Source organism: Arachis hypogaea, chromosome 1 (genome assembly GCF_003086295.3).
Source record: "Arachis hypogaea cultivar Tifrunner chromosome 1, arahy.Tifrunner.gnm2.J5K5, whole genome shotgun sequence".
Taxonomy (NCBI): domain Eukaryota; kingdom Viridiplantae; phylum Streptophyta; class Magnoliopsida; order Fabales; family Fabaceae; genus Arachis; species Arachis hypogaea.
The window spans coordinates 95,680,970-95,733,985 of NC_092036.1; the positions used below are offsets into that span (position 1 = coordinate 95,680,970).

General features: G+C 31.8%; 5 protein-coding genes across 12 annotated transcripts; 3 read left to right on the forward strand and 2 right to left on the reverse strand.

Moving 5' to 3' along the window:
* The first annotated feature begins 732 nt into the window (after positions 1-732).
* Positions 733-5,882, forward strand: LOC112697712 (subtilisin-like protease SBT2.6). 6 transcript variants are annotated; one of them, XM_025751014.3, is made up of 12 exons: positions 733-1,076; positions 1,229-1,309; positions 1,441-1,649; positions 1,997-2,141; positions 2,245-2,639; positions 2,905-3,000; positions 3,086-3,158; positions 3,344-3,629; positions 4,083-4,408; positions 4,521-4,788; positions 4,868-5,149; positions 5,263-5,882. In XM_025751014.3, exons 3-12 carry the CDS (start codon positions 1,474-1,476, stop codon positions 5,667-5,669), a joined length of 2,454 nt encoding a protein of 817 aa, XP_025606799.1. In that variant the 5' UTR covers positions 733-1,076; positions 1,229-1,309; positions 1,441-1,473; the 3' UTR covers positions 5,670-5,882. The 6 variants fall into 6 exon arrangements, with proteins under 6 accessions (XP_025606799.1, XP_025606813.1, XP_072056033.1 ...); XM_025751028.3 differs by having other exon boundaries at positions 734-1,076; positions 1,403-1,649; XM_072199932.1 differs by having other exon boundaries at positions 736-1,076; positions 1,843-2,141.
* A 687-nt stretch (positions 5,883-6,569) lies between these two features.
* LOC112697728 (oxysterol-binding protein-related protein 4B) lies at positions 6,570-10,141 on the forward strand. 3 transcript variants are annotated; one of them, XM_025751047.3, is made up of 7 exons: positions 6,570-6,728; positions 7,625-7,783; positions 8,037-8,282; positions 8,673-8,769; positions 8,910-9,192; positions 9,268-9,370; positions 9,679-10,141. In XM_025751047.3, exons 1-7 carry the CDS (start codon positions 6,726-6,728, stop codon positions 9,931-9,933), a joined length of 1,146 nt encoding a protein of 381 aa, XP_025606832.1. In that variant the 5' UTR covers positions 6,570-6,725; the 3' UTR covers positions 9,934-10,141. The 3 variants fall into 3 exon arrangements, with proteins under 3 accessions (XP_025606832.1, XP_025606824.1, XP_072056049.1); XM_025751039.3 differs by having other exon boundaries at positions 6,585-6,728; positions 7,611-7,783; XM_072199948.1 differs by lacking the exon at positions 6,570-6,728 and adding an exon at positions 7,385-7,449 and having other exon boundaries at positions 7,611-7,783.
* Positions 10,142-10,304: 163 nt separating this feature from the next.
* Positions 10,305-11,359, reverse strand: LOC112697744 (uncharacterized). The gene has a single exon (XM_025751059.3). The coding sequence runs from the start codon at positions 11,230-11,232 to the stop codon at positions 10,528-10,530; it is 705 nt and encodes a 234-aa protein (XP_025606844.1). The 5' UTR covers positions 11,233-11,359; the 3' UTR covers positions 10,305-10,527.
* Positions 11,360-27,804: 16,445 nt separating this feature from the next.
* On the forward strand, positions 27,805-33,161 carry LOC112697753 (glycosyltransferase BC10). The gene is made up of 11 exons (XM_025751070.3): positions 27,805-28,215; positions 28,904-29,412; positions 30,265-30,363; positions 30,803-30,903; positions 30,999-31,070; positions 31,191-31,281; positions 31,756-31,836; positions 31,967-32,026; positions 32,109-32,231; positions 32,462-32,500; positions 32,587-33,161. Exons 2-11 carry the CDS (start codon positions 29,032-29,034, stop codon positions 32,713-32,715), a joined length of 1,176 nt encoding a protein of 391 aa, XP_025606855.1. The 5' UTR covers positions 27,805-28,215; positions 28,904-29,031; the 3' UTR covers positions 32,716-33,161.
* Positions 33,162-37,298: 4,137 nt separating this feature from the next.
* Positions 37,299-46,291, reverse strand: LOC112697762 (putative inactive cadmium/zinc-transporting ATPase HMA3). Its single transcript, XM_025751081.2, has 10 exons — positions 46,165-46,291; positions 45,638-45,858; positions 43,608-43,865; positions 42,308-42,405; positions 41,582-41,837; positions 41,328-41,465; positions 40,325-40,652; positions 39,754-39,956; positions 39,440-39,636; positions 37,299-39,243 (listed from the first exon to the last, which is right to left on the reverse strand). The coding sequence occupies exons 2-10, from the start codon at positions 45,831-45,833 to the stop codon at positions 37,759-37,761; spliced, it is 3,159 nt and encodes a 1,052-aa protein (XP_025606866.1). The 5' UTR covers positions 45,834-45,858; positions 46,165-46,291; the 3' UTR covers positions 37,299-37,758.
* Between the last annotated feature and the right edge of the window lie 6,725 nt (positions 46,292-53,016).

The following is a 53,016-nucleotide window of genomic DNA, read 5'->3' on the forward strand; positions in this document are numbered from 1 at the left end:
TTTATGTAAAATTAATAGTTAAAAATTAATAGCTAATAATTTAATTAAACTTATTAAACTATTTAATAATTTTTAAATATCAATTTCATATAAAAACAACAAGTATCCTAGTTTCACTTTTATTTATAGAAAGAATGATAAATAGATCCTGATTTTTTATTTCGAAAATACATAAATTCTCAATTAATTAAAATTATAAAAATATTTTTCATTTTCTAAAAAACGAGACATATAAATCCCTCCAAAAAACTTATTTATTCTTATATATTTTAGATGAAATAACTTAAATATCTCAAATTTTAAAAACTAAAAAATATTTTTATATTTTTAATTAATTTCACATATCTATTTACCTTTTTCTCTTATTTATATATGTTTCCAACTCAATTTTAACCTGACATTAATTAATTTTTTTTTTTTTTTTGGTTTCCCACGGTATCCCCCAACCCGGCAGGTCAAGGACTAATCCGTCGCGGTACTGAGCTCCATTTAAGGGTTTGCCGCTGGCCAATGGGTTGCTGCATGCACAAGGCGGGATTCGAACATTAATTAATTAATTAATAATAAAGGAATATTGATTTTCTCCGGCCCTATGATTTCGGACACGCGTTAACTCCACCAACCGGGGAAGAGGGGCATTAGCGTCTTTTCACCTCAACTGTCTCCGACAGCCTGCGCGCGAATGTCACCTTTCCATCGCCATATATTAATTCTCCGAGATGCAACGAAAACCACAGCCTCCCAATTTTGATTAATTTGAGTAAAAATAAAAGTAACAATGATTTCATTAATTAATAAAATCGCAAACAAAATGATATCCATAATCATGATAAATAATGAATAATTATTTAATTAATTAACTTTAATTTAATCTAATATTTCTCTGCATCAGCATCATGTTCGGGTCATTGTCTGCTCTATGATCTTGCTTTACTCACTCACTCACTCCCAAATTCATACTTTAATCAAACCCTAACTTAACACTCTCACTCTTCACTTTCACTCTCTGCCATTGTTTTCTTCTTCATGCTCATCTTTCACCGTTAGATCTCTCAAGATCAGTGTTTTATTGCAATGTGAGTGAGTCAACTCATTGCAATTAGCGTGTGTGTTAATCATCAAACTTTTTGGATTTCACTCTTTTTCTGCTTTTTTGGTACGATCTTATGCTTTGATTCTTTGCTTCGCCTTCTTCATTACTTAACTGTTTGGTTGTGTCTATTTTCAGCTTCACGTGCTCTGTTTTTTGTTCCTTTTTGTTTGGAGTAGATGTGAGCTGGAGCTTGTTACTCGGATCAGTGTCACATTGGTAAAGTTTGTTTCTTTAACTGATTTACTCAAATGGCGTGTTTCTATTTTCAGCTTCAGATATGGAACTAACCTTCTTTCTTTGTTTTTTCAGTCTAACTCAACTGTCTCATTATTTGGATTGTGAAACAGATCTCGTGGATGTGAAGTATCGGAGTTGGCACAATGAGGTTGTTGGAGTTTGGGTGTCTGGTTGCAGTTCTATGTGGTCTTCTTGTGTCTGTGAAAGCTGAGATTTACATCGTAACTGTTGAAGGTGAACCTGTTATTAGTTATGGAGGTGGAATTGATGGTTTTGAAGCTACTGCTGTTGAATCTGATGAGAAGATTGATACCAATAGGTAGGTACTTGCAATTACATTTTCCTATGAATTTTCCATTTTTTGTTTTTTCCAATGACATGTAAATATGTTTTGAGGAGGCTAATTAATATGATGAATTCTCCTTTGGTGAAATTAACCTTCCAAATCTAAATTATATGGAAAGTTTAGATAATTATTCTTTATATGTAACTCGTGAACAATTTATTTGCAGCTGATGCTCTCTCTTATCTTTAAGGAAAGTAATACAATAATCACCTTGCACTCTGTTATGAACCAAGATCAATTATGTTTTTAATGAATTTGTTTCCAACGCTATTTTCTCCTCTAGTATGTGATGAACCAACAATATTATAAACTTCTTCCAGTGAATTGGTTACTTCATATGCTCACCATCTTGAGAAAAAACATGATATGCTTCTGGGGATGCTGTTCGAACCTGGGACGTACAAGAAACTCTATAGTTATCGGCATCTGATAAATGGGTTTGCTGTTCATATTTCCCCAGAACAGGTGAAGTCTTGTCTTATCTTTTTACTAATGTAAGTCAAAAGTAAGATATTTTAAATTTGTTTCCTCACTCTAATTTCCTTGTGTTATCCCTGGATATTAGTAGGCAGAAACTCTAAGACATGCACCTGGAGTGAAATCTGTTGAGAGGGACTGGAAAGTGAAGAGACTCACAACACATACACCGCAGTTTCTTGGGCTTCCAACTGGAGTGTGGCCAACAGGAGGTGGCTTTGACCGGGCCGGAGAAGACATTGTGATTGGATTTGTGGATTCAGGGATCTATCCTCACCATCCAAGCTTTGCAACTCATAACACAGAACCATATGAGCCAGTTCCAAAGTACAGAGGAAAATGTGAAATTGATCCAGATACTAAAAAAAACTACTGTAACGGGAAGATTGTTGGAGCACAACATTTTGCTCAAGCTGCAATAGCTGCCGGGGCATTTAACCCTTCGATGGATCTTGCATCTCCTCTAGATGGAGATGGACATGGAAGGTTAGGCCCTGCTACCTTCTTTAAAATTACTAACTTGTTTCCTTGGAATCCCTCCGACCTTACCATGCCTACAAAATGCATTGAAAGAGAACATAATGTGTCATTTCCAGCTTATGAGCAAATCATGAAATCAACTTACTGTAGTCCTTCATGAAGTTGATGGTATTGTTGTATTAACATTCATGGAGTTGTGCTTAAAGCCATATATTCTTTGATAGCATTCTCTTAACAATTCCTGTGTTTTCCTTGCATCTTAATCTGGCAGTCATACAGCCTCTATAGCTGCTGGAAATAATGGAATTCCTGTGAGGATGCATGGCCACGAATTTGGTAGAGCAAGTGGAATGGCTCCTCGTGCCAGGTGAGGAATAATGCCCCTAACTGATTAAAAATCAGGAACTACACTCCTTCCTGTTTCACTAGAGACTTGGTGTATTTGTGTTCAGAATTGCTGTGTACAAGGCACTCTACAGATTATTTGGAGGATTTATTGCAGACGTAGTTGCTGCAATCGATCAGGTATATAAGTATTTTACTCCTCTAGTTAAGAAATCTGGATTATTTATTAAGAACTCTATCACATAAGCACTTTTAAAAGGCTGTAAATAAATATAAGATTAAAAGCTTTCATTATTGGATTATCTTGTACTTTTTGTGTTATTCTATCTCAGCCTTCCTAATTAAAAAGTTTGGAGAGTCAACAGGCTGTATACGATGGAGTGGATATACTCAGCCTTTCAGTTGGACCGAACAGTCCTCCAGCAGCCACCAAAACCACATTTTTGAACCCTTTTGATGCTACACTTCTTGGAGCTGTGAAAGCTGGTGTATTTGTTGCACAGGCTGCTGGAAATGGTGGTCCTTTTCCTAAAACAATGGTTTCATATAGCCCATGGATAGCCTCTGTAGCAGCTGCAATTGATGATCGTAGATACAAAAACCATTTGACCCTTGGAAATGGAAAAGTCTTAGCTGGAATTGGGTTATCACGTAAGTTCTCTATGCTTCTCTGCTTATCTGATCACATTAACCTGTATTGTTGTGTACCACCACAAGAATACAAAACCAAAAGAAATAGTATATACATTATCATTGTTAAGTAGATTTTACAGGCAAAGTTGTATCAAACTAGTTACCATAATATATATCTTCTGGAGATTTATGATCAATATATACATTTTTCACAATTTGCAAAATCATGCACAAAGTGCTATGAAATGTTAGCATGTAGGGATTTCCTGATTTAGCTATGAATTATATGTCGCTTGCAAAGTAAATTCTTTAGTTCCCCCTCAAGTGTTTAGGCCCCTTCAATATTATAGCTGCTAACACCCCAAAACATAATTACATGGCTGTGAACAGTTCTCTCGTTGGTAGTTAGTTTCCCTTATACTCTCACTAGTTAATCACTACTCAATCTGTCACCTGTATTGGCTTGTGCAGCTGCTACACATTTAAACGAATCGTACACATTGGTTGCTGCAAATGATGTGCTGCTAGATTCTTCAGTGATGAAGTTCAGCCCCACAGATTGCCAGAGACCAGAACTTCTAAACAAGAGACTGATAGAGGGCAAAATTCTTCTCTGTGGATACTCTTTCAACTTCATTTCTGGTTCAGCATCAATAAAGAAAGTCTCAGAAACAGCAAAGGCCCTTGGTGCAGTTGGATTTGTTCTTTGTGTTGAAAACGTTTCCCCAGAAACAAGATTTGACCCAGTTCCTGTTGGCCTTCCTGGGATTGTTATCGTAGATGTCAGAAACTCAAAGGTCCCCCTATATTTAGTTCTCCTTGTTCCACTTTTTAATCAGCAATTTTGGTTTTGTTTTGATCACCAAGTATACCTCATTGATAATGTGATTTGCTATTTGCAACTTTCAGGAACTTGTTGATTATTATAATATTTCTACACCAAGAGATTGGACCGGACGAGTTAAGAGTTTCACAGGGAAAGGTAAAATTGGAGATGGTTTGATGCCTATCCTCCATAAATCTGCACCACAGGTAGCTTTATTCTCAGCTCGAGGGCCGAATATAAAGGACTTCAGCTTCCAAGAGGCAGATCTCCTCAAACCAGATATATTAGCTCCCGGTTCATTGATTTGGGCTGCTTGGAGTCCAAATGGTACCGATGAGCCAAATTATGTTGGTAAGTATGGATGAAAATTAAGAGAAAAACTAAATTTAAATGATATTATTTCTTTAAGCACTTTTTGTGGTTTGAGCAGGTGAGGGATTTGCCATGATATCTGGAACTAGTATGTCTGCGCCGCATATAGCTGGCATTGCTGCTCTTATAAAGCAGAAGCATCCACATTGGAGCCCTGCTGCCATTAAATCAGCCTTGATGACGACAACATCGACATTAGATAGAGCAGGGAATCCTCTTCTAGCTCAACAAGCTTCTGAAACAGGAACTACAAAGCTTGTTAAAGCTACTCCGTTTGATTATGGAAGTGGACATGTTGATCCAAGAGCTGCATTGGACCCTGGGCTGATCTTTGATGCAGGTTTGATTTCTTCTTCTGTAAGTTAACTAATTTCTTTTGCTTTTAGAGCAAGGAGGAAAGCTAAAACAATGTTAAATGCTTCATCAATTTGGCTGTTCATATTCATTTTGCAGGATATGAGGATTATCTAGGCTTTTTGTGCACAACACCAGGCATTGATGTTCATGAGATAAGGAACTACACTCACACACCATGTAACAAAACAATGGGCAAACCATCAAACTTAAACACCCCATCAATAACAATTTCCCATCTTGTGAGAACTCAAACAGTCACTCGAACTGTCACGAATGTTGCCGAGGAAGAAACCTACATGATCACAGCCAGAATGGATCCGGCTGTTGCCATTGATGTCAACCCTCCTGCGATGACCGTCAGAGCAGGCGCATCACGCAAGTTCTCCGTGACGCTCACCGTTCGAAGAGTGACCGGAACCTATAGTTTCGGAGAGGTTCTAATGAAAGGTAGCAGAGGTCACAAAGTAAGGATCCCAGTTCTGGCAAATGGATACCCTCGATAGCTTGGTTCCATCATCAAGGAAAAGCAATGTTTGTAATATTCTTTATAACTTGTGGGGAATAAGGTGTGGTGCTATATTTATTCTTCTACATATAACATAATATCATGTAATATTTAATAGATGTAAAGGGTAAGAAGGGGTGAGGGGGTGGCTCCTAGTTTCTTCCACATATAAAGTTTTGCTTATATATCATTGTCTAGTGATTTGTTGCAATGCTTCTTGATGATTCCCCCATAGTTTCTTGCTTGCTGCAGAATAATAAAGTATCAAATGAGGTATAAATGGCTATTCCTAACATGAAAACCTCCTCCAAAGTTTATAGTGAGTTAAAGTGATGGTTGTTGAAATCCATGGCAACTAAGCCAAAAACAGCACTAGGAATTTGTAGTTCACATGTAATGTATAGAAGTCTGTAATACAATGATCTGTTATGAAGTGTTCACTGTTTTACTGAAGAATTGGAGGTTAACAAGCTAAAACTGCTTAAAAATCCACTATTTATTTTATGAGAATTGAAATTGTAATGTGAAAGCCATCCACGTGAAAAGATACTATTAAAAAGCAAATCACTTTTTCTATATAATCAAGACAAATCACCTTTTATACTATTAAAAATAGAATTTAATTTTAATGTACTATTCATATAAAAAAATTTTATATATACAATCAATTATGTATTTAAATAATTAATTTTTAAATTTTGTTACTTAAAAATTCGTTAAAATTCATGAATCGGACATAATTATTATGTAAGACTGTATTTAAATAATTAATTTTTAAATTTTGTTACTTAAAAATTCGTTAAAATTCATGAATCCGACATAATTATTATGTAAGACTGTTGATCGTATATTAAAATTAAATTCTTAAAAAAATTTTAAAAGTATGAATCCATGCTTAGGTAGGTAGCTATACACTTATACAGAGTATAAAATAGTGGAGCTTTGATCTCACACCTCAGTTTCTGTCTCAAAATAACAGAACAGAACAGAGCAGAACAGAACAAACCTGCTTCTTCTCCTTGTTCTCCTCCTTAGCTTCTCCAATAATTTTGAGATGGTATGTCCTCTTCCTTTCTCTCAGTTTCCATGTCTCTTAACTTATGCATACATGTGTGGGTAAGTATATGTTTTCACGTTTACGTATATCAGAATTAGTGGCGGTTTTCACTTTTCCGGCAGTCACCTAATCAACAAGGTTGTTTTCCTTTTGAAATTCGATTATTGCTAATGATGATGAGTTTTATAACTTTGTATTTCAATGTATGATTAATTAGTTAAAGAAAAAGCATAGAAAGCAACTTTTAGTTAGTCAACGTTAGTCAACTTTAGAGTTTAGAATTTATGATTTAGGGTATAGGATGAAGCGTTTATAATTTAGAATCTAGAATTTAAGAGAAAAAATGATTACTTAGTATTACTGTTAATTAAGTAAATATATAATGTAGTGCACGATGGACACGTGCAACTGCAAGCTTAGTTGTTTAATCTCCATTCTCCAATTAACCATTTTCACTTCATGTCTATTTTCAAAATGGTTGCGTAGCTTGTAAGCGAACCATCCTTATTACTGCACAAATCTTTATCTTATCACTATTCTCTTACTACTAATAATAATAATAACAATAATAATTATTTTTATTTGTTGTTAAATCATAAATGTTTATTTGAACATATTTTCTGCAGCATCTTTTTGTGTTTGTATATTTTCAGAATAATAAATAAGATACATAAACGTCTTGTTCAGAAAAAAAATTGTTCAAATAATATTGTCGAAGAATGTAAGTAATTCTATAAGGTCAAACTTTGATTTCATGGAATTTACTTTTGTTATCTAACATAATCTAAGTATAAATATGGTATAGCAAGTGTAACATCCCTGCAGTTTGTGAAACTGCAGAATCCATATTTGTTGAGAACTATGAATAGGTAATATTTGTAGTGGTGGGGATGCAGGTTGCAGAACAGAAGGACACAAAAGTTGTTCTGACTAAACCATTCTCATTAGGAAGTGGATCAGTTTCAGACCCAGCTTATGGAGCCCCTAGTCTCCTAAAACGTGTCTTAACCCTTTTTAAAAATGTGAGGCTAGGATCAGATCTCACAAAATTCCAGGCAAGTTCTCTCATGCATTTTTACTTTAACTAAAACAACTTAAAACAATGCATATTGTGTTTCTGTAATTGTTAACAACTAACACTGTCTCAAGATGATAGTATTTCTATCTAACTATCTTTGTCTTGCATCTTACAATTTGCACTGCTTGCCATGTTTCTTACTTTCTTTGGTGATTTTGGCAACTTACATTTGGCACTGTAAACAACACCTTAGTGTAATTGTGTCACATGTTGGCTTATGTATAATGCAGCTGCCACCTATGTTTAATATCCCAAAGTCTCAACTTCAGTGCTATGGTGAATCAGTGTATAGCACAGGTTTGGATATGCTGAGCAGATGCAACAGTGGGGAGAGTCCTCTGGAGAGGTTCACCTCTGTGGTGGCATGGAGCATATCCACCACACGCCCTTCTCCTTTTGGGATTGCACCCTATAATCCTATTCTTGGAGAGACTCACCATGTCTCAAAAGGAAATCTTCATGTCCTACTAGAGCAGGTACATTGCATTTATCTCTCCTCGAGTTTGGCGATATTGTTTTCACACTACTTTTCTGAGATTTAGATCGTATGACAGTGGAAACTCACATGTAATTGTTTTCATCTGAAGTTGACAGTTGAAAATCGTTAGATTGTAATTTAGTCAAGCATGTCAAATCATCTGACGATTCTCAACTATTAACTTTACATTAAGACAATTGCTTGTGTGAGTCTCTAGTCTCCACCTTGTATGACACTACACTCTATTAGGTCTAACAAATTAAGGAATGTTGTGTGTATTATTACTGAAAATCTTAGAGAACATCGATGTATAATCTGCTATGAGCTTATCTTTAATTAATGAGAAGTTTAGATATGGTAGGATTCTTACATTTCCATCTCTTTTAAGGTTTCACACAACCCTCCTGTATCAGCCCTCCATGCAACAGATGAGAAGGAAAACATTGAAATGATATGGTGCCAGCAACCCGTTCCAAGATTTCGTGGTAATCTTATTCCCTTTCAATTTTCTAGGAACATATCTAAAATCTGCACAAGCTCATTATCAGAAATATGTAGTGAGTAAAATTCATAATCTGAATGTAGCAGTTAATTAATCAGAAATGTTCTCAAACTAACTATGCAGGTACATCAGTTGAAGCTCAAGTTCTTGGTAAAAGGCAGCTGAAGCTCCTAAACCATGGTGAAACATATGAAATGAATTCTCCTAATCTTTTCATTAGAATTCTTCCGGTTCCTGGTGTTGATTGGGTCGGCAATGTTAACATAAAGTGCCTAGAGAATGGCCTAGTGGCTAAGTTATCTTACAGATCAAGTTTATTTGGTGGACATGGTAGATACATCAGAGGCCAAATCCTTGATTCTTCATCAACAAAAGTTTTGTATGAAGTTTATGGTCATTGGGATAGGTATATATTTTTTTCTTAGTGTCACAAACTTGGTTTGATTTTTCTGTATTTATGCTAAATTTCACTACTATGCAGTATTGTTCAAGTGAAGGATACTAATAATGGGAAGGAGAGAGAGATATATAATGCAAAAGAAGTCATTTCAGAGCTCCAAGCTCCTATTGTCAAAGATGCTAAGGTAATTAACTTCTATTCTAAAGATATATTATCATATTATTATTTTAATGATGAATGTACTCACAAGTCAGAAAATGATGTTTCTTTCTCTTTGAACATTTTCAAACTCACGTGCTGACATATCAAGACAATTAAAATGAAAATAGGCAACTTCTATTTTAAATATTCAGCATACATTTGAAGTTGGACTGGTAGCTGCATGTATAGGCTGTCACAGAAACACCAAACAACTCAGTGTTAGAGATTTAGGTGTACATATCATGGTGTCTTGAATGTGACATGAGATGTTGTGTTGTGTTGATCTATCAGAGTGTGTGGCCAACAGAATCAGGAGTTGTTTGGGGTGAATTGAGCCAAGCAATTCTAAACAAAGAGTGGGAGAAAGCAAGAGAAGCAAAACAAGCTGTGGAAGAAAGACAGAGGAACATGTCCAGAGAAAGAGAGACACAAGGATTGTACACTTGGACTCCTAAGAACTTTGTGGTGTCTTACAGTAAAGAAGCTGGCTGGGAATGTTCACCAATTCATAAATTGGTCCCTCCTGCTCCCATCATAGCACAATAATTATTCTCCTTCATTATATGTATTATCATATGATAGCTCAAAATTTGAAGATGTCTTTAGTTTTTGCTCAAACACCGAAAATGAATTATTAAAATATACAAATATGAAAGTGGGGCATCTTTGTTAATTAGCAGTATATGTTAGCTGCAAAATTACAAACTACAAATGGAATATAACTTTGATATTGTCAAATTTCATCAACAACTAACCGAGTTGTTTTGTTGCAAAATGGAACAATTCTGCCTGATATGTATATATTATGCATGTTTATCAAATAAAAAAATTGAATAATAATTTAAAACACCATAATTTCTCATTGAGTTCATCATGTTCGACAAGACATTATTGAACTCGTCAAGCAGCTAGCAGGATAAACAATAACAGCAGCAGCATCATACTACTCCTTCAATTCCATATTAATAGTAGTTTTGAAATGTTTTATTACATTCATAAATCAATACAGTTGTAAGACACTAAGACATTAACCAATATATTGGTAGCAAATACATTGATTTATGGATGTATTAAAAAATGTCAAAATGATTACAAGGAATATATAGAAAGAGTAAACAAGGAAATTTATAGTATTATATATCATGACATGTACTTTATGCACCTCTTCCTATCTGGTTGTCTTGATCCATTAATCTCTTGCAAAAACAAATCATTCTCTTGCAAGTCAGATTCACTTCTCCATGTAAAAGATGATATCAGAGAACCATTCTCCTGCAAATCCGATTCACTTCTCTTTGTAAATGATTTCTCCTTTATAGTGTCCAAGATAGGCTTCCATGGCTGCTGCATCACCCTATAAACACTCCCTTTTTCTTCACCCATCACCCCAACAACACTATTTGAAGGAGAAGAAGTAATAATAGGATTCCAAACCTGTGTTTGGCAAGACAAAAAACCTTCTTTCATGGACTTATTTTTATTAGTATTATTACTACTATAATCCAAACATGGCCTTGTTCTGGCAATTGCATTGAGCCTCTTAGCAAGTGAAGCCAAGTCAACAGGGGAAACATCAGCATGAAGAATTGAATATGGAAGCATGAAATAAATTTGACCAGGTTGAAGTTGTGCATCTTCCTTCAATGACATTGAAGATGAACAAGATGATAGAAGCTGAATTGCTGTGCAAACAAAGTACTGCTTTGTGCTGCTGCCTACACCAAAAATAACTTGTCCTGCTGAGATTGGTTCATCAAATTCTTCAACATGTCCATTCAGATGAACCACACGGATGCTCTTGAAATTTGAGGATGATCTTGCTCCACAAGAAAAACAAGCCCCCATTTTTTTCTTTCTTCTCTCTGATAACTGATATGATGAATTGATGATTCTTTAATTTCACAAAAAAGTTCTATTGAGTGTTGAGTTTTATAGTGATGCCTATTCGGCTTACATATGATAGAAAACTATGGAGGCCGTTGACTTTTTAGACTGAAAATATATACTTATCAACATGTTAGTGTATAAAAAATATTAACTATTAAATAAAATACGGTGAAAACTCACATCCAGTTAGTTAAGAATTGTTAGATTATAATTTAGTCAAATCTATCAAATTATCTAACGGTTCTTAACTATTAACTTCACATAAAAATAAATGTACGTGAGTCTCTACCATAAAATATATATTAGTATGTATATAATATTTTTGTAAATTTTGATGCATTCACGATCTATATCGTCGTGCAATCACAACCATTTTTTTAAATAATCATTCATGCGATCAATATAAAAGATAATTATTTTTGTTAACGTGGCGTTATATAATTAGATATACGTGTGACAGTTCATCAAAATTAAATTCAAATTTTATACTCAAGGTAAAATTCAGATGAATAATACTAAGTGTATAATAATAAAATTAGTTACTAATATAGAATATATCTTAAAATATAAAATATATATTAAAAATAAATTAAATGATATATATTTATATATAAATATATAATAACTAATATAATTGATTGATTTTAGTATGCATATCATTTTTGGATTTGAATTCTTGATATTATACACTTTTACCATTTAAATACTATTTAAAATTAAATATAAGGCTTATTTTTAGATATACAAACAGTAGGTTTAGTGTTATTAATTATTTGATATTTTGAATGGATAGATAAAGTGGATAAAATTTTCCTTTTTGGAAAATGAAATGGATGGCTTTTTCTTCTGACTTTGTCTGTATGTATATCTACCTCCATGCACCAATCAGTGACACGAAAGGCTACCTTTCTTTTTGTGCAACTTGCATATATCAACATGTGGTTTCATAATTAGGTTTTAGACTATGCTATTTGTACACTAAAAATAATTATTAAAATTAATTATTAAAATATAAAATATATATTAAAATATAAATATACATTACAAATAACTGATTTTGATATATAAATAATATTTTTGATAGGCTTTATATGATTATTATTATTATTATTGTGCATTATTTTATTAGTAGAATAAGAAAGCTTAGCTTGTTGCCAAAAGGGAAATGGAGAATAAGCAACGACATGATCTCTAGGTTACTTGTTTAATTTACTAGTGAAGTTGACATCTTATCTTGTTTCATTAATTAATTCTGTTTTATTATACATGTGATAATGCATGTCAAGTTTGAATAGTAGTGTTATTTTAATGATTATATATTCAAGTTTCAAAACAACATAGTACTTTTTTTTTCTTTTTTAAATTGGTGGTGTAAATCAATTCGTTCATAAACAAGATAGCGTTTAGCACTTGGTCCAAATACAATCAATTAACAGACATTAGTTTAAGTATTTATAATATCACACATTTAATGAGTTTAATATGTGTATATTATCGTTTTATATGGTTGTATAATTACATTCGTTTTTTATGATTATTTATGTAATTAATATAAAATATAATTATTTTTATTAATATAATATTATATAATTAAAAATATATATAATTATTTTACATTGATAACTTATTAAAATTAAATTCCACACTTAATATGCAAAAATAGTATAAAAAAGAAGAAGAAGAAGAAGAAAGCATAGGTAGTAGTTTGTATGGTTGCGGCATTGAAACCAATTATTAAACTTAGTTTGCATGCAATGATTTAAGTATCCTCCATCACTTGGCTTTTGACTTTTTGTTATTAAAAGGTGGAGAAGGGATAGAATCAGCTAAGGTTAATTATTAAACTTTTATCATTAAAAAGTCAGGTTTACTCGAAAACTTGACTGGTTAACCAGCTTATTAATAAACGAAACAATTAAATAAATAAGTATTAATAATTTTTCTTCATATACTTTTGACAAAAATTAATAAATAAATAGTAAATAATGAAAATTTTAATTTAAAAGTTTAGAATTTAATAGTAAATAATGAAAGTTTAGAATTTAGTATGGTGGCTTTTGAGATTAAAGAGCTTGCAAATTAAATGTAGCTCAATTTAACATGTATATTAATAATTTGACAAACTCGCAACTTTGTCGGTTTTGTGTTGCTTGCCCTTGGACTTGGTATCTAAATTTGACCAATATGGACATGCATTAATTAGAATCGTGATATATAGTGTGAAAATGAATACAATTATTGATTAAAGTATACAAAATGGACATTATGAGTGTGGCCGCCTAATTATTGTATTTTGTTTGTAAGTTTATGATTTGATATTTTGATTCAATCTAAGGACTTGTTTTTATTTTAGGGAAATGTACGTAAACAAATAAAAGGAGTGAAAGGTTTATGTGATTGTAACAATTGAAATCTTGTTATCTGTATGTCCATTTTTTATATTATGTAATCTGTGGGAGTTAGTTATGGTTTAGGGTTTATATGTAAATTATGGCAGCTAGCAACGGTTTAGTAAGGAGAAGTTTTGAACATAAATTATGGTAGGCCACCACGGTTTAGGAAGGTAGAAATAAACTCAAAAAAGCTATAGCCAGCCACGGTTTATGAAGAATTTTTTAAACTCATAAATCCTTGTAGGCAGCCACGGTTTATGTGGAGAAGAATTCTATAAATATATGAGCACGATTGAAACTTGTGAAGAGATCATTATCACACAATGGCAAGTGAGGAAGAGAGTTTTCTTGTGTTAGTGCATTGCTCTGGAAAAATTAAAAGAAGCAAAAAATATGATGTCAAGTTCACCGACAGAGAACCGTTGAGTGTATTCATCAGTTCATCAAACACTTTGTCCGATGTAAAGAACAGCATCTTGCAGAAGCTTGGGGTATTTGAGAGCAAGTGGGTGAAGAAGCTATTCTACAAGATTCCAATCGCAGTTGTGTCGACCGGTGTTAAGTATGATACGTTTGTGCTAGAGGCTGATGAAGATATTAGGGTTCTGTTTCATTGTGTTAGGAGTTTTCCGGAGGTCAGAATACACGAGCTGTATGCGAAGTTGGATGTTGGTGTCGATAGTTCTGGGATATCAGCTCCAGTTCATAGCTCGACTACCGCCGGCAGTGCGTCTAGTTTGATGCCTGCGGCCGGGCCATCTGTTCTGCAGGTTGCATCCCCTTCCTTTGCGGCTGATTTAGATCGAACGGAGGCAGTTGGTTCTGTACCGTTGGAGAATCTTGGGGTCTGGCAGCAGGCATTTGAGGCGGATACCGGTGGTGGCATAATTCATGAAGAACAAGGCTTCGGGGAACCTGATCGAGTAGAGAATGCAATGCAGGACGATGACTCTGACCAGGAGCCTGTAGATATCATTGGGGACAGTGATGATGACATAGGTCCCAATCCACATGCACATCATAGGCCTTTAAGTTCTGGCACACAGCAGTACCTTTCACACTTCTCTACTCTAAACTTGGAGGCTCTGGGTCAACAGGCGGACGGAGGTGCTACAATTGGGGATTCTTCTACAGAATTTTAGATTGGGTAATCGTTCCAAAATAAAGATGAAGCTGTTCTGAGTGTGAAGGACTATAGCATCCGTCGAGATTTTGAGTACCGAGTCTTGGAATCGGATCATCTGAAGTATCATGGAAAATGCAAGGAGTTTGACAAGGATTGTAGTTGGTTGATTCGGATATCACTTCGTGCAGGAAAGGGCACTTGGGAGGTTAGGAGGTACAACGGTCCGCACACTTGCTTGGCCACCTCCATTTTCAGTGATCACTGTCAGCTTGATTACCACGTTATCTGTGCGAAGATTTTTCTGTTGGTTAGGGCGGATGCTGCGGTAACGATAAAGGTCTTGCAACAAGCAACCGAAGCTGATTATGGGTCCAGGCCTAGTTACAGAAAGGTTTGGATGGCAAAATAAAAGGCAGTAGCACAAATATATGGAGATTGGGAAGAGTTTCAACAAGTTCGACGGCAGTTTCAGCCTCTCTTAATTTATCTTTGAGAAAACCATTTTCAGATTTAAGAATGGTGATTTGTTGTTCAAGATCTTGGTTATCAAGCAAGAAGCATCTAATTTTTTTAGAAAGGAAGTCTATCATAAGATGAAGATATTCAGTATCAGGGTTATGAAAGACTACCTGTTCAATGTGATCTGCCATGAGCATGTTTGGGACTTGGTTTCTGATTCTTCATCATCCTCTGAGTCATTTTCCAAGTCCTCCCAGGAAGCCATCCGTCCTTTCTTCTTTCCCTTCTTTGACTTTTTCTCCTTCTTTAACTTAGGGCAATCTGATTTGAAATGCCCAGTCTCCTTGCAATTGTAGCATGTCACCTTGCTGAAATCTTTCTTTTGTTTTCTTAAGCTGCTTCCCTTGCTTCTTTCTTTGAGCTTCACCATTTTCCTAAATTTTTTTGGTAAACAACACAAATTTATTTTCAGAGGAGTTATCACTAGATTCATCATCCAAAAGGTTAGAAACAGATGTAAGAGCTATTCCTTTTCTTTTTTAATCTTTTTCAAATAAGTGTTTTCAAAAGCAAGTAAATTTTCTCTCAAGTCATCATATGTCATAGAATCAAGACCACTACTCTCAGATATTATCAATGCTTTTGTTTCCCACTCTTTTGTAAGACATCTTGAAACTCTCCTCACAAGCACAGATTCAGGATACTTAATCCCCATAGCATCCAAGCCAACAATGATGGTGTTGAATCTTTCAAACATTTCATCTATTGATTCTCCTTCCTTCATTGTGAACATTTCATATTCTCTGTTCAGCATATCTATCCTTGTCTTCTTTACTATGGTGGTTCCTTCATGAGTGAGTTGAAGTTTGTCCCAGATTACCTTTGTCGTTGTGCATCGTGATACCTGTCGGTATTCCTCAAAGCTAATTGCACAGTTGAGCAAGTTGATAGTCTTGGCATTGAGCTCCACCTTCTTTCTGTCTTCTTTGGTCCAACTAGCTTCTGGTTTAAGAGAGATTACTCCTTCAGCACTTGTGACGGTTGGAAATTGAGGACCCTCCAGGATGATCTTCCATAGTCTGTAATCTACTGCTTGCATAAAAATCTTCATTCTCTCCTTCCAATAGGTGTAGTTCTTCCCATTGAAAAGAGGAGGTCTGTTGCTTGACTATCCTTCTGTCAGATTGTAGGACACCAGATTTGAGCCACTATTTTCTGCCATCTGGATCTTTTCTCTAAGCTGCAAAGCTTGATCTCTTTGAGACCAAGATCTGATACCAATTGATGGTTTATTAGTGGCTAAGAGAAGGGGGATTGAATCTTAGCCCATTTTTCACTTAATAACAGTTGTTGTCCTTTGAAAAACTTGAGGAGATATTTTTTGTTTTTGTCTCGTGCCTAGTCATGAGACTTTTTCTTTTTGTCTCGTAACCAGTCAAGAGATATTTTTCAATTTTTTCTCCTATGCAGCAGAAACAAAAATGGAGTAGAAGAGAGAGAAAATCACACCAAGATGTATTCTGGTTCAGCTGCTAAGTGCAATGCAGCCTACATCCAGTCTCCATCACAATAATGATGGAATTTCACTATAATCATGATTACATACACCAATTCTCCCTAGGAACTACCATTCCTATTCGGGACAAGTCCATAATCTAACCCCAATCCTGAACTTGACTTGGTCACCTACCAAGCTTTCAACTGCTAAGTGCTAACCCAACTTGCAAGAAAATTTCCACAGAATCATGAAACACAACACAGATGTACAAATAACCTCTAAGGACATCTATGGCTTATTCTTTTAATTTTGTATACTCTGTCTTTTTCTGCTATATGTCTTTTTCATATAAACCTCATTGTTTGCCTTTTTTCATGAGACTCAAGACAGACAAAACTAAACAGAAAAATTACAAAATAAAAACATTGAAGGAGAAGAACTTCTGTTAGCTTGGGTAGCTATAGGAACATTGTGCTTTTTTTCTTTTCCTTGCCTCAAACCCTGGCTGTTCTCCCTTATTTATAGAAGGGGAAGCCTCCAAGGTTGAAGCTCTTGAACCGAGCCAACTTCTTCTTCTTCATGCAAAACCGGTTCGGCCAGAGAGAGAGGAGAGGAAACCGAATGCTATAACCAACAAGCAATTACCTCTATGTCTTCCCTTTACACCAAGCTTTGTCAATCCGGGCCTTCCATCTTGACTTGCACTCCAAGAAGGATTCCTAGTCCTTGATGAGTTTTGATGATGACAGCTTCTTCTGCTCTAACTTCTGCCTCTTCCCCCACGTAGCTACAGTAGCTACCTCCTGTGGTGGTTGATTAAAAGCTGAGACAAGTCATCCCTCCAAAGATCTTCTTCCTCTGACCGAAGTGGATCTCCACCATTTTTGGTTATGGAGAGCTTGAGATTACTTCACCATATCTTACCTTTTGTGGTAAAGATCTTAGCCACTCCATACCTCTGATTTACTTTTTCTTGACGCCATCATCACCATGGCCTTGCTACTAGCTTCATATACCTTCTTCTGATAGCTTGTGGTGTCTTCCATTTTCTCTGTGAAGTGACCGAAGCTTGAAGAGAGAAGAGAGAAATTGAAATGCTTTTAGTGGAGCTAAGAAAGAGAATGAAAATGAATTAATTGTTTCAAAACCCATGCCTAGTAGCGTGTAATACACTTAAAGCAATCAAATCACTTTTTCACTTTCTCTTTCCTATTTCTAATGTTTGCATTAAGTGCATTTAATCAAAATTTGAAATCCATCAAAAGATGAATATGATATCCGTGGAAGCATGCATGATTTCCTCTTTCTTATTTTTCCAAATTGGACCAAGCTAGTGGATCTCTTCTTCAAAGTTGATTTGGGCTCATAATAATTAAATTTGACCCAACAAGTATAATAACAATTCAGCCACAGCATCTAACATTTTTGATAACCAAGGCTGATCTTCTTTAATATATTGGGTTTGCTATTTGGTCCAGCAGCAAACTCTGCATAACAAAATTATTAATTAGTAAATATAACATGAAGATTAAATTAATAATTTTGTAATTAATTGTATTAATAATGTTTGGTCATCACTAATTTAATTTGAAATTTTCCAAACTCATAAAAACTCCCTCTCCCTCAAACTCTCTCAACCACCAAGCTACAACAATTTTGGTTTGGCACAAATGATATCCGTGATGACTATCCACGGATTATGTATTTATAGTACTCTCAATGTAAACCGTAGTAGCTAAGAGAGGTTTATGTTCAGAGCTCTTTTTTCATAAACCGTGGTGACCAAACACGGTTTATGGCTAGCTGTATTCTTTCATAATCCGTGGCGAGCAGCCACGGTTTATGCTCAACCTTTTTCAACTAAAATCCGTTGAAGCCTTCCACGGTTTATGAAGAAATAAAAAATCGTGGCTAGCTCTCACGGTTTACATAGTAATCAAAACAAGACACTCACGTAAGGACTTCCCAAATGTTGTATACAGGTAAAGGTTTCTCTCATTTTATTTATTTAAGTACATTGCCCTTTATTTTATTTTATCATTGTACATGTGTTAAAAATAAATGGTATGCTCTTGGTCATTTCGTATTTAATTATTTACTATTTAGCATCAATAAGTTAAGTTCCAAAGTGATTTTTGAGTTGACATTATATATCAAAATAGATTTTAAAATTTTAATTATATTAATTATATTTTTAAAATTGTAAAAAGTATATTATATTAGTCTTTGATTTATTTTTTATTAATAATATATTAACATAATTTGATAATGTAGGTATATCAATTTATGATTTGATTACGTATAATAATATAATAATGGATCGATTAATGACATGTAATATGCTAACGTAGACAATTATATCACGTCACAATACTATTTTGGCCACATATCACCCGTCACAAATATTTTTCGTCCACGTGTCTTCGTCATTCTTAGAGATACACCAAATTAGACATTAAATTTGTATTAAGAAACTCATTTTAGTTCCTGAAATTAAATAGTTTATACTAAATTAATATCTTTACTGATTTTTTCTCATTTTTTTATAAATCTAAAATTTTTAAAATTCTTTTGCACTAATTTTAATTTTATTTTTCACATATTATTTAAATTCTGTTACCTAGATTTTTTTTATCAATAATAGACTTACCATTGTAATTATTTTTTAGTGAAAGTACATAATATATAACATGTAATAACTCAACAAATATTTTTTAAGGAGATTTTTCATTCTCTTTCCAATGAGAAGAACTTATTTTTCTCTCTCTTTTAATCTTTCTGATTCATCAAACCATCAACATCACAGTTTGAATAGCTTAAAACATGAGATTTTCTTCATGGTGTTTGAATGTTTGATAAATGCCTGAACTAAAATGTTTATTTCAATATTCTAGCACGTTGGCGCAAGATGATACACCTCCGAGACCCAAGTAGAGCCTGTAGCCTCTAATGGCAGAATCCCACAACTCTTCTTCATTTTCTAGGTTACTATACACCATCACACGGTTGAGAACATGCAGCTCAACAATGTAACGAAATCTCCGGAGGTGACAAATATGGTAAATCTCACATCATCCACAGTGATATCCCGATAAACCACATATAATACATTGTACTCCTCTACGCTCACTGCACCATAAAAAAATCATGTCTTAAGCTATTCAAACTGTGATGTTGATGGTTTGATGAACCAGAAGGGATTAAGAGAAGGAGAAAAATAAGTTCTTCTCATTATTGAAGAAAATGAAAAATTTTTTTAGAAAATATTTGTTGAGTTATTACATCTTATATACTATGTACTTTTTATGTACTCTCACTAAAAAGATAATTACAATGGTAGACCTATTATTGATAAAAAAATCTAAGTAACATCTCATGCCCTAAACTGTTCAAGCTGTGATGTTGATGGTTTGATGAACCAAAAAGGATTAAGAGAGGGAGAAAAATAAGTTTTTCTTATTGTTGAAGAGAATGAAAAATCCCATTTTAAAAATATTTGTTGAGTTATTATACTTTATATAGTATGTACTCTTTATGTACTCTCACTAAAAAATAATTACAATGGTAAGTCTATTATTGATAAAGAAATAATCTAGGTAACACCGTCCCGCAAGCTAGAATTGTGTAAATCTAATAATCTTAGCTTGGAAACATTAGCAAGAAAAGGACCCGGTAGCAGAGCTTTGATAAGAAAATCAGCAAGTTGATCCTTATAACGAACTGACATAAGATGAATGAGACCAGACAAATGCTTTTCACGAACAATGTGGTAGTCCACTTCAATGTGTTTAGTTCTTTCATGAAAGATGGGATTATTGGCAATGTGAATGACTGACTGGTTATCCTATAATAGAGTGATAGACTTTTGAAGCGGCAAGCCAATGAAATTCACTAAGAAAGATAACCAATTAGCTTCACAAATGGCAACAGCAAGAGAGTTATATTCAGCTTCTACAGAGGACTTGGCAACTGTGGTTTGCTTCTTACTCTTCCGGCTAATGAGAGAGTTCCCAAGCATGAAGCAATAACCGGAAACGGAGCGACGAGTATCAGCACAGGTAGCCCAGTCAGCATCAGCAAATCCAGTGAGATGCAGATTAGAAGTAGAGGAGAAGAAGAGACCAGTTGCAGGTCGGCCTTTTAAATATTGGAGTACGCGAAAAGCAGTCTGTAGGTGAGAAGTGGTTGCACAGTCCAAAAATTGGCTCAAATGTCCCACATCATAAGAGATATCGGGTCTAGTATTTGTGAGGTAAAGGAGTCGGCCGATGAGCTGTTTGTAAATAGTATTGTCTGTTAAAATGGTATCTGATTCCTTTGAGAGTTTCTAATTATAATCAAATGGGGTAGAGAGAGTCTTGCAATCTAGATAACCAAAATTCCTGAGAAGGTCTATGGTGTACTTCCGCTGATAAATGTGAATTCCAGAGTTAGAGCGTGTTACTTCCATTCCCAAGAAGTATTTGAGATCACCAAGATCCTTTATTTTGAATTTGTCATCTGAATTTTATTTGATGGAATTGATTTCACCAATGTCATTCCCAGTTAAAACCAAGTCATCAACATATACTAGAATGGCAGTGAAGCTTTCAGATTGTTTCTTGATGAAGAGTGAATGATCATAAAAAAACTGCTTATAACCAGCATCCATAAGAGTTTGAGTGAGCTTAATGTTCTATTGTCTGCTTGCTTAAGCCCATATAGAGACTTTTGCAATTTACAAACCAAACCTGGTTGTGACATAGTCAAACCAGGTAGTATCTTCATATAAACTTCCTTATCCAAATCTCCATGAAGGAAGGCAATGTTGACGTCCATCTGTTTCAAATGCCATTTCTTTGCCGCTGCTAATGCTAACATTACTTGTAGGGTAGTCATTTTGATAACTGCACTAAAAGTATCACCGTAATCTACTCCTTGTACTTGAGTGAATCTTTTTGCAACTAGCCTCGCTTTGTGCCTCTCTATGGTGCCATCAGGATTAAATTTTACCTGAAAAACCTATTTGCAACTAGCCTCGCTTTGTGTCTGGGTTAGGTACCAGATGTATCGGATTCTGACAAAATAATCGACGCGTGAGCTCACGGCCACTAGGATAGACATTCATCATATGCATATGTGTGCTTTGTTTGCTATGCATTAATTGGAAATGCCTATTTGATTATATTCTGCTAATTGTTGTAATTGTTACTTGAACTACTTTTTTCCTACCTGTGCTTGCCTTGTCTGTGCGATTTATCAGAGATGAAGGTATGGAAGAAAGGAGGAAAGACTTAGAGTTACGGTTAAGTTAAGTTATACTTAGATATCCTTAGAAGACCACCCTTTTACGGGTTCCGTTTAATACTTTTAAGCTTTATAATTTGAGTGCCATCATTCTAGGATTGCCTCTGGTATTCCCAGAACCTTATATATTATGTGTGTGACACCTTTACCATGCTGAGAACCTCCGATTCTCACCCCCCATATTGTGTTGTTATTTTTCAGATGCAGGTCGAGAGGCACCTCACTAGGTGTCTGGACTTTTGAAGCGGAGTGGTTTTTGGGTTTCTTTTGTAGTATAGTCAATGGATATATGTACTTAATTTTCTCCCCGCATATCTTGTTTATTTTGTTTCCTCTTAAATGTTAAGGAGAGCTAGGGTTTTATCTCTGTATTTTAGGCATTTTGGGACATGTATATATGTATGTATGTATGTATATAAATTTCTTCCGGCCAGCCTTAATTTCGCAGGTTGAGTTAGGAGCTTGTTATTTTATACCCTTGATCCTCTGCTTTTATCTCTTGTACCATATGTTAGTGAACTTTAGCTTTCTTCTCTTGCAAGTAATCTTTATTTTTGAGCGTTGCATTTTTAATTTTGCGATTTTGATTTATCTATTCTTCAAGACTCTTAGAATACTGCATTCTTTCAATTATTAAACGTATTATATTTTATTTTAGAGGTCGTAATACCACACCACCTCTATTTTACGGCTTAAACATAAAGCTCTGTGTGATAGGATGTTACATGACACATGTCATTAATAGTCTATTTTATCAAGTCATGTTAGTATATTGTTAATGAAAAATAAATAAAAAAAATTAACATACTATAGTTTTATCAATTTTAAAAATATAATTAACATAATTAAAATTTCAAAAACGATTTTGTTACGCAATGCCAATCTTAAAGACACTTGTTTAACTCTAGCATCAACTTTTACTTGTAGGGTTTTGTTTTTCTCGTGCAAAACTATATGCTATTAATTTACTTGCTATTTTTTAAAATAAAATAAAATAAAATAAAAATTTGATCCATATATTTTACTTACTTTAAACTCTTTTTAATCCCAACTGAGTTTAAGAAGTGAAAATTAAGATGTAATTATTTTTATATAAAATTAATGATAATAATTATTAAATAATTTAATAAATTTAATTAAATTATTATTTAATAATTTTAATTTACTAATTTTACATAAAAATATTTGCATGTGATTTATTTTTCGGCCTAAGATATTCGTGTCCAATTGTCCATTATATTTCTAATCATTATTGGTGTTGAGTGCTGAATGTGACCTATTTTAAAAGAGAATTTTTTTATTTATTTATGGAATAAATAGTTTCTCCATATCATTCATCTCATTTTAAGGACATGTATCAAGAAGTAAAATTTGTAGTGACCATTTAGATAAAAATATTTTTATACAAAAATAATAGTTAAAAATTATTAAATGATTTAATACATTTAATTAAGTTATTTAACACACGACATGTAAATATCTTAATTATAGTGTAATAACCAAATTTTATAACTTGTCTAAAGAATTTTTTTGGATGAACTTGTCTAAAGATTTTGAAAGTGAGTGATGTGGGTTTTGTTCAAGAAAGGGAGTGATGTTAATTGGGCTAAAAGGAAACATTTGGGCCTCATCATCGATTGTGCCAGGCAATAATTGTCAAATAGGACAGGCCCAATAGAACTCCCATTTTTTTATTGGCACACTATAAAATTTAGGTCTTGACAAAAACAAAGTTTGGAGTTTTGATCTGATATGAGACTCTCTTCCACTCCCTTTACACATAAACAAAGTGACAAAAACCTATTAACTAATAACAAACCTTTAAATAAAATTTCGATCTACCACAGATTAATTCTTAATCTGCCAAATTTGAAAATACCGTAAAAAACTACAAAAGAAAACAAACCGAATTGCCACTAAATTTAACCATAAACTTTAGTTCATATATTATTCAAACCCCCTCCCTCCCTTCCCAGTCTCTGGTTTTTATTTTGGTAACTTGAGCTGTATTTGTGGTCAAAGTTCAATTGTAATTAGGTTTAGGAGTCTTCATTGTGTAATAGATTAGTGTTTAATAATTATGCATATGTGAGGTACGTAGTAGTATAACAAAACTAATTGCATGTCTATAAATAGGTTATAAAATAAAACTTATCATGATATTTGATGAGGTCGTTTATATGAATCATTGAATCGGCTTCTTTCCATTTTTTATTTCTTTTTTTTTTTTAATTAGCACATGGCATTTGTGGGAGAATTACAGGTTGAAAAACCACCGAGTCTTCGAACCTTGGTGATGACGGCCATAACACGGAAGTAACTGCTACGTTTTAAAAAAATAATGGTGAAAAATCTAACATCATAATTAGTCGATTGATTTTTTAATTAAATTATTTGTATAAAATAAATTGTTTTTTTTAAATCAAATAGTACGTATTATCCATCTAAAAATAACTTCACGTGAAATCGACTTCAGATGAATTTAGAAATAATTTCGTGTGAAGTCGACTACAGATGAGTTTAAATAGAAATTCAGGTGCAGTTGACTTCACGTAAGATCTACTTATTATTTAATCAATTAAATCTCGTACTTTCTTAATTGATTACTTTATCTTACACACCTTGGTCGCTGCTCATTAAACGTTTAACAAAAATTACTAAACAGAATAAAAGTTTTCTGAGTGAAAGTTTCCAATCTAATCTTAGTGAAGTTATTAAATGAGGTAGAGATTAATAAGTGCCAGCGTCACGTCTAGTAGTCTACGGTTTGAATGTTTAATTAATTTAAGAATATCAACGACAATATAATAAAAATTAATCATCATAAGTAGTATATACTAAAATTATAAAATAGATATTTATATATAAATATAAAATAACTGATTTAATGACTGAATTTTCAGGCATTATGTGTTTAAAATAGGACTCGGTAAACTTTTTGCTTGAACTTCATGTATGGTGTCGTATAAACCTTTTTTTGACCAATGGAACACTAAAACGAAAATTTCAAACTTCAATTTGTTTAATTTAGGATAATTTCGAATTTATTAGTATCATTTATTTTTCAGTACAACTTAGAAAGCGTCCACATACACGGAACGGAAGATGGATTTCATGGGACAAGCAAAATTCGGACTTGCTATATTTGTTCCACGCGATTAATTAATGTTATTCAGTATAAGAGTCAAATTAATTAATTTAATTAATTAATGGCAAATTGTTAATTTAATTTAATCATTGGCTCCACGCTTGCACAACGCTCACTGGCCCGACGCACGACTCCTTCAATTCTATGAAGCTTTTTCTCTTAACTTTTTTTTTTTTCAGAATTTAATCCTGTAAAAATCAACATATATTTTGTTATTTGAATAATTAGTTTACCGTCTATCTAAATAAATATTAAAATTTAAATTATGTATTGTGTATGTAATAAATTTTTAGTCTAATAGGTAGAAAAGAAAGTAAAAATTTAAATATAATTAACCTTATATAAAATTAATAGTTAAAAATTATTAGATAATAATTTAATTAAATTATTTAATAATAAACAACTACTATTAATTTCACATAAAGAAAAGAATTCAATACTTAAATAAATAAAGCTATGTAATGTTATGTTTAGGTGCTAGTGAGTTTGATGAAAAATTTGATATACAATTTTCTCCCTTAAAAATATTTTTTAGCCCAAATACAATTTATATCTCTATTAAAGTTACAAGGTAAAAACTCAAGTTCAGTTAACTTCACGTAAAATTTATAGTTAAAAGTTGTCAAATAATTTAACAAATTTAATTAAATTATTATCTAACTACTATTAACTATCAATTTTACGTGAAGTTAATTACACCTAAATCTATATTTGTGATTGAACAAGTTAACCTCTATGTTAGTTATAGTTGGTTCCAATTTGTGAATGGTGAGGGTGGTTGATGATAGCAAAATGTTGTGGTAATGAGTAATGACAAGCGTAACAACGTAGCCATGGTTTTAGGTCCGAGGAGTGTGATTCATGGGGCAACACTCACACTGGGTAATTATCGACGACAACGACAGGGTGATAAACACAGGGCTTATAAAATATACTTTTTATTTTCTTAATATAAACTTTTTGTTCACCACATGGGAGGACATATTTTGATAATGTAATGTATAGCAACCAAACTTTTTTTTTTCCTCCGAGATCAATCATGATATACAATTAATAGTACACTTTTTTAATATTATTATTGAATTGAATTATTTTCAATTTTTTATGAAAAATATTTGTTTCAATTTGATGATAATTATATTTATTTGTTAATATGATAATACATAATCTAATCTTGCAGAAAAAGACATTAAACACAAATAAACTAAATTATTTGTTTTTTATTATTTAAAAAAAAGAAATGAATAAGAATGAAAAATAAAAATAAGGAAAAGTATTTGACAGGTCAAGACGTCAAGTCAAGTTGGGGCATTATTGGGTCGTCGTTCCCTACACACTAAAACCTAAATTGGACAGAAAGATAGAAAAAAAGAAACTACAAATATTAAATGTTAATTTTATTCATAAATAAATTTATTGCCGTAGTAATGAATTCTATGAATCGAAATAATAATTATTAATTTTTTGTGAATACAAACTAATTTGATTTATTGTAAAGTAAATTTATTAATATTCTAAATCTTATAGGTAAAAATAATTTGTTAAAAAAGCAAATTATTTATATTCACAATTTTGCTATAATATTTCTTTTCAATGTAGTAATTAATAAATGAATAAAAGTAAAAGGTAGCAAAATTTGTTCTCAAAAAAAAATTACGTATTCACATAGCCATTATATTTTAATTTGAACATTAAATTTGATATTATTGCAGCACTAAAATTCGTTTATTCTTAAGATTTGTTTGGTAAAATTTTTATTTTTTAAAACTTTTTTATATAAAAGTTAATTTTTTAAAAATTATAGCATTATATATGGAGTTATATTAAGTTTTTTAATTTTGATAAATACAAGTTATTTTTAAAAAATTTTACTTTTTATGTATTTTAAACAATATTTTTATTTTTTAAAAATCGTAAGCACATAGTCTTATTTTTAATATTGTGGTAATATATAATTATAAATTTTGAAGTGGAATTTCTGATCTTATTTTTTTTTTTAGTTTTTTTTGGGAGAGGGTTTTAAGATTTTACATGAGGATCATAATCCAAAATATTTCAACTTTGAATTTAGAATCTAATACATATTAAACAAATTCTTGAGGATATATCAAAATTAATCTTTAATGAAGTTCAGATTATACATTTTGATTTTTAATATTTTTTAAAATCCTAAAAACTATACTTATTGGATAGATTGAATTTTTATTATTTTCAATAAAATTTTTAATATTTATATAAAACAAATAAATTTTTAATATATTTTATTATAAAAATAATTAGATCTCCGATAAATATTTTTATAAGATAAATATCTCAATTATTTTTATAATAATAAAAGTTTGTTAAAAATATTTGATTTATTTTTTTAAAGATCAATTTAAATATTTATTCTAATTTTGTTTATTAAATCAGTTATGGTAGCTTAATTTTAAGTTAATGAAGAGTTTTATCTTCGATCGTTCACAAAAATCAATTAAATGTTGAAATAAAACAGTTTTGTTAAAAAATTGTGCATAAATTAATAAAAAAAAGAAATCACATTTAAATTTAACAATCCCATATATTTTATTGAAACTGAAATAATATAAATAATGGAAATAACGTATAAAATTGACCAATTGACCAATCAGAGTCAAGTTTGTATTATTTTATTTATTTATATGAATTTTATTCTGGTTGGCTCGGACCACTGCCCAAAAAAAAAAAAACGAGCCTTTCATCCTTCTTCGTCTTTGCGGAAAGCAAAAACACAGAGAGAGAGAAACAGAGAAAGAGAAATAGAAAGAGAAACCCAGGCAGAGAAACACAGAGATAGAGAGCGGGTGAAAAAAAGCATCGATTCTTCTCTTTTATTTTTTATAAATTGTTATTATTATTATTTCAATTTTTTTGAAATCCATCGGTAGTGGTTTCTACAGCGTTTTTTGCCCTAGATCTTTCTTCACCCGTTCCATTCCTCTCTGAGAAATCTTCCATTGAAAACCATAAGATTTACGTCAATCATTGATCTTCCTTCTTGCGCTTCAGCCAGGTACTACTTCCTCTCTCTTTCCCATTGCTCAAGAGACAGAGAGAGAAAGAGAGAGAAACTCTGATTTGATTTTTTTTTGGGGGTTGGGGAGGAAGGGATTGGAGTCTAAGGAAAGGAAAGAGAAGAGAAGAGAAAGGAACCGTTTTTCTTTATGTATTTAATTATGTTTTTCGTTTTTGTTGTTGTGGTGTGTATAAATTAGGTGAGATTGTTTAGTGTTTTGCAAGCTATTTCTTTTTCAATAGAGTATCTGCTTTTTGTACTTTCTCTGTTACCAAACAGGGGAGGGGCTTCCCATGTCTATTTGATGTTTGACCCGTGGTTGTTGTTACAATTTTTGAACTAAAGCTTCGATTTTTTATTTTCTTCTTTTTTCGGTGCCGGTCGTTGGTAGAAGACATATGTTTAAGGATGTTTTGTGTCCGTTAGGCTACTCTAAAGACTTTGTACCCTTTGGAACTTGCAAGTATTGCTAACATGAAGTTATATTTGGATTTGATCATTAAATATTTTATGCTTTTTCCCATGTTTCGTGCATGTGTTTTTTATGTCTGGTATATACCTCGTCATTCCAGAATGATACTACAGACGCCAGAGTGGTTATTAGTTTACTAGTTGTGGATGTTACTGTGAAATTGGATTTGATAGGTTTTGTTTGCTAATGCAATTGCTTAATTTGTTTTCTCAGAATTTTCTCTATCAATCTGCTTGAGGTCATTAAAGGGTGTATGTCGTGATTTCTGTGTGTTCAACTGATGGTAAATGCGGATCAAAAGGAGATTACGGGGGTTTGAAATCTGTGTCACATTGACTTAGATGAAGACATCAAAAGGTTGGCATATAAGCATGGGTGATATGCAAATAATGCCGGGGAGTCGCCACCGTCCTCCCATGAGGAAACCAATGTGGATTATTGTCCTGGTTTTATTTGTATGCGTCTTTCTAATGTGTGCTTATATCTACCCACCACATAGCAGTACAGCCTGTTTTTTCTCTTCTAGAGGGTGTAAGAGTATTTCTGCTTGGCTTCCGCCTGTTCCGGCTAGAGTATACACAGATGAGGAGATTGCATCACGTGCTGTGATTAGGGATATTTTGAGCTCACCGCCAATTGTTTCAAAAAACCCAAAACTTGCCTTCATGTTTTTGTCACCTGGTGACCTGCCATTTGAAAGATTGTGGGACAAGTTTTTCCAAGTAAGAATTTTTCACTTCTCTATGTTGGTCAGTTCAAGCTCTTTTCTTTCTCTTTCTAAGGCAATTAATGCATTGTCATCTTTGAAATATATGTGACACTTTGAATTGTAAAATCTATAATGTTAAAAAGATGGCCAGTTTAATAGTATAGTTTATAATTGCATTCCCCCTCTTAATAAAACAAAATCAGTAGGAGAATTGGCTTTTTGCAAGCTGAAATCTATCTTCATGTCTTGAATATTCTTGTATTTGAAATGCTAGTCGACAGTCATATTACTAAGAAACCTGAGTTGGAATGGTTAAGAGAATCTGTCTTTTGCTTCTCCTCCCCACAGGCACTGATAGCAGTGTCCTCCTTGTTTGTGGAAAATGATATGCAATATCTGTTTTCTATTATTATTTTTGGCATGGTTTAACTTAATTTGAGCAGTCCATGATTAAAATTTACTACTATATAACATTGCATTTGTAATTAATTGATAATGCGATAGATATGCCTATTTCTTCCAACATAATTCACATTCCTTTTTCCCTCGGTCAATGAAAGGTGTTGGAAACATCTCTGATGGATGACCTGCTTCAACATTGGGCGGCCTGCCTTGGGTGCTAAATCAAATTGCTTACTACTTCTAGCATTAACCCTTAGACTTTCTACGGCATAGTTACACCATCTGAGATATGAAATATGTTTTTGTTAATGAATTCTTGATAAGTGTTTTGAAATGAATGAAAAGCTGCAGTTTGTTCATGTATTTTATTGGTTGGTACTGTGTTAACTTTGCTTCTGAAATATGAACCCATCCATGTTTGAGTATGCATTTACCTGGAAGATGCTCTTCTCCTTTTTGTCAGGGTCATGAAGGGAAGTTCTCTGTCTATGTGCATGCATCCAAGACCAAACCAGTTCATGAGAGCCGTTATTTTGTTGATCGGGATATACGCAGTGACCAGGTGCATATTGTCTTGTATTCAGTTTGCTAATCATTTATGGTTGTACTCTTTTCTCTTGTATGTTCAGATTTACATTCACCAATGTATATAATGGTTTTAAATGCTTGTGTAGCCGACCCCACCTAGTGGGATGAGGCTTTGTTGTTGTTGTTTTAAATGCTTTTGTGTGTGTGTGTATTAAAGATTGATTGTCTGCTCAAGACTGTTGTAAGAATAGAGACCATTTTTTGGCATAGGACAGGAACCATTGTGATAGAAAAGGAATTGATCTAGTGAATTACATATATTTAAAAATCTTCTGCAACCATTGCTGAATTTATTTCCAAGTTAAAGTGTGTTGGCTCTAAATAGTGATTTAAGTTGTAACTATCCCATGTTTTCCTTTAATATGTGCTTTTCCAGTGCTTGGCTCTCCTAATAGGAATTCATCTTGTTTTAGGTGGTGTGGGGGAAAATTTCTATGGTTGATGCTGAGAGACGGCTATTGGCAAATGCCCTTCAAGACCCTGACAACATGCACTTTGTTTTACTTTCTGATAGGTAACGAGCTATTAGAATGCTTTTAGTTTTGTTTCAAGGTACTAACTGTTAAAATTGTTTTTCCAGTTTCTGATTTGTTTGTATTGGTTTTGCAGCTGTGTACCACTGTATAATTTTGACTATGTTTACAACTATCTGATGTATTCAAATATCAGCTTTGTTGACTGGTATGTCAAGAAGTATTAGATTAATCCCTTTTGGGTTTTCACCGAGTTGATAGCTCTTTCTCTGCATTCTACCATTACTTGATGTACTTTACTAATGTGAGTTTTTTTTTTTCTTATTAGCTTTAAGGATCCTGGCCCTCATGGCAATGGCAGGTATTCAGATCACATGTTACCCGAAGTCGAGGTGAAGGACTTCAGAAAGGGTGCACAGGTATAATCTTGCTAAGATCACGTTGGTGTTTAGATTTTAACATTTTGAACTGTGTGCTTATTGCAATAAAAGAATAAGAAATGCCAACAAAGTACATAGGCTACTACATTTTGCAGTAGTCCCTTCCACTGGATGCTAACTGGGTAAAACAGAAGCAACCATCGTTCTATTGTTTATTTATTTTTGCTACACTTGAAAATCTTTCATTCTTTTGTCATAAAAACACGTTGATGAATAAATCTTCACTAATACTAATTTATTTTTTTGATCTTGCGTGAAGCCCTTCACTTCTATTTATTTATTTATTTTGAATCCAAATCAAAATTGAATTGCAATTTGATATTGCTTGTGTTGTTTTGTACGTAATCTAATGCTTGGTGTCTCAAAAATGTTAGATATGTTATTATTATAGGTCATGAACATATGTCGCACATTTAGATGTGTCTTCACCTCATTGTTTAACTTCTTCTGCAGTGGTTTTCCATGAAGAGGCAGCATGCTATCATAGTTATGGCTGATAACCTGTATTACTCAAAGTTTCGGGATTACTGTCAGGTGAAGTTGTTTTTAACGTTTTTAGCATTTCAGTTTATGGTGATTGGATTATCTAAGTTTGTTATGATTCCGATGTTTGAAGTTTCCCTAGTATGACTGCCATACTAACATGTGAGTTTTAATATCACAGCCTGGTTTGGAGGGGAGGAATTGCATTGCAGACGAGCATTACTTGCCAACCTTCTTCCAGGTGAGAATTTCGATTGTAATGCAGTTCTTCTGTTATTAAACAGTCTTCCACCTTGGCTAATTGGTTTATGTCTGTCAATTAGATTGTTGATCCAGGGGGAATTGCAAACTGGTCAGTAACTCATGTTGACTGGTCTGAGAGAAAGTGGCATCCAAAGTCATATAGGGAGCACGATGTTACTTATGAGCTCTTGAGAAATATTACGGTATAGTCCCTACTGCGACTGTAACATGTACAAATCCCATTTTCATCTTTCTAGGAAGTAGATAGATCGGGGATAGAAGGCCTAGTTAACCGTAAACCTCACTTGTATTGACCAAAATAATTATTTAGCTAAAAGTGGGTTGTAACCAAGCAAGGCTGTCAACTAATCATTGCCTATTCAAATTGTTTTCAAGTTACATGGATATTGACAATAATTCTTGGTATTTGCAGTCGATTGATGTTAGTATCCACGTCACCAGTGATGAGAAGGTATGCTGATATTTCGTTGTGTTTTAGTGTTTTACTAAGATGCATCAACCAGCTTTGGATGCTTAGTATGTCTTGTCTTGGTGCAGAGAGAAGTGCAAAGTTGGCCTTGCTTATGGAATGGGGTTCAGAAACCATGCTACCTATTTGCTAGGAAATTCACTCCTGAAACGTTGGACAAGTTGTTGCATCTATTTTCCAATTATTCAACGCCTTGAGGCAGCTATATTTTGATCTATTCTTTGGTCGGAGAAGTCGTTGCTTTCGCTTTCGGCCCCCTTCTTGGTTTCTCATAGTCAGTCATATGGCATGAGAGTTGTAAATTACAGCATTGTTGAAGGCTTTGATCGCCCGTTAGCCACAGATATCGGTGTAACCATAGCGAAACTGGCATTGCAGTGTGGCCTAATGTGGAAAGGAGGCTAACTATTTAGTGTTACTTCCTTGGGAAGGGATGGATATGGATGTGGATGACACCACTTTTTTCTTTCTTTTTCATTTCTTTCCTTTCCTTTCCCTTCCATTTTGGGCTATCCAGATTTTCTAATTACATGAAAAATTTTGGGGGAATCGTATAAGCTCATCATGTCATTGTTGATCTTTGTAAAACTTGATAATTGTTTAGTTGGAAATATAACGATACACGTTGCTGTCCGTTCTGAAATTCGGTGTTCAATTCTTAATGCATTACTTTGATGCAATGTTGTTGGCCCCTTGTCATTGCTTTTAGCCTTTAGGTCATTGTTTTGGTTCCTTGTCATTGTTAATTTATTTATAGGTTATGAATTTCAAATTTACCACTTGGGATGTGTAAATGTTAATTATCAGCTAACTCAAAAGAAAGTGAAGTCTTATTTATCTATTTTTGACAAAAAGAAGTAATAACTTAATCTCATTCCATTTTTCTCTTTTAATACTGTAGTTACTTGTGCTTTTTAACCACAGGAGTAAGGGAAATAAATATGAATATGTTTATCATATTCATACTCCTATGGTTAAGAAGAATAAATGACTACAGTATAAAAAGAGAAAAGTGAAATTCTATTATATCTGGCACTGCTTGAAAAATGTACAAAAAATATATACGAGAATGGTTCGTACTGTGTTTTCATATTTTCCAATAGATAAGTGGCGTGTCAGGTATCAATCATATGAATGATAATCACAAATTTTGCTACTCCAGCCTGAAATTAAAAGAGCAAAGTGCTTGGGAAAAGAAGGAATTCTTGGTCAGTAATTAGTTGCGAGAAAAGAATACACCAGTCCCAAAACCAAACCTCCAATTCTTAGATCAAACTTTCATAAATTAAATAACATGCATAAATAAGCCACTGAATGTGTGCAAATTAAACGTCCCATGATTCATGATGAATAATGTTATGCACTCTGAGAGTCTTATATGAGAGGAAAAGGAGCGAACATGAGCCAAGGAGACACCGGCAACTTTTAACCGAAGATGCCGGCAAGTCATCCTTGGCTCAAGTACACTCTCTCTATCCCTTCATGCAAGGCAATTGCGCCCTTTGAGTTTAATTTCAACAATCATATATATCTCATGCATTTCGCATCTGCTCTCATATGTATAAATAAGTAGGAGATTGCATGGACTAAGATCATCACCATTTTAGCGTATTTATAGGCGGATGAGAAGATCAATGAAAAGAATATAACTATATGATATAGTTGATAATGACAATTCCCTAAAGAATTCTTACAAAACCATACATTATCACATGCTTCTGCTTCTTATCCAAAACCATGTTTTGGAATCAAATTTCCGGTTTTGGTTACGTGTGATAGTTGACTTAAATACTTAATAGTACTGTTTCTGTTCTTGTGGAATTTATGTATATTGCTGGTTCTTAAAGTTAAGAATGAGATTTAAATTCAAAATCTTTAAATAAGAATGAAAAAATTATGGCATTTGAATTATAAATAGTTGCTATTCAATCGACATTTTGATTTCTCATCTAATGTATAAGATATGATTCTGCATGCAATCGAATATTTTCACCCGATAATTAAAAATTTACATAGAAAAAGTTAAAAGGGGATGTGTGGAAAGACGACACGTATGTATGTGGGGTCGCAAATATGATGAGTTGGCAACTTAGCATGGTCGCAAGGTCAAAGCTCAAAATCACATATTGTCAACGGTGGGAATCTTTATATGCTTCCACACTACACGCTGGCCTTGGATTTCATACCGAAATTAACCTTTCTTCAATGAATGCATAGGAATCAACTTTGATTTGGCCAAGTTTAGCTAGCTCTATTTATTATTATAACAGATGGTATAACAATAAATATATAATTGATATAAAAAAATAAATTATTCTAAAATTATAGTCTTACTAATATGCATTCTGAAAATATTAATTAAAAATATTATGAAAAACTACTTGATAAATATTTTATAATTTTAATATATATTAAATAGTTTAATTTTTTATACTCATAATGTGTACAATATTTTACATCTTTGTCTAATTATATAATCACATTTTTTATAAATAATTATTTACATAATTAATATAAAAAATAATTATTTTTATTAATCGACATGCATGTATAAAAATATTTTGCATGTATAAAAATCAAATTTATATATTAAATACATTAAACAATTTAAAAAAAATCATAGTCTTAAATTTAACTAAATCCTAAAATATAATATAAGTAATTGTTATGGTTGTGGGAATAGAATAATTAGGGATGGAAGCAAAAGGATTATTGATGGCTGCCCCATGTTTTTGATATGGCATTATCAACGAGAATCTAATATTGACAATAATTTAGGGTTCCACATGTATAATCCACAAACATTGTTATATTATGAGCATATAAATCATAACCTAATTTCTTCTCTATACATAAATGCTTCCTAGAATCGCTAAGGAGTCAATGGTCTAAATGTACAATATGTATAATAAACTAAATTTTTAGTCTATGAACAAAATAAACATCACCCATATTATACAGAATAATCATCCAAATACCGAGAATAATAAACATTTTATGTCATAAAACTACTCATTCCAAAAGCTTAAGCTGATTTTGGAATTCACCTAAGAATCAAATTCTTGATCTTTCGGATCTAGAACTCTAATACCATGTCATGAAACCACTCATCCTAAAAACGTAACCTGATAGAACAATGTAACACTAATGGTCATATCTCTAATGTTTTCTAAACCTCCATTATATACATTATACACTTAGACAATTAACTCCCTATACTTTTTCATCTCCTTAATACAGATTCTCATAAGTGAATCTCATAGTATAGTGTATCAATCTAAGCTACAATACAGATTCTCTATCAAACGCCCCACTCATTTATGTTCCTATATATTCTATAAGAGAACAATTTGATTTTCCCTTTCTCTATTGTCTTTGCACAAGTGCATGCATTGACTGTTGTGACCATGATGTTCCTGAATTAATGATTAAGAATTAATTTGATTTTTAAAATATTAAAAATTTTAATTTGATTTCTAAAACATATAAAAAAATAAGATTATATAGTGATAATTTTTTTTTTGTCTTTTGGTAAACTGGATAATATAACCTTTGTAATAATTTGTTATTACTTTTAATCAGTTTCAACATTACATGATATATATCATGCAAAGAAATTCGAACACATACGTAAATCATTTAACATTCTAATTAACGAACGTTGTAATAATAATAATAATAATAATAATAATAATAATAATAATAATAATAATAAAATAATAATAATAATAATAATAGTAAAATTTCTCTCCGATTCCTAACTATTTATGAAAAGGATCTGACGTTTTTTGACCATTAAAAAATAATAACGTAGTATTTATCCATTCTCTATGTAATTGAAAAGACTCTTTATCTTATTAATTTTTGGGTAAAAAGTAATTAAAAGAGCCTAATAATTAGAGGGTGCCAGAAAAACATTTCGATCACACAAAAAGAATGAATACAAATCGCATTATTATTTTTTAATGGTCAAAAAGTATCAGATCTTTTTAATAAATAGTTAAGAATCAGAGAAAAGTTTTACTCTAATAATAATAATAAAAAGTAAAAACTCAAACCATATAATGACCTTGCTTTAGGGCACTGATAATCTGAATAATAACATTGGGCTTGGGCTGGCTAAGGTATGAGCCACGTGGATTAATTTTGAATCATTGTCTTTAATTTATTATAATTAAGTTGTTAATTAACTTACAAATAAAATATAAAATTAACGAATGTGATTGTTAACACGTTTACAACATTAACTCTTACTTATAATAAGTAATAACTATCGTATAAGAGTTTTTATTTTCTTTAATTTATTATTATTTTATTCTTACTTTGTTTTATATATATATATATATATATATATATATATATATATATAAAAGATGTGATAATCGAAACCGGAGAATCCTCGCTAGAATCATTTTCAGTATCCAAGTTAGGTTTGCAGGGAAAAAAAAAAAAACAAGGAAGGAGAAGGAATACCATCAATGCATGGGTAAAGTAGTCAGTAGTGTAATTAAATATGATTGTTTGTGGTGACTTTAGATCGATTGAATAAATTTTACTTTCATGCAAATAATGTACAAAGAAAATTTAAGTAAAATTAGTGTAACTGATATTAATTTTGTTATACACTTATACGGCATGGTTTGCAAATTATTGATTAGATAATAATGATGAATATTTAATAGCCACCAACAATATATTTGAATTTTTACAGAATAACAGGAAAAATTGAACTAACCTCTCATTTATCACTTTAAAACGTAAACTAAATCACAGTCATAGATATCGAAGTGTGGTTAGTTTATCAGCATATCACAATAAAACACAAAATTAGTACAATATGTAATATCACTGACATGATTTCATGAATAAAGAGAAGATGGGCCCTTTACCCAAACAACTGAGCCTAAGTAATACCTTATATATCTATACAACACCTTTAATGTAAAACTAAAATGACAAGAAGTGACTACCACCATAACTAACAATGTTTAACCTATAAATTAACTAAATCTTCAAATGTTGTTGCCACAGTGCTAATGCTGATGAATGTTTCTGTCTAGTCTAGACAATACCACCTTGGCAAAATTGGAGGAGGTTGCTTCCACCAAGTTGTGATCACATAACTAACTTTCCTTTATTTATTTACAATACTATCAGCAATGACCAATATCTTTTTGCATTGCATGTAATGATATCTTTTTCATTTCATCATATTCAAGAAAAGAAAGGCTATTATACACCTAAACATATTCTGTAATGATCTCTGACAAACCTCCTCCAAAACCGGCACCTGAATGTCTATGCTTCTCGGCACAGCATTCCTTCATGTAACTCTTGCAGCATCCCCCATACCCTCTCTTGTTTAGACTAATACAAGCATGCACAATTGTGGAATCTCTGCATTCTTTTGTAGATCCCTCATTGCTGCTACAGCATGAACTAATGACTTGTGCCTCGTTTGAGCTCTCGCAATCACACGCCACTGGAAGTTCTTTGCATTTGTCCGAGCAACCATCGCAGCACAAATCGTTTTCTTCCTCTTCCATGCAGCAGCCGTGCTTTGAGGCCGATTTGACATCATCATCTATGTCAATAGTTATTTCACTTGTCCCTGCCTTCTCAATTTCAGAACGGGAACCTGAATTTCGATCCGGGTTGTGGCCTTTTGGATTTTCACAACCATGGATCATGTGATTGTGAGAACTATGTGATGATTCCTGTTCATGAGTAGCTGTGTCAGTCTCTTTGTGGCAGTGCTCTGTCCCATGGCAATGAGAACTATGTAATGCACCATTGTTTTCTGCATTTGGAATAACATTGTGCATTTCTGAACGACAATGGTCTTCAATATGATCATGCTTCTGATGACCCTTACAATGTTCGTGACTTCCCATGACATTATGATGCTTGACACTTCCATCTAATCTTGAATCCGAAGGGCAGGGTTCATTCTTTGAGGAGCAGGTCTCAGAGGCACACTTCTGAGGCAGAGACACCTGTTTTGTCTCCTCTGAGCCACAATGCTTATGGCTATGATGTTTATGTTGATGTAGTTGTTCATGGTGGTGGTGGTTGTGATGGTGATGATGATGAGAGGATTTTCCATGATGATGATCATGATGGTGAGAGGAGTCACCATCGGTTCCACCACATACATCTTTCTGGACATGAACTTCAGGGGAAGGTCTACAACATTTTCCTCCGTGCTTGTGTTCACCATGCTTGTGCCCTCCATGTTTGTGTGTTCCATCATGGTCATGATTTCCATGCTTGTTTTCTTCATGATTGTGTTCTCCATGATTATGTTCTCCTCTAAGGAGTAACATGCTGTTCAAGATGACAACCAAACACGTTCCAACATCAGCAAGAACTGCAGCCCAAACAAGTGGATGACCACCAATGGCCAAACCAATAATTGCAGCCTTGGTAATCACAGACAAAAAGATATTCTGTATCACTTTCCTGTGCGACTTTTTTGCAAGCTTAATCACTTCCGGAATCTTCCTAAGGTCATTTGACATAAGAATTATGTTCCCAGTCTCAGTAGCCAGTGCAGAACCTGAAATCCCCATTGAGATTCCTATATCAGCCGTAGCTAACGCCGGCGCATCATTCAAACCGTCTCCAACCATTGCTGTTGGCCCTTCCTTCTTGAATTCTGTGATGATCTTTAACTTGTCTTCTGGCAAAAGTTCTGCATGGACCAACTCCAGAGCATTCCCTAGCTGTAAGATGAAATTCAAATTACTTCTGCCACTCTTATCATTTATCTGTGAGGTTCTATGATTCTTGCAACATTAAAAATTAGTCCAATTCATCTGTCATAGAGTAGAATTTAAGTCCACTAGGTTTTACATTTTTAAAATATAAGATATGATACTATTAAATGATGTACAACCGTATAAAATTAAAATCACAAACCTGTTCCTGTGCTTGCATTGCAGCCCCTTGACTGTCTCCAGTGAGCATAGCGGTTTTGATTCCCAATGACTTGAGCTGAGCTATTGCCTCCGGAGCACCGGTTCGACAAGCATCTGATAGAGAGAAGAATCCAACTGGGGTTGCTCCACAGTATATGTATCCTGTGGTCTTTCCTATTTGACCACGCATTGCAGGCACTATGAAACAAAATCATCACAACGAATACTCACTTTAGTTCCACAAAGCTGGAAACAGAATATTGAAATGAGTTCTGCAACTTGTAATATCAAAGTAAATATGAGAAAGGCATTCACCTGTTTCTGAGCCAGCTCTAGTTGCAATTTTTTTGTTTCCAACGTAAACAAGTCTCTCTTCAATTTTTCCATATATTCCTTCTCCAGGAAAATTTTCGAACTCTGTAACATTTTCTGGGTTTGGTTCAATGGAGAGAGACCTTCCATAATCAACAATAGCTGCTGCCAATGGATGGCTTGACTTACTCTCAATACTTGACACCCTGAAACATTTTAATTTGTTAAAGCTAGCATATCTTAGATTCCGACATTCCGTATATCTATATATGTTTTTAGTCCTTTAATGTGTCATTTTGCTTTTGATTTTGGTCCCTCTAAAATTTTTGTTTTGGTCTAGTCCCTCTTTTTTCTATTATTAAGATCTTAGTCATATCATCTAGATTTAATGTTAAGTTACGATATTATAGGAATCAAGTAAATTTCAGAAAATATAGGGACTAAAGTCAAAATAACCTATTTTACACGGGCTAAAGACATAATCCTTAAATATATCATTTGTGACTTGTCTTTAACATATATACAAAATAAATTCACATCTCCAAGAAAGATGGAGAAAGAGGAGGGTCCTCACCAGTAAAGCAATGTGTTCAAATCAATTTCATCTGAAAGAGAGACAAAATTCGTCACCACAAACTCCCCCTTTGTTATGGTACCAGTTTTGTCGAAAGCCATGACCTTAATTTTTGCAAGTGTTTCAAGATAATCACCACCTTTGATGAGGAGACCAGACGTAGCTGCTTTTGTGTAGGCACAAAAAGTAGCAACTGGTGTTGAAAGGATAAGTGCACATGGGCATGCACTTACTAAGACAACAAGTGCAAAGTGAAGCCAGTGTTTCTTGTCGTGTACTTTCAATACAATTGGGATCACCGCTACTAGTGCTGATATGATTACAACAGCTGAAAATAATAACATTAAAATGTAAGGCCAATGAAACTGAATTCATTTTTTATTTTTTAGCCACATTCACAACCAGAAACACCATTCATTCAGGAAAAGATTTATCAATTGATGTGAATTCTTTTTCATACTTTCTATTTTTCCTTTAAAAATCAAATTCATGGCCCCCCAAAAAAAGCAACTTCATAATCAAAATTTCTGAAGAAGTTTTTTTTTTTTAAAAAGTAATACAATGGTTTAATTAAGAAAATTAAGAGTAGAAAATTTTTTACTTCCTCCAGTGCATTGAAGAGTTAAAATTTGTACATTTTTAAACAAACTCTTCTTTTTCGTAGTTAGGTAAACCCATACAGCAATTCTTAGTCTGATTTAACCGGTTACCAAACATGCTATGCTCTAAAGACTACACTTGTTACTCTCAGCATCAGCATTTTTGTCATAGCTTGACCTTATTGTCCTTCATGGCTTTAGTAAGAGACATGTAATAAATAAAGAATTAACTAATCAAGGGCGTGCACACAAAGTGTGGCAAATATTGAAATGCATGTGAAAATGACATTTTATCTTTTCACTTAACAAGCCTTTGATAGTAACAGCATAGTATTAAAAGTGTGTTCAAATATGAGCACTTAAACATTATTAAAATAAAAAGCTGAAAATTGTAATTAACTAACCAGGGGTGTAAAATTTGGCAAATTTGTCAATCAATCTCTGAGTGCTGGTTTTGCTGTTTTGAGCTTCTTCCACAAGCTTTGCCATTTTAGCCACAACACAATCCTCAGCCAATGCAGTAGTTTTAACACTAACATAACCTTTGTATAACCAATCACAAAATGACATTAGCATAAACAATTTGACAAAGTACCAAAAATACAGGTACCAATGAGTAATAATATGACAAACAGTAACTCAGAGTTAGAAACTTCACCATTTAAGTTAATGGTCCCAGCCCAAACAGTTGAGTCTTTTTGTTTTGCTACTGGGAATGATTCCCCTGTCAAAGTTTTTTCATCAACCTCACAGGTTCCATCAACAACCACACCATCAATTGGGATCACTTCCCCTGCCTTCACTGCTAAGATCGTGTTGACTTTGACCTCATCAGCATCAACAACCTCTCCTGTTTCAGCTATCACTGCTTTTTGAGGAGCTATGTTCATCAGTGATGACATAACCGCATTTGCCTGAATCCATATAAATTTTAAAAATGAGAAGCTTTAGAGTGATTTTGGAGAACATTTAGACAAAGTACCCTGATTTTGATGCTTGAGGATTGCTGTCTTTAACTTTTCACCCTACTCGTGACATCTTTGGAAGACTTACCTCCAAAATATGGGGACGGTGAGGACAATTCTTTTTTTTTTCTTTTTTCCGTTTCAACGTCTCTATATCTTCTGTCCTAGAATACTCAAGGATATTATGGGACCTTTCTTATGGAAGTTCCATTTTTTACTTAGATCAATGGTCCCTACAGCTATCTAATAGGAGAAGCATAACTACTACATTTTGATTAAGGCTTTACAACATAACATGAACATGGTCCATTCATATTTAGCATGGAAAGGATACAACAATGGTCTGAGTTATCTAATAAGAAACATCACAAAGTATGGGTCCACTAATATTAAGCATGAAAAAGAAATGAAACAAGTACCTTGTGGCTTGCCCTGGATTCAAGCCATTCAGCAATAGAGAAGAGAAAAACTATTGTTCCTGCCTCCAAATAATCATTCATAGCAATTGTCCCAATAACTGTTAAACAATAATAACAATGACCATCAGCCTCACCTAACCTTAACTGAATCTTCCTTGTAAGAATTCAAGTTAATGATGCAGGTCTACAAAGATTAATGTTTTTGCCCATGTGGATGTAATCAAGTTGAAACAAACACAGATTTTCGTTGGTAATTGTGACGATATCACTTATAATACATAGTTATTGATAGGCATTTCACCATTAGAGATTTAGTTTTTCAATATTTTTAATATTAAAACATTATCCTATTTAATTTGAGAAAAAAAGTTTAAGGCAAAACAAAATTTTATTCTCATCAATCATAATGCATAAAAAAGTGTCAACTTTTTTCAAAAAATAGAAAAGATGTGGTTTCAATATCTTGATTGAAGTTGGGTCTCAATAAGAGTATAAAAAATTGTAAATAGAAATAAGATATTGTCTATAGTTGCACATAGTTGCATATTAAAAAATCAATTGTCATGTAAAAAAATCACATGTATTTTGATTCCACTCCTACTGGTCCTCACTTTCCATTCCACAATTCACAAAAAGACATTACAATATACTTCTTTTCTTATCTGCTTATTCAGAAAATTTGGTAGAGTGCCGCTCATAGTCATAGTTAAGGTCATATTTGTTTGTTTCACGTCACTTTAGCAACTTTATCCACCATTCCACCAATACTGAAAGTAGAAAGTTACATCTTCCGCAGAGCACTAACTATTTTAGTAGGATCTGACTCTACTGATAAGAAAATTAACCAATATAAATTACCATTGTGTGTATGTGTGTAATTTACTATAATATTTAATTTTATCTTATGTAATTTTAAATTATTAATGAAAAACATTGCACTTCATTTTTTAAAATAGGTGAAACTATATTTGGCTGGCATGCGGGTTTTATGATCAAACGGCAACTTTTATTATTTGTTTGTTTTTCCTTCCAGGGGAAGGCAGTTAGGCAAGGATAAATGTACAGCTAGATATTTATTTACTTATTTTTAGTGAACAATCATTGAATTATTCCAAACAAGGAAAAAGTAACAGAAGTGTATGATGTGAGTTTATTTAACGTTAATTACAAAAAAAAAAGCATTATTTGATCCAACATTTAACAACAAAGTCCGGGCAGCAAAACAAATTAATTGAAAAGCAATATGATAGTGCAATATAAATTAATTTAAAGGCAAGAGTAGTAAATGATTTTGATTTACCTGCTATGATCATGAGAATGTTAATGTCAAGTCTAAGGTTCTGGATGGAGACAATGGCCTTCCGGGCGATCGGAAATATACCGGCAGCAACCGCTCCGAGAGCGAGATACTGCAATGGATGGTACACAAACTTGAGCAAGGAAAGCAAAAGTAGCAAACCACACACAATTGAGTATAGGCTTGGCCATTGCTTTTGGTGCTTTTGGTCCCCATACACTCTGACATTTGCTTCTAGTCTTGCTTGATTAAGAGCCTTGACTGTCACCATAAATAAAATCATCAAATAAGCTTTTATTTTATGATTGCGATTTTAGTGTATTGTTAATATTTGAAAAAAAAAATATTACAGAAATATTTAACTCCATTCATTACTTTGACTTTACTAGGGTGTAGTCTGTAAGAAAAAAATTGAGTCTAGTTAATATATATATAGTATAAAATTATCTTATATTGTTAGTCAATTAAATTCATGAAATTGAAAAAAAAAAAGGCTACAACATTGTACATAATTGGAAGACAATGTTAATGGATTACAACACAACACAACAGAGCACAAAACGAACGCATCCTCGTAAGTAAAGCTAAAAGGGATCAAAAGGTAAAAAAGAAAACCGCCTAACTTTATTTATGCCTTCATAGTGGATTATTCGTATAGAAAGCTTATATTTAATGTCAATGTCTACCGACATTATATTCACACTCCTTAAAGTATGGTTGCAGTAACAGTTAGACCAAGATTTCGGGGGAAAAAATCTATCTTAGTATATTGTAAAAAAAAAAATAGCTACTTAATAATGCACCTATTTTTGGTAGGAGACAAAATTACATTCATCTTCTATTCACAAAATATAAATATTTTATAGTCAATAAAAAAAAAAGCAAAACTTGTTCAATTGATATTTGTTTCTGTGTGATAAATGTATGTAATGACTATGAATAATGCGTGACGTTGTTGATACTAACACGTAACAGTTCAAGCCAAGGAAACTATTGTGCGGTGCTCATCTTCATTTATGGGAGAAAGAAAGAAAGAAAAATATTATATATTTATTTATATTATGTATGAGAAAGCACGTTAGAAGATGGCAAAAGCAACCCTCTTTTTTTTTTCCTTCCCACTAAATGTTGCCCTACCACAAATGATATCATAAATCTAGAAAGTAGAAACCAATGAAATAATTAAATATTGTGATTTGTGATCCTCTCATCATAGCAGAAAGAAAATATTCCTTTCCCCTGTTTTTTTTAAAAAAAAAATAAACGATTTTAATTCTTAACTCGATGTATCATGAAATAAACGTATACTAATTATTTAAAAATGAGAAATAAATGAATAACGCGGGGTGGTCACATGGGTTATGCTAAATTAATTTTTTTTAAAATTAATATTTTTATTAAAATTTAATTAATATTTAATTAATAAAAAATAAATATAATCTCATTATTTATACTATTAAAGTTTTAATAATAATTAATTAATAACTACACATCACAAAATATGCTAATACTATTATTTTTTTAAAAAAAGGAACGTACATAAAGAGCATGATGATTGCGAAAGGAATAAATCAGAGACCAGTTAGTTATTAACTTATTATTATATATACATATACTTGACTCAGAGCAGATAACTAAAATGGTTTTTTAAATATATAAACGTGAATAATTAATAATAACGAGATACACACATACACTGAACAAAAGAATAATTTAATTTTCATAAATCAGTAGTTAAATTTTAAACTAATTACTAAAAAATTATTTAAATATATGAATCTATTTAGGATAACTGTGTATTAAAATTAAAAACGAATAAAACATGAAGCATATATTATAATAAATAAAATTAAAACAACATTAAAGAGTGTGTTTAATTTGCGTTTTTTTTGTAAGTATTTTTTTGGGACAAAAAATATTAAAAATAAAACGAAAACGAACACGCAAATTAAAGAGACACTTATATTTCCGGTGATGAAAAAAATGCAGGAAAAAGGTGACGTGGCAATGGAAGAAGAAGAAGAAGAACGTACCAATTTGGAGCTGAGAAATGATGAGAGAGTCATGGATAACAATAACAGTACGAGTTGGTACAATGACCGAAACCTCCTTCACTCCTTGCAAAGGTTTGAGTATGTTCTCTATGAGCGGCACCTCCGACGAGCAGCACAATCCCATCACATCGAAGTAGCTCTTCTCCCACTTCTTCTTCCCCTCCTCATTCTCCATTTCTCTCAAATTACGCTACCACCAGCTGCAAAAGTCGATAATTATTCAGCAATTGAATCTTGCAGAGAAATTTAGGGGAAAAGGAAAAGGGAAAAGGAGAGATCCAGGGAGATAGATGTATTTATATATATATATAGTGCTCTATATCTTAGAAGCTACGATATTTATTAATTAATTGAATTATTGGAGTAATTAAATTAAATTAGTAGAAGGAAGCGTGTTTCATGTGTGTGGTTGTGAACAAGATAAACATGATCCGGAGTTGGAAATAGGAAGAGACACGCCTCAGAATCAGAATCAGAGAGAAGAGAAAGCAGAAAGCACCCTTCACCTTTCTACTTCTTGTGTTGAGGGAGGGTTGGTGTGTGAGTTATGGGAAAGGGCCCCTATGAGAGTATAAATAGGAAAGAGTGCCACTGCTACTATGCCATTCATTAAAAAGAAGTTAGGGGGCGTACCCAATCATTTTCTTTTTAGTATCGGTAGGTGAAAAATAAGAGATGTAAATAAAGTGAACAATAATTAATAGATCAAATTTCAGGTTTAAAATAAGAATTATATTTAATTAATTTAAAATATAAACTTTAAAATTAAAATTAATTTTTTTAACATATTATTTACGTTGTTTTTAGACATAAAATATATGACAATGCTATGATGACCGATCAGCTTTTTGTTCTATCTAATAATAAATCAAAGGATAAATTATATTTTTTTTTTAAATTAAGAGTGAGATTCGAATTTAAAATTTTTAAATAAAAAGAAAAAATTATATCATTTAAATTATAACTCGTTGGTTTTTATATTTTTATTTTAATTTTGTTTTAAATTTCTGAATTTTTATTAAATGTATTTTTAATAGTTAAAGAATGTGTTTAGCATGTTCCAACTTCTTTAAAGTTTCAATTTTTGGTTTTGTTAATTTTTCTTATGAACGTAGAAGTGATTTTATACTCAAAATTACGGTTTACAAGAAGCAACAATTCTTAGATTTTGCGTTTCACTAATGCACTTTTAGTTATTGACGCTCAACATTTATTTTTTTTTTTTACCAATTCTATTTTTAATACATGTTATTGTATCATTCATAAAATTCTTATTTTTTTAATTATTTATTATTTTTATTTTTTATTAATTTTTTATTTGATATTATTCATTTTTATAATTATAATTTTTGTGTATTATATTTATTATTATCTTTTTACAATATGATTTATTGATCCTATTAAGTAAAGTAAATTAAACAAACAAAAATTAATCATAAATAATAATAACAGAAAAAAATTATAACGTACTAAAAAAAAATATTAAAAATATACAATATAAAAAATATATCAAAAGAAAGAATAAAAAAAATAAACATGCATAAAAAATAGCATTATAATTTAATTTTATGTCTTTCTTAGTAATTATCTATCTAAAAGTGATTTTAATTAATATTATCCAAAAAATATTTATTTTATCAAAATTAATTTTGGTCATAGATCATATTGACACAAATATATTTTTTCTCAAAATCAATTCTATAAAATTACTTTTATTCAAACTTCAGTTTGATAAACGATCATTTACACACACTAAGTTTTCAAGAAATTTAAGATTAATCTAATAATAATACTTATTTGATAACAAATTTTTTGAGCTATTAATGGTACATTTAATATAAATTTAAATTTTTTTAGATAAAATTAAAATAAATTAAATTTTAAAATATTTTTAAAATTTTTTAACAAATTTAAAAACAAAAAACACATTTTATTCCAATACAAAAATAAACACCCAGATATATTTAAAAGTATGAAAAAATAAAAATAAAAATGAATATATAAATAATTGTGTGCGATTAGAAAGTGGATGAGACAAGAGTACTGGATAATCAGCAAGACTTTTAAGTGGAATCCAACTATGAATTTCACATTTATTTATTTATTTATTGTGATATTTATTTTCAAATGACATATCAAAATATTAAAGTGGTATAATATAAAGTATTCTAATTTATAATCTAATCTTCATCTGGATTATTATATGAGATACATAACGTAGGTAAATTTTTGCATGCATAATGTATTCGGTGGAGAGTCATCACTAATATTGTATTATAAGTAGTCCAAATTCATCAATTTTTTATTTAATGAAAGATGAGAACAAGTAAAAAATAAGGTGAAAAACATAAGATGGGCATAAGTTTAGAAATTTTATGATGAGAGCTGAGAGAAAGAATGAGAGATAAGGTAGAAAACATAAGATGGAGGTAGAAATTTAAAACAAATAAAGATTTTAGAGTTTGTAACTGTAAAAAATATTAAAGCTATATAATACTAAGTACTCTAAAGTTTAAACTATAATCTAGTCTTCATCTGAATTACTCCATGAAATGCGTAATGTAAGTTTGCATGTATAATATATTTGGTGGGGTCATAACTAATATAAATAGCTCAAATTCATCAATTTCTCATTCGATGAGAGATGAAAGAAAGTGAGAAATAAGGTGAAAAATATATGATAGGACAGAAGTTTCATTCGATGAGAGATGATAGCAAGAATGAGAGATAAGGTAGAAAATATAGGACAATAGTAGAAACTTAGAACAAACAAAAATTTTAGAGTTTATAACTGTAAAAAATGTTAAAGCTATATAATACAAGGTACTCCAATCTATCATCTAATCTTCATCTGAATTATTCCATAAAATGCGCAATGTAAGTAGACTTTTGCATGTATAATGTATTCGGTGGGGATCATAACTATATAAGTAGTCCAAATTCATCAATTTCTCATTCGATGAGAGATGAGAGATGAGAGATGAGAGATGAGAGATGAAAACAAGTGAGAGGTAAGGTAAAAAACATAAGATGGGACAAATATTTACAACAAATAAAGGATTCTAGAATTTCATTCAATGAAAGATGAGAGTAACAGGAAGAGATAAGGTAAAAAACATAGAATGAGAGTAGAAGTTTAGAACAAACAAAGATTTTAGAGTTTGTAACGGTAAAAAATATCAGCATTTGAAAAATAATTTTTTTAATATTTACAGGTAATCTTTTGGATGATATTTTAAAGAGAGAATTATTTCATCTGTTTTAACTCTACGTATAAATAATATATATTTATCATGAAAACAAAAAGTGATAATGTATAATTCTTACATTCATACGATACATAATGAAAAAAGGGCCAATGAGTAATAGCTCAAATGACATAGTCTCCCCATACTCAATTAAAAAGTTGCGGGTTCGAGTCTCCTATCTTTGGTAAAATAAAAAATAAAAAAAGGTCCTGAAGACTACAACGAAAATAAATTAGATGTAGTTAACCTTATATATTTTTTATGCACTCCTATTATAATTAATTACTATCAACATTAAATTAAAAAATAAATTTAGGTAACAGAAAGAATGTGGTTCTTCTCATTATAAAAATTTTAAATAAAAAATAAAAAATTGAAAAAAAATGTTCTGTAGTTAACTTTATGTATTTTTACTATAATTAATTATCATCAATATTAAACTAATAAAAAAATAATTGAAATAAGAGAAAAATAGTTGTGTATTGAAAAAAATTTACTAAAAAATTGTACTTTCTATTTACCATTGTATAAAACACATACAAAAAATGAAAAATTTGTTGTGTAAAAGAAGGTATTGGGTTATATCAAATTGTTAGCAATATTAGACAAAAAAAAATGATAAATTTCTAGCAATATAGACACTTAACCTCAAATTTATTTTTGAAGGAACAAAAAAAACATTATGGTTTTACGTTTATTATCGTGTGCTGTTTGTAATTTCTTTTCAGTCTTGATTGGGTCAATATTTAATTATTTATTTATTTATTGTGATATTTATTTTCAAATGACACGTCAAAATATTAAAATTGTATAATATAAAGTATTCTAATTTATAATCTAGTCTTCATCTAGATTACTACATGAGATACACAACGTAGGTAGACTTTTGCATGCATAATGTATTCGGTGGAAGGTCATCACTAATATAGTAATATAAGTAGTCCAAATTCATCAATTCTTTATTCAATGAAAGATGAGAACAAGTAATAGATAAGGTGAGAAACATAAGATGGGCAGAAGTTTAGGAATTTCATGATAAGAGCTGAGAGCAAGAATGAGAGATAAAGTAGAAAATATAAGATGGGGTAGAAGTTTAGAACAAAAAAAAATTCTAGAGTTTGTAACTGTAAAAATTATTAAAGCTATATAATACTAAGTACTCTAAACTATAATCTAATTTTCATCTGAGTTACTCCATGAAATGCGTAATGTAAAAAATTTTGCATATATAATATATTTGGTGGGGTTATAATTAATATAAGTAGTCTAAATTCATCAATTTCTTATTCGATGAGAGATGAGAGAAAGTGAGAGATAAGGTGAAAAATATATGATAGGACAAAAGTTTAGAACAAATAAAGGATTCTAGAGTTTCATTTGGTGAGAGATGATAGCAAAAGTGAGAGATAAGGTAGAAAATATAGGACAGTAGTAAAAGTTTAGAACAAACAAAGATTCTAGAGTTTATAATTGTAAAAACAACAATGCTAAGGAACCAACTCTATATAAGCCAAGAATCAGCCAACTAGTAAACCAGAGGCACCGGTGATTTTAACCGGATGTTGCTACTAATAGGCACACGGATATTTCTTTTTCTTGTAAATTGGATGGTTTTCGATATGATTTCTATGTTTCATGTGTTACGCATTAATAAAACATAATTAATTATATGGAACCAACTAATGAATGATCAAAGCATTGTTCCGTGATTCTCTCCTATCACTAGCGTATTTTCCCTCATGTTTTGAACGTGGTCAACAATAATTTAAAAAACAAATTAAATTATAAATTAATAAAACTAATTATAATTAATTATGTTGTTCCATTCTTGGCTGATTATTAGTTGGTTCCATATACTTTTTCTTGTAAAAAATATTAAAGCTATATAATACAAGTTACTCCAATCTATAATCTAGTCTTTATCTGAATTACTCCATGAAATGCATAATGTAAGTAGACTTTTGTCTGTACAATGTATTCGGTGGGGATCATAACTATATAAGTAGTCCAAATTCATCAATTTCTCATTCGATGAGAGATGAGAGATGAGAGATGAGAACAAGTGAGAGGTAAGGTAAAAAACATAAGATGGGACAAATATTTACAACAAATAAAGGATTCTAGAATTTCATACAATGAAAGATGAGAGTAACAGGAAGAGATAAGGTAAAAAACATAGAATGAGAGTAGAAGTTTAGAACAAACAAAGATTTTAGAGTTTGTAACGGTAAAAAATATCAGCATTTAAAAAATAAATTTTTTTAATCTTTACAGATAATCTTTTGGATGATATTTTAAAGAGAGAATTATTTCATCTGTTTTAACTCTACGTATAAATAATATATATTTATCATGAAAACAAAAAGTGATAATGTATAATTCTTACATTCATACGATACATAATAAAAAAGGGCCAATGAGTAATAGCTCAAATGGCATAGTCTCCCCATACTCAATAAAAAAAGGTCCTGAAGACTACAACGAAAATGAATTAGATGTAGTTAACCTTATATATTTTTTATGCACTCCTATTACAATTAATTACTATCAACATTAAATTAAAAAATAAATTTAGGTAACAGAAAGAATGTGGTTCTTCTCATTATAAAAATTTTAAATAAAAAATAAAAAATTGAAAAAAAATATTCTGTAGTTACCTTTATGTATTTTTACTATAATTAATTATCATCAATATTAAACTAATAAAAAAATAATTTAAATAAGAGAAAAATAGTTGTGTATTGAAAAAAATTTACTAAAAAATTGTACTTTCTATTTACTACTGTATAAAACACATACAAAAAATGAAAAATTTGTTGTGTAAAAGAAGGTATTGGGTTATATCAAATTGTTAGCAATATTAGACAAAAAAAATGATAAATCTCTAGCAATATGGACACTTAACCTCAAATTTATTTTTGAAGGAACAAAAAAAACATTATGGTTTTACGTTTATTATCGTGTGCTATTTGTAATTTCTTTTCAATCTTGATTGGGTCAATATTTAATTATTTATTTATTTATTGTGATATTTATTTTCAAATGACACGTCAAAATATTAAAATTGTATAATATAAAGTATTCTAATTTATAATCTAGTCTTCATCTAGATTACTACATGAGATACACAACGTAGGTAGACTTTTGTATGCATAATGTATTCGGTGGAAGGTCATCACTAATATAGTAATATAAGTAGTCCAAATTCATCAATTCTTTATTCAATGAAAGATGAGAACAAGTAATAGATAAGGTGAGAAACATAAGATGGGCAGAAGTTTAGGAATTTCATAATAAGAGTTGAGAGCAAGAATGAGAGATAAAGTAGAAAACATAAGATGGGGTAGAAGTTTAGAACAAACAAAAATTCTAGAGTTTGTAACTGTAAAAAATATTAAAGCTATATAATACTAAGTACTCTAAACTATAATCTAGTTTTCATCTGAGTTACTCCATGAAATGCGTAATGTAAAAAATTTTGCATATATAATATATTTGGTGGGGTTATAATTAATATAAGTAGCCTAAATTCATCAATTTCTTATTCGATGAGAGATGAGAGATAGTGAGAGATAAGGTGAAAAATATATGATAGGACAAAAGTTTAGAACAAATAAAGGATTCTAGAGTTTCATTTGGTGAAAGATGATAGCAAAAGTGAGAGATAAGGTAGAAAATATAGGACAGTAGTAAAAGTTTAGAACAAACAAAGATTCTAGAGTTTATAATTGTAAAAAATATTAAAGCTATATAATACAAGTTACTCCAATCTATAATCTAGTCTTCATCTGAATTACTCCATGAAATGTGTAATGTAAGTAGACTTTTGCCTGTACAATGTATTCGGTGGGGATCATAACTATATAAGTAGTCCAAATTTATCAATTTCTCATTCGATGAGAGATGAGAGATGAGAACAAGTGAGAGGTAAGGTAAAAAACATAAGATGGGACAAATATTTACAACAAATAAAGAATTCTAGAATTTTATTCAATGAAAGATGAGAGTAACAGGAAGAGATAAAGTAAAAAACATAGAATGAGAGTAGAAGTTTAGAACAAACAAAGATTTTAGAGTTTGTAACGGTAAAAAATATCAGCATTTGAAAAA

Coding starts and splice junctions, on each gene's coding strand:
- LOC112697762 (XM_025751081.2), bottom strand. CDS start 45,833: ATGGAGAATGAGGAGGGGAAGAAGAAGTGGGAGAAGAGCTACTTCGAT. Junction 42,406..43,607: donor CATTCTCATGATCATAGCAG/GTAAATCAAAAT, acceptor ATTGTTTAACAG/TTATTGGGACAATTGCTATG. Junction 39,957..40,324: donor TTGAACACATTGCTTTACTG/GTGAGGACCCTC, acceptor AAAATGTTTCAG/GGTGTCAAGTATTGAGAGTA.
- LOC112697753 (XM_025751070.3), top strand. CDS start 29,032: ATGAAGACATCAAAAGGTTGGCATATAAGCATGGGTGATATGCAAATA. Junction 30,904..30,998: donor TTTGTTTTACTTTCTGATAG/GTAACGAGCTAT, acceptor TTGGTTTTGCAG/CTGTGTACCACTGTATAATT. Junction 31,837..31,966: donor AGTTTCGGGATTACTGTCAG/GTGAAGTTGTTT, acceptor TTAATATCACAG/CCTGGTTTGGAGGGGAGGAA.
- LOC112697712 (XM_025751014.3), top strand. CDS start 1,474: ATGAGGTTGTTGGAGTTTGGGTGTCTGGTTGCAGTTCTATGTGGTCTT. Junction 2,142..2,244: donor TTCATATTTCCCCAGAACAG/GTGAAGTCTTGT, acceptor GGATATTAGTAG/GCAGAAACTCTAAGACATGC. Junction 3,159..3,343: donor TAGTTGCTGCAATCGATCAG/GTATATAAGTAT, acceptor GAGAGTCAACAG/GCTGTATACGATGGAGTGGA.
- LOC112697728 (XM_025751039.3), top strand. CDS start 7,619: ATGCAGGTTGCAGAACAGAAGGACACAAAAGTTGTTCTGACTAAACCA. Junction 7,784..8,036: donor CAGATCTCACAAAATTCCAG/GCAAGTTCTCTC, acceptor TGTATAATGCAG/CTGCCACCTATGTTTAATAT. Junction 8,283..8,672: donor TTCATGTCCTACTAGAGCAG/GTACATTGCATT, acceptor ATCTCTTTTAAG/GTTTCACACAACCCTCCTGT.
- LOC112697744 (XM_025751059.3), bottom strand. CDS start 11,232: ATGGGGGCTTGTTTTTCTTGTGGAGCAAGATCATCCTCAAATTTCAAG.